The 72,089-nt window shown below is 37.3% G+C and overlaps 4 protein-coding genes across 4 annotated transcripts; all 4 read left to right on the plus strand.

The window, feature by feature from the left end:
• The first annotated feature begins 3,666 nt into the window (after positions 1-3,666).
• On the plus strand, positions 3,667-6,560 carry LOC115918054. Its single transcript, XM_030977205.1, has 3 exons — positions 3,667-3,801; positions 5,035-5,198; positions 5,901-6,560. Exons 1-3 carry the CDS (start codon positions 3,760-3,762, stop codon positions 6,085-6,087), a joined length of 393 nt encoding a protein of 130 aa, XP_030833065.1. The 5' UTR covers positions 3,667-3,759; the 3' UTR covers positions 6,088-6,560.
• Positions 6,561-14,750: 8,190 nt separating this feature from the next.
• LOC115918067 (relaxin receptor 2-like) lies at positions 14,751-23,578 on the plus strand. Its single transcript, XM_775548.4, has 2 exons — positions 14,751-16,414; positions 22,389-23,578. The coding sequence occupies exons 1-2, from the start codon at positions 16,359-16,361 to the stop codon at positions 23,476-23,478; spliced, it is 1,146 nt and encodes a 381-aa protein (XP_780641.3). The 5' UTR covers positions 14,751-16,358; the 3' UTR covers positions 23,479-23,578.
• Positions 23,579-29,319: 5,741 nt separating this feature from the next.
• Positions 29,320-30,366, plus strand: LOC115920509 (relaxin receptor 2-like). The gene has a single exon (XM_030976332.1). The coding sequence runs from the start codon at positions 29,320-29,322 to the stop codon at positions 30,364-30,366; it is 1,047 nt and encodes a 348-aa protein (XP_030832192.1).
• A 7,604-nt stretch (positions 30,367-37,970) lies between these two features.
• On the plus strand, positions 37,971-43,300 carry LOC115920486. Its single transcript, XM_030976274.1, has 3 exons — positions 37,971-38,391; positions 42,008-42,116; positions 43,158-43,300. The coding sequence occupies exons 1-3, from the start codon at positions 38,204-38,206 to the stop codon at positions 43,260-43,262; spliced, it is 402 nt and encodes a 133-aa protein (XP_030832134.1). The 5' UTR covers positions 37,971-38,203; the 3' UTR covers positions 43,263-43,300.
• The last annotated feature ends 28,789 nt before the right edge of the window (positions 43,301-72,089 follow it).

The following is a 72,089-nucleotide window of genomic DNA, read 5'->3' on the forward strand; positions in this document are numbered from 1 at the left end:
GGCCCTGTAAACAAATGCAACAAATATGAAGATACAACTACTTGAAAAATATAAACATCATCGAAAACATCAATACATAGTAACATATGACAGAAAACAAATAAAGAATAAGAGTGAATAATGAAACAAAGCCGTAATAAGAATAATAAATTTCAATGAGCAATTTCAAATCGATAAAAATATACTCTGATTATTAGCAATGATCGGTTCAGATTTTAACAAATTATTATATTGAGAAATTTATGTAAATATTCATGAAAGAAATAAATAAAGAAAGGAAAATCTATCTATGTTTTGGGGGCACATACATGTAAGTTGATCCTGGGGAGGGGTCTACAAAAAGTTCAACCGATCTGAGGGGGGGGGGGGGAGAGGGAGGGAGAGAGGGAGGGAGGGAGTGCCGGAGGGAGATCGAGAGAGAGAGAGCGAGAGTGAAAGAGAGATAATTAAACTACAGTTTCACAATTATTATGTTCGAACGAAGCAAATATATTACGTGAACACCTGAAAGTATAAAATCATGACAATTTCAAAATTCGTGAATGGATTGTAGATCCTAGGGCAATTAAAAAGATTAGAATTATACATGCAAGAAAATTTATTATCAACTTTCCTTCACGTCGGTTGTTTGAAATAAATTAAAACAAATAATAAGATAACAGAAAATACAAAAACAACAACAGTAACAACAATAAGGCAGGGTTATTTTATTTTATACATATTTAAAATAGAAGGAATATTTCAAACTTATAGATACCTACCGCTGTTTTCAGAGGCTTGAGAGGAAATGGTACTATATAGGGCGCAGCGCCCCTAATTAGATTCAATATAACAACACGTATGCTTACTCAGGCGCGAATCCTGGGGGGCCGAGCGGGCCTCCCCCCACCCCCTGGCCAAAAAAAAAACGCCCCCCCCCGGCCACAAAAAAAGTATAAAAACCCCAGAAACTTACCTTTTTTTTGGCTCAAGGTGTTGAGTAAAAAAAAAAGTGCTCACTATGCCACCCTCACCCCCCCCCCCCCCACTGAGCGAAATATCGGCCTGCGCGATTTTCAAAGTTCAGCACACTAATTTCAGATTGATTTCAAATTGTGGCCTCCCCCTCAGAAATCCTGGATCCGCGCCTGAGCTTAAAACCTCTTTGATCAAATTATGATAAAATGTTACTAAAGAAAGTTGGTTACTGTGTTCAGATGCCTTGTACCAATGAAATGCAGTATTTGTGTCTTCCGCTTTGTTGAAAGTGATATAGGTTTTGACATTACCCTCTGAAGAGTATATGTTATCTAAAATGTGCATTTCTCCCCCCCCCCCCCCAAAAAAAAAAAAAAACAGCATTGCCAATATCATAAAATTTCAAATATTTGTTTGCATGCTTGGGCAACATAATGGCAACTACATCTTTTTTGCTCTTGCTGAATGAGCACTAATTTTTCTTTTTCTTTCATTGCTCCCGGAATTTCGAAAATCGCGCCGGCCGATAATATTTCGCTCAGTTAGGGGGGGGGGGGGGGCATAGTGAGCACCTCCCTCCTTGAGCAAAAAAAGAGGTAAATTTATGGTCCCATTTTTTTTTACAACTTTTTTTTTTAGGCCGGGGGGGGGGGGTAAGGCCCGCTCGGCCCCCTCTGGATCCGCGCCTGTACTCATCCACTTTACTTTCTCCCCCTTCTATTTCTTTCTCTCTCTCTCTCTCTATCTCTCTCTCTCTCTCTCTCTCTCTCTATATATATATATATATACGAACGCAAAAATAATGAAGAACATAATAGTTTCTTGCCTTAAATCCTACAGTTTTTATGAGGTCACGAATTTTCGACGGACATTTTTTCTTCATCCTAATATAGACATGTATTATACATGACTGTATTCTCCATTTCTATCACACCTTCTCCTACGAAAGTGGCATTATAGCAAAATTATTGGCATGTAAACACGCATTGCTTCTTGCATTAATAGGGGAGACCGAGGACAATTGTAACACTTTTTTTTCCTCCAAATCTGACATAAATATCATCAACTTTATTTGAATACTTATATGAAATGAAAAATGCATATCTTAGCTTGAAATATGATTAGGTTTGTGTTAAGTGTAACAAGTTATTTTGAAGCCATTATCATTTCAAATCCGGAAGTCAAGTGTTACAAGAGGGTTTTTGTATCGTAGAGGTGGGGTACAAGAACGAAAGAGGTTATTCTTGCCTTTCCAAAATGGCGCAGTCAACATGGACGGATCCAGCCGGCAGCGAGGGTGGGGGCCCAATATGTGAGAAAATATTTAGCGAGCCGGCGAATGAGCAGGGGGGGGGGGTAAATGTGCAAAGAAGAGAAATAAGATTTAAAGTAAAAAGTAAAAAGAACTGGAAAAAAAAAAACGTCTCAAGAAAGAAAAAGAAATGAATGTTACATTTGGCTTTAAAAAAAAAATCTACAACAACATATCAAATCAAATTTTATTTTCGATAGCATGCAGATATATCTATTTACAACCCCCAACCCCAACAATCCCCACTGATTTTCCGCGGGTCCTGCTAGTAATCTTATATTCCATTAACATTATTGGATCTTGACCTCTGGCTTGAGAGTCTAGTGTTTGTCCAATGATAACTGCATTGAATAGAGGGTCATATCATTTATATGGAATGTAAAACCAACAAAAATTATTATACACTGTGCAACGATCTCTCGACCCCCCCCCCCCCCCCAGTAAAATGGTTTATTATCCAATTCATCTCTTTTGTGCTCTATCCAAAGTCCTCGAGAAGCTTGAACTCCTCACATCGATAAACAAAAATCTTGAATAGTAGAATAGAGTAGAATTCCTTGTATATAAGTATATCGAGTTCAATACCACGATAACCTAGATTCTTTGACATTTTTTCGTTTGGTTTGAGTGTCGGGCTTTTGTGACGGGAATCTTCCATGCCCACATGCGTGAGACAGAACATTTTGCCATATAGCAGGTGAGTATTCATTTCAACTATAATAATATATAGATTGCCGAATCGTGTTCAAACACTTCGGATTAATAAAGACAAATTGGTAATAAATTCCGTGTTTGGCCTTTAAAAACGAAGAAGAATAACCCTTTCGGATCTAGCACAAAAATGCACAGTGTAGCCCTTTCGGCTTTTCAAACCTTGTGGTGTGAGTAGTATATTATTAAGGCGGCCTATAATACTCATCTGCAGTAAAGACTTAGCTGTTTGCCAATTTTATGCATAGTTATGGGACAAAAGTTTCATTTGACAACTCTCTTATTCGCCAAAGGCTTGCCGTACAAATTTAGAACCCCTACATAATGGCATAAGTTTTAGTTTGATGAATACAGATGCTTTGTAGCGATCAATGGACGTGAACTCCTGAATTTGTTCATTATTCAGATTCCATAGATTAATCTTTCATCATGTATAATAATTTAAGAAGCGACTGATCTCGAGGATTTAACTTTGATCTGTTTGACATGTGACATTAGGGACTTTTAGATTTGCACGAAGACAATGTGGATTGATATACGGTCGACGTCCTTTTAATGCACTATGCCTTGAATGGACGTCACACGTATCAGTCCATGCAAATCTAAAAATCCCTACTGTCATCTTGTTGATAACTTGTATAAAGTTTTTATCTTGTTAATAACTTTACATTTTGTTTAATAGAGAGCATCTTCATATCTGATTGAGGACTACATAACAGCCGGAAGAAAGCGTTTCCAAATTTGATTGAGGCGCGTAAGAACCATCTAAGCATAACAACATGGGTGTTTTAGGAATCGCCATGTCAACGGCAGCTTGCCAGGTAAAGTAACATCCTTTAAAAAAAATAAGTTTTAGGAATGGATTCAACTAAATCATTTCAATACAAGAGAAAGAAGAATGTGAAGGCCTATTTATCGAGTTTTCATCATGAACATGAATAATTGTCTAAATCTAGATAGATTGATCGGAGTGGAATACCCTACCGCCAACCCCAAAATACAGATACTGGACCGACGGTAAACAAAAAATATATAGGTCCTACAGTCATTACCCCAACTTTAGGCCCCAAATCTGTCGGGTTTTGTGTCGGCTTGACGGTGTGATTGCGGTATAACGCCGCGGTGAACGCCGTTATGATTAATAATATGTTTTGTCGGGGGAGAGGGGGGGGGGGGGGGGGGTAGTATGTTCGAAGAGAATACAACTGATTTACATGTATTAAAGATGTATGTGTCTATATAATATTGACATTATCAGAATCGATCAATCATTTTGACGATTATCGAAATATCAACGACTTATTTTATTGCCGCACATCTTCTTTTGCCCAGACTCCAGTTATAAATTCTACCTTCGAAATGAACTTTGAACTTATGAAGAGTAAGAGACACATTATGCAGTATATGTACGTTAATCATGTATATCTCTTCCTTGCACCTTTTAATTATTATCGCACTTTTAATATCATTCATAGTGTCGGATCTGGGGGTGTTTCAAAAAGATTCCAAGTCGAACTTAACTCTAAGTTGGACTTAAATAATATGGAAAGCCTTTGTAGCCTCATAATGAAATATATTCAAAAGCGAAAATTCAAGTATTTTAGACTTTTCAAAAATTCCACATCAGGAACGTGAAATCGCCCATGACAATAGAAAATATGAAAGATTTGAATCAACAATAATTTATGGCTTCTAAAATAAACTTTTACAAAATAGTTTCAAGTATGCTAACAGCTTTCCAAAGTTTTTAAGTCCAACTTAGAGATAAGTTCAACTTAGGATCTTTGTGAAACACCCCTAGGCCTACAAACAAGAAAACATGCGCCCCTCCAGAAATTTCGTTCTTGTACCCCACCCCTACGATACAAAAACCCTCTTATATTTTCTCTCTTACTTTCTTATTGACCCTATTTATTACCTGGAAAATATCAGTAAAAACCTAAAACCTTTTTAGAACCCTTGTTTTTTCTTTTGTACCTGTGAACTTTCCAGTTACTCTGTCAGGTTTAATAATGATGATACTTCATTGGTCACCATTTACATCTTGCATGCAGGTGCTGGGTTTTGCTTGGTATGGGCCTCTCTTTGGTTCGGTATGGGTCAGAAATTGTGGCCGAAGAAAGGAAGACATTGACCGATATGGCAACAGTCGTTGGATCATGCTCGTTCCTGCTCTGTCCAAGATAGGATCATCAATCATCATTGGACATGTGCTAAAGTACGTGGGTTATAATGATAATAACAATAACAATACTACTACTAATAATAATAGTAATAGTAATAATAGTAATAATAATATAATAATAATGATAATGATAATAATATTATTATTATCATTTGTAGTATTAGCATTAGTATTATGATATTGATAATAATAATCACTTTAAATTGTTTATCACATAATAACAATAATTTGATATGCTCTTTACTTTGGAAATAAACATATTACAGAAAACTCTAACATTATTGGCAGAAAAGATAATGTTAGGTAATCAGGGCTCCAGAGAAGAGTTTTTCCACAGAACAGAAGCTGATGATATGAAACATTGATTTTTTTTTGGTGTACAGCCAGAAAATGTTTAAGTTATTCCTCTCTAATTTTAACCTGCTCTGGCTTCTTGAATTGTTATGGTTTTCGGTACGAAATCACCTTGTAAACAGTATGGTATGTAGACCAATATTTAATAAAACAATAACGACTGATAATAGTGAATAGTGTGGAGCCACCCAAAGTCAAAGCATTAGGCCTATTTAATGATAATAGTAATATTCTGCTTGATATATAGCGCTCAATATTAGCGCTTTACAGATGCACTATTATGGCTTGGGTGGCCGATGAGTTGTGTTTTCATAGAATGCTAGGATCTTTTCTCTTTTCGAACCTTTACGTTAATGTTTCATTCCGTTTTCATTCATGCAGGGACCATCTGGGGGTGACGACTGTGCCTGATGCCTGTAAGAATGGTTTTGCCCTGTCAGTCATCATCGCACTTTACAGTGCATGCCACTCCCCTTTCATAGGGGAGGGGCTTCCAACATACTTGGTCAATGCTGGATACGATGCAGTTTGTACTGTGCTTACTGCCGTCCTGGTAACTCGTTATTAAGCCGGGTTTTGAAACCAATACGGGCCAGAGAAAATGGTTATGATTGTGATCTAGCTAGGCGGATCCAGGGCAACTGCTAAAGAGTGCATGGAGAGAATTTCCTGTCAGTAATTTTCATTTTGTATGCCTTATTTTCGGCAAAACACTAAAATCGATGACAATCTTCTTTCACCTACTGATGAGAAATGAATTAATTTGAATTAATTTGACGGCCGGTTTTTACCCCCTTCGGGAAATTTAAATATCTGAGAATACTTTTTTTGCTAATAAATATTTTCATTAGTTTTTTTTTCTTCTCCATGCATGGTTATTATGAAATTTTGGTTAAACGTGTCGGCAAATTGTGTCCGGCTCTTCTCTTTTCAAAATAGTCAATAGGAGACAATAGGCCTACAATCATGTACTTTTCAGTTTAATCAACTAAAAACTCATATTTCACTCAGAATTGATAAATAAATTATTTAAAAATACAAGAGTTTTTACATGTACCAATTTTATATACTTTAAAACAAAGATTTGATATTGGACAATCAAAAGGAAAAGAAGACATGAAAATCCTCTTTCATAAAGTAATCATTGAGAGAGAGAGAGAGAGAGAGAGAAGAGAGAGAGAGAGAGAGAGAGAGAGAGAGAGGGTGGTGATCGAGGGAGGGAGGGAGGGAGAGAGAGAGAGAGAGAGAGGATGGGAATGAAGAGAGAAAGAGAGTGAAAGGTAGGGGATGGAGAAGGAGGGACAGAGAGAGAGAGAGAGAGAGAGACAGACAGACAAAGAAGAGAAATATTTCGAAAGGGAGAGGGGTGGAGGGGTAGTAAGGGAGAAAGAGAGAGAGAGAGAGAGAGAGAGAGAGAGAGAGTAGAAAGGTTGTGGAGAATGAAGGGTTTAGGAGGGACAGGGATGTTGTTCTCATCTTGATTATTTACTAACATAATGAAATATTGGGAAATCTAACATAGCCTCAAAATCGAGTGAAACACACTTAGCAAGAAAATGGAGCTTAGTTTGTTGAGGAAAAGAAATAATCGCAAATTTATTCGCAATCATCTTTCTGAATAATTCTTATCGTATACAATTGCAAATGTTGCTTGTCAAATGTAAACAGCAATTTGACAACATCGCGTGCAGTGTATATATTCCGTCATGTCTGGGTTTTTAACAGTGTCGCGCCTTCGTGCAAACAATTTGCGAACGTAAACGGAAATTTTTCAAATCTTAAAAGCAAATATACACGGTATTATGTTCTCATGATTCAGGATGCAGACTACTGCTTTTTAATAGCATTTTCTTGCTCTCAAAAGTTAAATAGAAAATTCGCAGAAAAGTCAGAACCTAATATTGATTGTTCATTAATTATTGCAGGAGAAAGGAGGATTGTAAATGTCACTTATTAGCTAGGTAAACTTCTTTTGATGAATCCTCCCCAGCTTTCCTCTTTTCTTCCCCTAAAATAAATATTTTGGCGATACCCGTCCCAGCCCCCACAGAGCGCAAAAAAGACTTGCAAATATAGAGATTACATTGCTTAAAATCAGTTTGTGGGATCATTCTTCTGTAAGTTCTGTGGCTGGATATGCCAATGGCCCGGCCCACGGAGGAGGGGGGATTAATGCAGTCTACAGCACGCATAATATCATATTTAAATAGTACGCCCCCCTCCCCCCCCCCCCCCCCCCCCTTCACGACTATACGCCCGACTGTTCAATAAATACACGATAATTGCATGGCTTTGACCCGTTAAATGGTCAACACAAATACAGAAAATGTAACGTAACAATAATATTTGGTCTTATTTATACCTGGGGTATTTATAGCCACATCAGTATTAGACACCACACTTCAACTACCCCCTCTATTGTAGACTTCTTAACAAACATCTGTGATTCTAGTTATCATTTTCATGTTTGTATTTACTTATTTTTTGCTGATGAACGCTGATTATTCTCCTTTTTCTATTCTTCCATCCTCTCCGCTTTCGTACTTTCTCTCCTTACTATCCTCCAACTCAGCAAAGTAATGTTTACAATTTTTATTATATACAAAAATTTATGTCAGAATGAAATATCTTTTAAATGCTATGTTTTAAAAAAATAAAATGTATTTGTCTTTATGATAATAATTGGAATAATGGATCAATTATTTTGTAAAATCACAACCATAACCATGTATTTTACGCAGCCAGGGGAGGGGGGGGGGGGGCTTTTGAGGACTATTTTTGTCTGTTTTTACATGGAGTTAGGCTAGTAACTCCATGGTTTTTTGCAATAGGATTTCCTTTCTTTCATTACCCATTGTCGATGGTTCTCCACATTATTTTATCTGCTACATCTGTGTAATTATTCCCTCTCTTACTCAACTAAAATTGTTTGTCTATAGTAATATCATAATATTGTGCAACAGTAAAGCCTAATATTCCTGAACTTAATTATGCTCCTTTGAATGTATATATCCTTAAATATTTAATGACATTGTCTTGATTATTTTGATGACTAGGTATACTTGTCCGCGGTACATTTTCTGAATCTTTTATAATATTGCTGTGTGATGTTATACCATTGTTATTTTGTTATATTGCTTTTGCATTTTGATGATGGTATTATTACAATTACAATATTGTAAATTGCTGATTTATTAGTAAATCAAGCCGTATCCGCCTTGAGCTGCATGTCATGTTGTTTTTAAATAAAAACAATAAACAACAACAACATATAAACAACAACAACAACATCAATGGTGCTATACCTGCGGGCCCTACAATTATTATTTCCGGCATTAATTGCCAGGTCCCTATATTCAAATTCAATAACTGGGCGGATCGAGAGGGTTAAGATCTAGAGAAGGTTGAGTTCTGGTAATGTTGAAAAAAACATTGGACAAAACAACCTGTATACAACGATGCATAAGCACCGAGCAAGGTAAGGGTATTGAACCCGGGACATCTCGTATGTGAGTCGGAAACCTTCGCGGCTCTCCCACACTTCCGATTGTTTCCATTAATATAATTACCCCAATACTTTAAACTATACATCTCGACATCTCGTAAATGACGTACTCTCGCACAAGATTTTAGTCATCACCATTTTGATGGCGTGATTGCCCACGCCCCTCGTCCTACTATATACGTTGCAAAGTGTTCACAAAGGTATACCCTTTTAAACCATTCATGCTCAAAATTGACTTCCCATTATTTCAATCAGTGCTTTTAGTTGATGCTCAATTAGATCTTAATTGTAATAAGAAACCGTCCGCTCAATGCCCGATGTGTCACGACTGTGTTTTCCTTCACATCAGCTCTGTTGATTGTTTATAATTAACGATAAATGAGATTGAGTCGTATGAACGTGATTTCAGTGCCCTTTTTTTATGTGCGTATAGGCCTATAAACGCGATGACAACACAACAAAGCTTGCAATTTCAGTCCTGAAGTTTCAGTTAATTATTTGCAAAGCTCTTTTCATTATATGCTAAGGTAGGAGACCGTGTTCCACTACATCACAACTCTATCACCCCCTCTATCCCACTTTCTCCACTCTCTCTGTCTCTGTGTCTGTCTCTCTCACTCTCAATCCCTTCTTGATGACCAACCCAACACATAAAATCATCTCTTTCTAAAATAGATGTTAATGAGCTTTATTATCAACACAAACATTGCGCTTACCTCTCGGTCTAGTAATGAACGTTACCTATACTAAAGAAAAAAGATCATTAGGTTTGTGATTAAGCTTTTGTTCATATTGCACAAACGATCCAATCCTAATATAAAATCGGTTTGACTAAAATTTAAAGCTTATCTGCCGTAGTGTACAGGAGGGATTAGACCGCTCTGCAAGGTCACTGGACAGGTGGTTATCTCATCAACTCAGCTCTCAGTTAACATAAGAAAAAGAGGATCATGGGGGACCAATGGTCACCGATTAGGCATTGTTTGTTATATAGAGGGTGCAAGTAGCTACCAGTAGTGCAGCGGGCCTTTAAATAAGAGGGGGGGGGGGGGAGTTTCAAACTTGTAATCTATAAACGTATTGATTATGGTTAGTTTGCAAGCAGCTCACCACTTTGTCTTCAAGAACAAAAATCAATCAAATTCCAATCAAATACAAAAAAATCTTTTCTTGTTTCTTGATGAAAAACATGTATATTTCATGGAGGGGATTGTTTGATATAACGATAGAGTATTTGTGATTATTATAGGCCACGTAAAAGATTAAAATATTTTCTTCAAATAAAATTGGACTATTGGTGTATTTTAGCACACAATAACGAAGAGCTACTCGAAAAGGGGAATTACAGAATTAGTAATTTGTGTTTGACAGATCACAAATTTGAATATTATTGTATAACTTTCTTCATCCTTAATTGAATTTGACTCCAAACTTTCATTGATCTATTCTGACCCCTCCCCCCCCCCCTACGTTTATAAAAGCAAATTTTATAGCCAGGGTGGATTTTCCATAAATAATGTGACAAAAACATTATTATCTCCAAACATAACATTTTAAGCATCTTTTGTTTAGTCAGAGCCCCGTTCACCGGAGTGTTGGCTCAGTCAGTAGAGCGTCCGCCACACAACCGGGAGGTCGTGGGTTCGAACCCCGGCCGCGTCATACCAAAAGACGTTAAAAGATGGGAGTTGTTGCTACCTTGTTTTGGCGTTCAACAATAAGGGATAGATCAACGTCGATCTGGCGCTGCTCAGTGGCTGCCGGGCTCACGATCAATTGGGCAAAAAGAATTTCCGTTTCGGTTAAATAAAATTTGGAGTGGACTATTAGGCTATTATTATTATTATTATTATTATTATTATATATGAAGAGTTAATGTTGATCGTAACTTTTTTTCGATTGATATCAATCACAACTTTGTACATAATATGAGACTGCAAACTTGCGATTGATTGGAGGACTTGCGATTGATTCGGATCAATCAACTCGAAGATGGGGCCTAGGAAAAAAAATCTGAAAGCTTTTTTTTTTCTTGAATCATAAGAAATAAATAGAAATTAAAATAACATTTCAATGGTACTACAACTGTATAAAAGTCAGAAGCTCAGAGTTGTGAATATTAGATATGTAGAGTTGTCCAGTGGTTAAGTCTGCGGACTGTGAACCACGTACTAGGCACGGGTTCGAATCCCTGTCGCAGCACTGATGTCATGTTGCAACTTTGCAAGACGTGAATCTACATTTGCCACACTCCACCCAGGCGAGGTATAAATGCATGGGTACCTAGCAAGAATCAATTCCTTGAAATACTCGAGAAGCTGTAATTTAATGGCAGCCGTGCTAAAGTCGGGGTAATTAATAGAGCGCCAGGAGTGGGCGAATGTGCTAGACATGAGCGTCATACAATACTCCACTATTATTTTTATTATCATATGTTGCTACGTGTATCTCTGAATGAAATTACTACACGACATGACTTTCACATTATATTGAAGCGCTTTATACAAGAAAATTTACAGAAATATTCTTGGCATTTCCGTTAAACTTCTCAGTGAATATTTTTTTGCACTTCAAAGAGAATAATCAGTGAATTGAAATTGATTTGAAAATGATGCCAATAATAATGTACAGACAAGCCCTAAAAATATCCTTCTCAAATATCACCAACTATTATATTCTTATCTTATCAGAGAAAGAGCTTTCATTTATTTAGATTACACCTTATATTGTCTTTTACATTTCAATTTTCAGCATCAGCGTGTAATCATGCAGTTTCAAAGCAATGTTTTTGGCAAATTAATGTCTTCTTTTATGTTCTATCGCTGTCACAATTCTACCGATACCACCAGTGAGGCATGATATGATAAATGTCCCTGTTTAATTGCATTTTTTTACAGACGTGTTTCAATCAGATATAATTATTTACGTCTGGGGACCGATTCGAAAGACGTGACTTATTTTCGAACCTGCGTCATCGGCTTAATCAGTATGTTACTTCCCTTGTTAGCTGGATTACAGGCGCACACCACAATGTCCCGGCCTACGAGTGGTATTATGTTTTATTACTTTTGATTGAAACTCATGCACTTTGGCTCTATTTCCAGGCCATCCACCGTTTGTGGAGCGGGGCCCTGTTTCATAAAACTTGTTATCAATAACAAATGCTAAATTTCTACGACAAATTTGCTCTCAGCCAATCAAACGCCACGATTTCAATAGCATAGCAGTTACTGTAACTTGTTATTAGTATGACGTTTTATGAAACAGGGTCCTGGTGCTATTTCACATGCAAGTAGCATTAAAATTTAATACTAGCTAGTAAACGTTGATATTTGCCTTTTAATAGTGGAATGTACTGGGCGTTCTAATTACGTGGCAAAGGACAGATAACACTGATGACGGTGTATATAACGGCGACTGCATTTTAACAATGAAATGTGTAATCAATTATCAATTTCGATTGACTGTATAATTATAGGCGAATGACGCAGCAAGGTTCGATTCAATATTTATCGACACTATGAAAATAATGTCATTACCACAGCTATTTGTCGCAGATTGGGGCGGGGAGGGAAGGAGATGGGATGAAAATGTGCACAATAACAAAACCGTCATGCAGTGCCATAATTTTATCGGTAACGGATCCATCCTAAAAGAAATCATCATGAATAATCATGAAATTTCTAGAACCCGAAGTTGTTCCAGAATAAACGTTTTCTAGGGTCGCCTGTAACTACATTCAAATCTGTCTTTTGAGGCTATACCAAGAGAAAAAGCGGCCATTATAGACAGGTGGGCTTTTCTAGACAGATTATACAACACATACACGTATTTCTCTCTCTCTCTCTCTCGTTCTCTCTCTCTCTCTCTCTCTCTCTCTCTCTTTCTCCCTATAGTGAGACAAAATGCAAGGCTTTTATAGACAGGTGGCCTTTTAGAAAGAGAAGTGGCCACTAAGACAGGTTTGACTGCGGTATACAACATTGTACTCTTATTGGTACATGACCTTAACAAATCAGTTTGGAAGAAAACGATATATCTAGCTGCCCTCAGTAGAGCCGTTGACACTTTTACTAACTCCAAAAAATGAGTTATATCTCATAAAATTAATTTAATGTGTTGTAGTCTATTGGATATGTCACCGGACGTACTGTGGACCACATGGTTCGCGGTTCGAGTCCCGCCACGGCACTAATGTCTTTTGTCAAAATTAATTAACATTCACCAGTCACCACTCTCTACCCAGGTGTAGTAAACGTGTACTTGGTAGGAATTTATTCCTTGGATGATTTTAGTGCCTTGCATGTGCAGCTGGGTTAAGGCTTGGAGCATCCCCTGGTATGGAAACGTTCGCTATTCAATTAATAATGAAAGCTGTAATCCATGCTGAATATTCCTTGTCAATGCTTCGTGATAGGATTAGAGGAAAATAAAAAGAACATTCTAACCTTTATTCTTCCATCCTGCTTGATAAATATAGCACTTTTGCTAGCTGGAATGGTCGAGAAAGTGTAATACCGGACAGTTTGAGAGGCTAACCGATATGCAGGATTAATCCCTTTTGACACGAGTTCTATAGGATGTACGTGACAGCAATGGTCACTAGCCAATATTCGTCCCATCTTTGTCTAAGTTGAAAAGCATTTTTGCCATTCAAATAATTATCGGGACTAATCTCGATACGGGATGTAATCCCTGCCGAATCTATACAGTCCCAGATTCCTTTGAGGATGAGATTATGGAATAGAAAACGTCTATTATGAAAACATATATACACTGACGTCACTAATCCCACTTTTCCATCAATGCCCAAATGCACTGAACATTTCATAGGCTACAAGGTCTATGGATACCAATCCCGGCAGCACGTCACATCTCTATAGCTTTGAAGCCTTGCCTCAGCTCAGTCACACCTTTGCGTATTTGGCTTGCGTATTGCTGTGTATTTATGGCAAGCCGTTTTAACATTTATTCCTATTTCCTCATATCAAGAAATCAATTCCTGTTGTAAAGCAATGGTAATTCTTGATATCAAGAATTCGATTTCTTGATATCGAGAATTCCTTTCTTGAATTCGATAATTCAATTCTTGATATCAAGAAATAGGAATAAAAAGTCGAAACAGCTTGCCATAAATACGCAGCATACGCAAGACAAATACACAAAGGTTTGACTGAGGCACTAGAAAGAACTGCTGGATAGAGTGAATGAACAACATACAAAATGTATAGAAAAACAACAAGGAGACGGAAGAAAAACTGGATAGGACACCTCTTAACAGGGGATGATAGCATGCTAACTAAAGGGACATCTTGGAAGGGAAGATGGATGGTAAACGGGGTAAAGGAAGCGCAAGAATTGGGATGATTTCAGGCTTGGTAGGTGACAGATCATGGAGAAGAAGGCTAAAGATATAGAGAGGGATGAAGAAGGAAATAATGAGGGCTCTTTAGTGTGTAATGTGGACCTGCATTTGGCAAACACCTGATAGATCCAGACAGCGCTTTATTTTTCTTTGATACGAGAGTACCGAAGCTGTGACGTCATAAAAATCTAATTTTAGAATTTCTCAATTTTTTCTTCATATTCCGAAAGAACACCTAAAATAATGTCCAAATGTTGAAAACCAATTGAATATGTTAAGTATTGGTTGAGATATGACCATCTGAATAAATATACTCCCCATAGGAACTCAGTGTTATATGCTCTGGCTCCTAATGGCGCTCTGGCAGACATTCGTGCTCCGGTGACAATACTATTGCTTATGGTTTTGGTCGTCAAAAGTATAGGGTTAGGGTTAGGCTTTCGGAGTTGAAGTTAGGGAGTCCGGTTTGTGTCGGAAATTACTGTGGAGCAATTATATTGTCGCAGGAGCAAGATCGAGTCGGATGCGGATGACCGCCTTAACAAGTCGTCGATGAGATCGATGAGATAAGATCGAAGTCCGTCGATGAGCACGAAGGCCAGACCGAGAATCGGTCGGTTAGGGTCGACCGGGAGCTGTGTAATGTAATGGTGATGTGACTTGGATATTATATAGATCGACTATAATGTCACTGTTCGCATTATTTTGGAGTACGCCCTTGTTCTTTACACCGATTATGAAGTGAATGGACCATGCAACTACAATAAAATGTCGAATTTAGATGGCTATTGATAATAACTACTCATGCAGCGAGGCTGATTTTTTTGTTTGTCTCTCAAACAAAAACGTTGTGACCTTACAATGTCATTGCTGTTTACGGAAATGAAGACGAACATACTATATTTTCGTATAAGGGATATACTAGAGCACTACAGATAGATCGTTCCTCGATCAGGAGACCTAGGAACATATATCTGACAGAATTTGGTTGATTCAACGGGCTCTACGTGTAAATAATATTCGATTGATCAAAATAATTTAGACAACTGCAAGCGACAGTATTTGCTCTTATCGATTATCCAGGAGCATGCACTGCAATACATAAAGTATAAGGGCTTCTGGAGCACTACACGGATAGATCGTTTCTCGATCAGGAGATTTATTTGACAGAGTTTGGTTGATTCAAAGGGCTAAACGTGTAAATAATATTCGACTGATCAAATTTAGACAATATTGCAAGCAACAGTTTTTGCTCTTTATATCGATTATCCAGGAACAAGCACTGCAATACATAAGGGCTTCTGAAGCACTACATGGATAGATCGTTCCTCGATTAGGAGATATATTTGACAGAGTTTGGTTGATTCAACGAGCTAAACGTGTAAATAATATTCGACTGATCAAATTTAGACAACTGCAAGCTAAAGTTTTTGCTCTTATCGATCATCCAGGAACATGCATTGCAATGCATAAAGCCTAAGATTTTTGTTTGCGATTGCCGTGATACTCCAACACATCCAAGTGCATGTGGCGTCTTCTATACCATTAATTTCTCTTGATCAGTTTATGTAAATGATATCGAGATAATGGCTCCAGCCAAACATTAATATTTACACTACTCAAACAATGAAGGTCTACTATGTTTCCTCTTTTATCTCGAGTCGACGTTAAATGCATTATCTCGTCACATTATTGTATTTACAAAAGCGCATGCGCATCATCTCGTTAGTTCTACACGGACTCAACGATTTAGAGGAGAATATTCACCCATCATAGCAAGCTCGGACGGAACTTCGTCCAGACTAACAACGATCGAAGCGAACTTGACGATTGCGAATCTCCGCCACTTTCCTCGTGAATCTCTAGCAAGGGCTACCGTGTTATGTTCGCTAATCTTGATTACTTTTGGAAACCAGACCGAAGAATAAGTGAAAAAGAGTGGGACTCAAATCAATAAATACGATATAGGATGATGAATTTTACTACAGCTTCGCCGGGATCGGGAGAAGAAGAGTACGTCCCAAGGTAAGATGAGATTTTACTTACACTTTATTGATTAATAATTTCTCGTATAACATAATCACGATTGCAAAGACTTTCGAGAAACAACTTAAAGGGGATTTTCCAGTACCCTATTGTATTGCCTATGGAGATCATAATTTATAATGATTATCTAATATGTCATTGTCATGTTTGCATATTTCATGAGCTACTGAAATGTTTTTTTTCTTCTTCGTCTCCGTCTTCTTCTCGTTCTTGTTCTTGTTACTTCTTCTTATGGTATTAACATTGTACATCGTCTTAGTGCATGGCAGATATCTACTAACAATAGTAAAACATCCTGTCCGCAATGTGTTGCTCGATTTTCAACTTGTGACATACATTGGTGGAGCACAAGGGCCTAGGCTTGAAACGAAGTCATAGCCCTACATCCCATTCAATTCAATATTCTTCAAGTGATACGGAACAAACATACTAAACATTCTGAATACTAAAGATTAATACTAAATACTAATGACATAGCTAAACATATGTAATGATCAACAGATTAAAAAAAACATTTGAAAAGGAGAATTTAAGTATAGGAATAGAGTAGACCTTAATCTGGTTAATGTATAGCATACTATGCTATACTCGTACCCTAATTTCCCCCTTGTGTATCATACGCTTTTTCTTTTCACATGTTTAGATGACTGTTGAATAATCTGTCGAGTGTTTTACATGTCATCGTGTATATGATTCACATCGGCGTGCCTTTGTCTGTTCGGCTTTAATCTGGAACTTCGTGCTCCATAATAACCCTCTAGTTTTTAGGGGCGCAAGAACTGACGCCAAAAAACAATGAAAAACAGCGACTCTATGTATGACTGACCTTCCTTTGTCCGTCCTAGGTGTACTTTGCGTTTTTTCTTCAAGTTGAATAGTTTTGGTGCCTTGGTTACAGCTTTGCGTTGGTTATATTTTCTATGGGTCGTTGACACGCCTACCAATATTATAATAGTACACTGTCACCGTATCAATATATGCCCTATGTATACAAATATATACTCTTCTTGTATTAGTGTAGATTTTGGGGATGTACACGTCTATTTTATAGGGATATTGCTGATTGTATGAATAATATAGTTTGAATAGGCCTGGCTATGTCTTGTGGATGTATTTTGAAAATAAATTTATTTCATATAGTCCTCTCAGTGATATTTTTTTTTTATACAAATTATTTTTGTAATTCCCAACAGAATTAATCTTTATGCCCTGTAGCGTTTTCGAAATTGAAGTGTTCACAATATGTATACGAAAGGCCATACATGTAGACTTGTATACAAAAGCTAAATATTGTACTCTCTTTCTCTCACTCCCCTCCCCTATCTATCCTTCCCTCTCCCTTTTCTCTCCGTCCTTTCCAATTTCCCTACAAAAACGTTTTCTAAATAACCTTCCTGACATTTAAGAAGAGGACCGACTATTAATGCACACACAAAGCAGTCCACGCTCGGAGACTTTAATATGGACAGGCACAAATTTGATTATAACCTTTGGGAAAATATCAAGAATTGAATGTTTCTATTTTTTCTAGTATGCAAAGAAGGTCATAAGAATAGTTGACAAATTTAACTTTAGGGATGACTGAATAAATCAATTTTGACCATCTCGTACAGGCTTTTTTTTTGTTGCCTCGAGAATATAGGCCTATAATAAAAACATATTTCGGAATAACGTCAAATTCATGGAAACCGCAAGATGCCCAAAATACTTGTCCTTGGGTAGTTTGATGAGGAAATAACATTTCACAGATAGCAAAGTGTATTTTTTCCTCGCTAACTTGCTCGCCTGCAAAATTTAGAAACGGGTAAGTTTCATGACTATCCCCATGATGATAAGACTATACATGGACACCTCGCTGCCCGAATATAACCTTATTTATTCATTAGTACGTCATAACATGTATATCGAAATGAAATTTATACCACACGAGTGTTTTTTTTTTGCCTCGTTCACTTCACTCCTCGCAAAATTTGTTTATTTATTCATTTTATTGTAATTATTTGAACATATTTTTTTTATTTTTTTTTTTTTATTGAAATATATTTAATCAGGATATCAAGAATCAGATATACATTGTAGATACAAAATCTGTTTTACATCATGGTCCTGAACAGGATAAAAACACGGAAATATAAATAACGAATATCACCAAAGCTGACAGGCAAAGGTAAGAACAGTATAAAACTAACCTATAAGCATAATACGCATTAAAAATAGTAAAAAGCACAACAAAACAAAAAAACAAAAAAAACGACATGAAATAAATGAAATTAACAGCGGAAAAAATATCAAATCACATTTAATAAAAGGCATTAAAATATCACCCTAAAAAATAGAAGAGGAGAGAAGATATAAGGTAACTGGTAAAAAGTAAAGGAGGAAAGAGGGAAAGAAAGAAAGAGGGGAGAGGGAAAGAAAGAAAGAAAGAGAGGAGAGGGAAATGGAGAGAGAGAGAGAAAGAGAGAGAGAGAGAGAGAGAGATAAGCCATGTCAAAGCAGTAAATGAATCGGCATTGTATTACACAGGTTTAAAAAATTTGTCCTTGTACATACGTTTAAAAACATCGATAGATTTAGCATTTTGAAAAGCAGAAGGTAGACTATTCCAGATTTTACCTCCAGCGTATCTCAAACAATTCTTAAAACATTCAAGATTAGGCTTAGGTAAAACAACATTCAGCGTATTGGCAAGTCTAGTGTTAAAACCATGTCTGTCAAAAACCATTTCCACTTCATTGCATAATCGTACTGGGGCTTTTCCATGAATACAGTTGTACATTATACATGATAAAAAATAGTCCCGTCTAGTGTCAATGGATTGCCATTTTAATGAATTTATTATACTCAAGCTATTTACATTATAATCAAAATTCCCTACGACAATATTTCATCAGGATAACAAGATCCGAAAGGATTGGTTCACATCCTGGTCCTGAATATTAAAAGCTTACATTAAAACATCAAAATAAATAATTAATGCACATATAATAAGAATTGTTAAAATACTCATTAAGTCATGATATAAATATTTAGCGACCACAATTTTGATTAGAAACCAAAAAAAATTATATGATATTTAATTAAATATATAAAAACACAATAATGGAATCAACTAATCTATTTAAAATCAAATTATGTCACAACTAAATAACCATCTCATGAAGTACCAAACTAAACTTAAAGCAGAAAGAGCAGAATCAATGATGATAATATTCATAATTTGGAGAAATAGGTTTTTTTATACATGTTTTTAAAATAGTCGATGGATTGTGCATTTTGTAGGTTAGAGGGTAAGTTATTCCATACTTTGCCGCCTGCGTAACGTAGACTATTCTTAAAAAATTAAATATTAGGCTTGAGAAGGACAACACTCATTTAGTTAGCCAATCTCGTATTCATTGGGTGCCGGTCAAATACCATGTCAATAGCATTGCACAAACGTAATGGAGCGTAGCCATGGATACAAAATATACATGCAAGAAATAGTTCCGTCTTTCTTCTGAAACCTGCCATTTCAATCTTTTAACAATATCAAGACCACTTTACTTAAAATCAAAATTCCTTTTAAATATTCTTGCTGCTCTTTTTTTGTAATTTAAGGATGCTTGTTATATACAGAACAACTCCCCCATATCGAACATGCGCAATCTAATATAGGTTGGATTGTACATGTATACATTTTATTCAAAACATTTGTATCGGTGAAATTACTGACCTTTTTTAAAGAAAATATTTTATAAGGTAACGATTTACTAAGTTTCTTTACATGAATATTCCAGGTTAATATTTTGTTCATGTTTGCTTTTATTACCATCCAAAGAAATGTTTAAATCCTGAATAGTTTGTGAGTTGCGTTTCAATAACATATTGTACGTTTTTTCAGTATTGACTTTTAGTTTATTTCTTTTATACCACTTAATATTTTCTTCTAGATGAGCCTGCAGCTTATCCCTAATAATTTTGATATTTTTATCAGAAATATATATAACAACGTCATCAGCATATATATTGCATGAACATGATATCATTATTAAAAACAAGGAAAAGGAACGGATCCAGTGCACTGCCCTGTGGTATTCCAATAGACAGACAATTTCTCATGACAATAAACAGTTTTCTTTTCCACCAGACATGTAGTTCATAAACCATATCAACACATTATTCTGAACACCATATCTTTCCAATTTTTGCAGTAATAACTTATATATTATCGTTAAAGTCCGGATTATTACAGGCATCGAGATGACCAAATATATATTCAACCTTTATCTAGTGTATACAATTAATATTTGTGCTGTAATAAAAGTGCAATTGTTTTCGCTCGCTCGCAATATTTGAGATCCGGACAATATAATATTTTCGGGGAAGATGCCCTCATGGCCCTTACGCGAAAATGTGCCCGTGCGTCTATGTATACCAGGGATATAAAAAAAATTCTTTGATGAATTTCCCATTGGAAAAACGCGTAACTTAAACTTCTAAAAGGGTGCCGTGACTAAAAAAAAAAGAGGAGATGAAATACGCCGATCTAGTACTAGATTGAAAACTTGTACCCCCTCTAATTATTTCTTTCTGGGGGATCCACAAACTACAAGCACTGCTTTTTAGTGGATAACCCATTTCCTCAGAAAATCAGAATTTCTTGTAATAATTTTATTATGTGTGAAGTGTACTTGTATAATTACCAAGGAAAAAAAAGAAATTTGTATATACATTTTTTGTTATACTTTCTGTAATAATATATGGAATACCTTTGTTTATCTTTCTGTTGAAAATGAAATAAATATGAATTGAATTGAATTAATGACTGAGCCCCCGCTACGCCGCTGTATGGCAGTTTCCTGAAATCCCCTCAGAGAGTGTAATAGCCTTGGTACTATTGTTCTCATGAATATCGATGTACAGGGCGATCGCGGGTTTGCACAATAATATGTTTTGATAAAGGAGTCTCAGTGAAGGAATCACGTTCCAGCCTTTTGTCCATAGTCGATGAATTAAATCAGAAAAACCTTCAATACGTTTAATTTGAAGTTCGATGCGACAGGCATGACATACTGGCACTAATACAATTCTTGTATTTTCACTTTAAAATACCATGTAATATAATTTTTTTTAATTAAAATTCTTTGAAGTACCAATACGGTCAAACCCCGGGAATCTATTTGGTTCTGAATGCGTTTCCGCCATGTTGTTGACGTTGTTTAGCATATTAAAATTCAGGAACTATTAATAGCCTGATATATCACGATAATAATAATAATTTGAAATCTTGTTCAGCGGCTATAACATTTGATATTAAATCAGTTGGAATTCATTTCACACCTGTATAATGTTGTCTTTTAATGTAAAATAAGTTACAGTAATGATTTGCACCCATACATGAGGATTCAAGTAATGTTTTACATTCTCAGAGCAGAAAAGTTATTTTTGAACTCGCTAATTTGGGTACAGCCTATGTGATATAGTCATATCACTGTTTTATAAATTAAGCGAAACTTTAAAATGACATTTTCACTGTTTTGTTTGTTTGATTTATTCAATTCAATTTTGAAATAATTCGGACTTGCCCTTTAAGTTATCTTTATCAATGAGTATTACTTTTACAATATGTTTAGCTATTGTCCAGCGTTAACCCAACTTCCAGTCTACCCTATAATTACGTGTATAGTGTCGTGGTATAGTGGTTAATTCCCTTAACTCTAAATCCAAGGGTTACGGGTTCGAATCCAAGCTCGGCACTAACGTAATTTTTGGCAAGACATTAATTCATATTTGTCCCCTCTCCACCCAGGTGTAAATGAGTACCTGGTAATTGCCAAGCTGATAATAATTGCAGGGACCACATGAAGAACATCATGGATGATAATGAGGTTTCCATGGAAAAACAAAATTATCATTATTATGTTATTATAAATGTCGCAAACGATTTGTTATTATTTTCTTCCTTTTTCAGCCTTTCCGAATGGCAGGAGTGCTGCAATGCCACCCGGCACGACATGGATTTTCAGTGCGGGACAACGCTGACAGCCTTCTCGTCATGTGACAAGCTACTCGACAACCTTGCCATCGAGGTACTCGTCTGGATCGTTGGGATGTCGTCCTTCCTCGGCAACGCGTTCGTCCTGATTCTACGATCTCGGACCTTCTGTTCAAAGACATCACGCATAGCTCGCATCAACGCCCTCATGATCCTTAGCTTAGCGGCTGCGGATATCCTCAATGGTATCTATCTCCTCATCATCGGTAGCGTTGGCGCGAAATTCGGATATGATTACTACTTCTTCGCCGATAAATGGCTTGGAAGTCCACTATGTCAGGTAGCTGGCTATATGGCCACGGTGTCGGGTCAGATGTCGGTGTTCATGTTGACGCTGATCAGCATCGAACGCATGCTTGCCATCGTTTTCCCATTCCGATTAGAATTCCACATGGGCACCAGGACAACCGGAATTGCCATCATGTTCATTTGGCTTGTCTCAATCATCATCTGCTCCATCCCGTTCATGTTCCCTTCGAGCTTCACTGGTTTCTACGGCAACTCGGACGTCTGCATAGGACTTCCGGTGGGGCTCTACATCTACGCTGTTCCGGGAGGCGGTGAGTCGGGCGAGTTGGAGATTGAAGGGTCGTCGTGGTACTTCGGAATCGCTATCTACGTCGGGATCAACGTCCTCTGCTTGTCCACCATCCTCATTTGCTACATCATCATTTTCTACGTGGTGAAGCGTTCTGGTCGACGAGCCAACCGCACCAAGGACAGCCTACAGGAAATCCAGATGGCGGGAAGGATGGCGGTGATCGTCTGTACCGACTTCGCTGCCTGGTTTCCTATCGTAGTCATGTTCATCCTCGTTCTCGTACACGCTTGGAACATGCCTGCCACTCTTTATGCTTTCGTCGTGGCCCTGCTACTCCCAATCAACTCAGCATTAAATCCCTATATCTATACCATCACACAAGTTATGTCAAAGAGAAGAGAACGTTTAGGAAAGAGTACAAACATTTCTGGAATTAGTGGGGTATCGTTAGATAAACTGACTTAACTTCTTTTGTTAAAAAATTAATCGTGCTCTTAGACATCAAAATGAGGCTAACTTAATGGCTTTTTTGTTCTGGACATTCATGCTTTTTAACAGTAGTGACATGAAAAAACTTTATATTTTTGTTTGTTACTGTACTATTATAGTAAGTTAAGTTATAGAATCATTCGAAACCTTTAAATGTTTCGAAATTTTTCATTTAGATTTTAATAATTTTTAAAACGTGTAGTTTGAATTTTCTTGCCATCAAATGTACTATCGAGAGATTACAAAGACTTTGTCTTATTGTATTATAGGGATGAAGGTTTACTGAAAATATATGCAAGTTAATTATGTAACAATCTCTCTCAGGTGTTCTGACAATTGCATGTCCACACGTACACCAGAGCCTTCTATATAGTCCTTCTCCATACCTATATATCTTTAGCCTTCTTCTTCATTTTGCATGTCATTATTATCTGCCATCTATCAAGTCTGACATCACTTCTATTCTTGGTCCACCTCTTCTTCGTTTACCATCCATCTTCCCTTCCAAGATACCCCTGAGCATGTTCTTCCCCCGTAAGACGTGTAAGACGTGTCCTATCCATTTTTTCTTCCGTCTCCAGATTGTTTCTCTCAAGCTTCTTTGTTCATGGTTCTTTCCTTCTTTCTAGCACTTCTTCATTGGTGACCATGTCCTTCCAAGTAATTCCTTCCATTTTCTCCTCAGCCACATTTCCAAACTGTCAATCAACCTTTCCTCAGCTCTCCCGATTGTCCAAGTTTCGGAGCCATTCAATGCTGCACTCCAAACCAGACAAGTCTCTTCTTAAGATTTAGATTGATCCTTTTTGCTGCCAGTACCCTAACGTGTATAGAGAATGCCTTCTGAGCTAGTGCTGTGCGAGTTTTTATTTCTCTGGTGTTGCATCAATCACTAGAGATGTAATAATATACTCTTAATAATTTTTTAAAATCGACATTCATAGTGATAAGAGCCATAACCCTAGAAGCCAGGGGTGCTGAGGTAGGTGTACTTCTCCAGAGGATGATGTATGCATGAGGTGCTGTATAAGCGAATTTTAAGTTGAAAAGACAAACATGACAAACTTTGAGACACCCCCTAAAAACGAATTAAATGTAAAAACCTTTGGATTTCTTGCTTAAATTCGCTCACAGGTGCCTGGTAAAGCGAATTAATACTTTGAAATAAGCTCTCATTTTTTATGGTATTAACTTGTCCATGTTTTCAGATAATATTAAAACCGACAGTTTTAATGGATTGTGTTCATGATTTATATTAATATTACTGTATTTAGGTTCTTTCATTACCCCATCCTAAGAGCATATAATTCATTATTTATTATATTCATTACGAAGAGACAAAACATGTTAATTTTTTATACCTCTAAATTTGTTACTCACTAAGCAGGATTATATATTTTTTAGTCTCCCCTCAGTACGTCCGTATTGTCTGATCTTATTAAAATATTAATGTACATTGAATTCTCCTATTTAACTGGATTCAAGAGTGATTTGTCAATATTAATTTATCATGAGCGCAAAATACAACTGTATAAATATGATGACAATCATGCACGCACGCATGCATGGTCGAATCTGTCAGTTGTAATAGATTGATTTGTCGATAAAAGTACTTTCGGTTGAAATTAGTCTGTACGTATTGATTCATAGTATGGAATACAACACATCTGTACAAATATAATGACATTTGTCAAGTAGGGGAGGCGCCTGTATTCAGGGGCGGATCAAGCCGGCGACAAGAGTGGGGGCCCAAATCTTGAGATTTTTTTTTAGCGCCGACTCAGCCGGCCGGTGAATAAACGGGGGGGGGGGGGGGGTGAGGGGGTAAGAGCACATATTATTATTTTTGGGTACAGTTTTTGAGGAAAAATTTAGCGCCGACTCGGCCTGCCGGTGAATAAGCGGGGGGGGGGGGGGGGTGTGGAGCACATTTCGTTGTTGTTTTGTTTTGTTTTGTTTTGTTGGGGGGGGGGGGCCCAATTCGTGAGAAAATATTTAGCAGCGATTCATCCAGTCGGGGGGGGGGGGGGGGGTGATGGAAAGGAAAACCACTAGTTTTTTTTGGGGGGTGGGGTGGGCGATTTTTTTTTTTTTTTTTTTTTGGGGGGGGGGGGGGTGCCCGCTTTTGTTTTTTGTTTTAAAAAAAGTTTAAATTTACGTTATTATCCTATTTTATTAACAGTTTTTTTATGGGGGGGGGGGCTGGGGGAAAGCCATTTGCGGAAATGTATTTACAAGGGGGCTGACGCCGGATATCAACTTTCCAGTTTCTATTTTTTTTAAAAGATACCTTGCTTCGTAATATAAATATTTTAAAAAGGTGATAAAAATTGCATAATCGGGCAACTCACTACAAATCACCCAGTATGTCTATGCCTCTATTGATTTTGTTCGGAAGAAGCTCAGTCAAGTTTCATTTTTATTTAAAAACATGCTGTCGAAATAAATTATGATTATGGTTTAAACAGAACTAACGAAATTGAAAACGTTTCGTGAAATATATAGGAAAACGAGTTTTAAGAACATCAAGGTGTTGAATAAAAGTTTGTTAGAACCAAATAATCCTTGATAACCCCGAGGAAATCTTCCTCAGGAAAACTACCACAGGGCCCAGAAACACAAATGTTTGCATTCAATTGCATCGGCGTTTTTTACTGGTTGATGGTCAGCCTTTTGAACAATATGTGCAGACAACGACGGTCCTGATTGGCCATTGTCATTTTAGTTACAATTGATTGCAAACCTTTGTGTTACGGGGTCCAGGACTTCCCAAAGAATATTACCCGGTGCGTAACCCCCCCCCCCCCCAAAAAAAAAAAAAAAAAAAAAAAATTAAAAAAATTAATTTGCCCCTGCACTGCATTATGTAGGGTCTAGCTGTCAATAACCAAATGTCATAAAAGGGGAAGTAGGATAGATAGGGGAAGGAAGTGAGAGCTGAGACAGAGAGAAAAGGGAGAGAAGAATGGAGAATGGAGAGAGTGGAAGGAAGGAGAGATAACAAGAGAATGAAAGACGTACAAGAAAGAGAGAGAGAGAGAGAGAGAGAAGGTTTTCGTGTATCGGCGTGCGTGTGCGTGTGTGTGTCCGTGCGTCCGTGTGTGGGTGGGTATGTTTGTGAGAGGTCAATTAAATTTAAATATTAGGCATGAGAAGGACAACACTCATTTAGTTAGCCAATCTCGTATTCATTGGGTGCCGGTCAAATACCATGTCAATAGCATTGCACAAACGTAATGGAGCGTAGCCATGGATACAAAATATACATGCAAGAAATAGTTCCGTCTTTCTTCTGAAACCTGCCATTTCAATCTTTTAACAATATCAAGACCACTTTACTTAAAATCAAAATTCCTTTTAAATATTCTTGCTGCTCTTTTTTTGTAATCTAAGGATGCTTGTTATATACAGAACAACTCCCCCATATCGAACATGCGCAATCTAATATAGGTTGGATTGTACATGTATACATTTTATTCAAAACATTTGTATCGGTGAAATTACTGACCTTTTTTAAAGAAAATATTTTATAAGGTAACGATTTACTAAGTTTCTTTACATGAATATTCCAGGTTAATATTTTGTTCATGTTTGCTTTTATTACCATCCAAAGAAATGTTTAAATCCTGAATAGTTTGTGAGTTGCGTTTCAATAACATACTGTACGTTTTTTTCAGTATTAACTTTTACTTTATTTCTTTTATACCACTTACTATTTTCTACTAGATGAGCCTGCAGCTTATCCCTAATAACTTCGATATTTTTATCAGAAATATATATAACAACGTCATCAGCATATATATTGCATGAACATGATCTTAAACATTCACTTATATCGTTAATACAAACAAGAAAAAGGAGAGGACCCAGTGCACTGCCATGGGGTATTCCAATAGACAGACTCTTAAAATAAGACAATTTCTCATGACAATAAACAGTTTTTTTTCTACCAGACATGTAGTTCGTAAACCATATCGACACATTATTCTGAACACCATATCTTTCTAATTTTTGGAGTAATAAATTATCATCGATAAGTCGGGATGATTCCAGGCATCGAGATGACCGAATAAATATTCAACCTTTATCTAGTATTTAAATTAATATTTGTGCCGTAATAAAAGTGCAATTGTTTTCGCTCGCTCGCAATATTTGAGAACCGGGCAGTATATTTTCGGGTAAGAGGCCCTCACGGCCCGGACGCGAAAATGTGCCCGTGCGTCTATGTATACCAGGGATGGAAAAAAAATTCTTTGATGAATTTCCCATTGGAAAAACGCGTAACTTAAACTTTTAAAAGGGTGCCGTGACTAAAAAAAAAAGAGGAGATGAAATACGCCGATCTAGTACTAGATCGAAAACTTGTACCCCCTCTAATTATTTCTTTCTGGGGGATACACAAACTACAAGCACTGCTTTTTAGTGGATACCCCCATTTCCTCAGAAATTAAGAATTTCTTGTAATACTTTTGTTATGTGTAAAGTGTACTTGTATAATTACCAAGGGAAAAAAAGAAATTTGTATATACATTTTTTGTTATACTTTCTGTAATAATATATGGAATACCTTTGTTTATCTTTCTGTTGAAAATGAAATAAATATGAATTGAATTGAATTAGTGACCGAGCCCCCGCTATGCCGCTGTATAGCGGTTTCCTGAAATCCCCTCAGAGAGTGTAATAGCCCTGGTACTATTGTTCTCATGAATATCGATGTACAGGGTGATCGCGGGTTTGCACAATAATATGTTTTGATAAAGGAATCACGGTAAAAAGAATCGCGTTCCAGCCTTTTGTCCATAGTCGATTAATTAAATCAGAAAAACCTTCAATACGTTTAATTTGAAGTTCGATGCGACAGGCATGACATACTGGCAATAATAAAATCCTTGTATTTTCACGTTAAAAACATGTAATATAATTTTTTTAAATTAAAATTCTTTGAAGTACCAATACGGTCAAACCCCGGGAATCTATTTGGTTCTGAATGCGTTTCCGCCATGTTGTTGACGTTGTTTTGCATATTAAAATTCAGGAACTATTAATAGCCTGATATATCACGATAATAATAATAATTTGAAATCTTGTTCAGCGGCTATAACATTTGATATTAAATCAGTTGGAATTCATTTCACACCTGTATAATGTTGTCTTTTAATGTAAAATAAGTTACAGTAATGATTTGCACCCATACATGAGGATTCAAGTAATGTTTTACATTCTCAGAGCAGAAAAGTTATTTTTGAACTCGCTAATTTGGGTACAGCCTATGTGATATACGGTAGTCATATCACTGTTTTATAAATTAAGCGAAACTTTAAAATGACATTTTCACTGTTTTGTTTGTTTGATTTATTCAATTCAATTTTGAAATAATTCGGACTTGCCCTTTAAGCTATCTTTATCAATGAGTATTACTTTTACAATTATGTTTAGCTATTGTCCAGCGTTAACCCAACTTCCAGTCTACCCTATAATCACGTGTATAGTGTGGTGGTATAGTGGTTAATTCCCTTAACTCTAAATCCAAGGGTTACGGGTTCGAATCCAAGCTCGGCACTAACGTAATTTTTGGCAAGACATTAATCCATAATTGTCCCCTCTCCACCCAGGTGTAAATGACTACCTGGTAATTGCCAAGCTGATAATAATTGCAGGGACCACATGAAGAACATCATGGATGATAATGAGGTTTCCATGGAAAAACAAAATTATCATTATTATGTTATTATAAATGTCGCAAACGATTTGTTATTATTTTCTTCCTTTTTCAGCCTTTCCGAATGGCAGGAGTGCTGCAATGCCACCCGGCACGACATGGATTTTCAGTGCGGGACAACGCTGACAGCCTTCTCGTCATGTGACAAGCTACTCGACAACCTTGCCATCGAGGTACTCGTCTGGATCGTTGGGATGTCGTCCTTCCTCGGCAACGCGTTCGTCCTGATTCTACGATCTCGGACCTTCTGTTCAAAGACATCACGCATAGCTCGCATCAACGCCCTCATGATCCTTAGCTTAGCGGCTGCGGATATCCTCAATGGTATCTATCTCCTCATCATCGGTAGCGTTGGCGCGAAATTCGGATATGATTACTACTTCTTCGCCGATAAATGGCTTGGAAGTCCACTATGTCAGGTAGCTGGCTATATGGCCACGGTGTCGGGTCAGATGTCGGTGTTCATGTTGACGCTGATCAGCATCGAACGCATGCTTGCCATCGTTTTCCCATTCCGATTAGAATTCCACATGGGCACCAGGACAACCGGAATTGCCATCATGTTCATTTGGCTTGTCTCAATCATCATCTGCTCCATCCCGTTCATGTTCCCTTCGAGCTTCACTGGTTTCTACGGCAACTCGGACGTCTGCATAGGACTTCCGGTGGGGCTCTACATCTACGCTGTTCCGGGAGGCGGTGAGTCGGGCGAGTTGGAGATCGAAGGGTCGTCGTGGTACTTCGGAATCGCTATCTACGTCGGGATCAACGTCCTCTGCTTGTCCACCATCCTCATTTGCTACATCATCATTTTCTACGTGGTGAAGCGTTCTGGTCGACGAGCCAACCGCACCAAGGACAGCCTACAGGAAATCCAGATGGCGGGAAGGATGGCGGTGATCGTCTGTACCGACTTCGCTGCCTGGTTTCCTATCGTAGTCATGTTCATCCTCGTTCTCGTACACGCTTGGAACATGCCTGCCACTCTTTATGCTTTCGTCGTGGCCCTGCTACTCCCAATCAACTCAGCATTAAATCCCTATATCTATACCATCACACAAGTTATATCAAAGAGAAGAGAACGTTTAGGAAAGAGTACAAACATTTCTGGAATTAGTGGGGTATCGTTAGATAAACTGACTTAACTTCTTTTGTTAAAAAATTAATCGTGCTCTTAGACATCAAAATGAGGCTAACTTAATGGCTTTTTTGTTCTGGACATTCATGCTTTTTAACAGTAGTGACATGAAAAAATAGAAAAATCATTAAAAAGGGATTGCTGAAACCATTCACATTATTATACAGCGACACAATATTATATTGGTAATACATGTACAGAGCACATTCGTACTTTATATTTTTGTTTGTTACTGTACTATTATAGTAAGTTAAGTTATAGAATCATTCGAAACCTTTAAATGTTTCGAAATTTTTTCATTTAGATTTTAATAATTTTTAAAACGTGTAGTTTGAATTTTCTTGCCATCAAATGTACTATCGAGAGATTACAAAGACTTTGTCTTATTGTATTATAGGGATGAAGGTTTACTGAAAATATATGCAAGTTAATTATGTAACAATCTCTCTCAGGTGTTCTGACAATTGCATGTCCACACGTACACCAGAGCCTTCTATATAGTCCTTCTCCATACCTATATATCTTTAGCCTTCTTCTTCATTTTGCATGTCATTATTATCTGCCATCTATCAAGTCTGACATCACTTCTATTCTTGGTCCACCTCTTCTTCGTTTACCATCCATCTTCCCTTCCAAGATACCCCTGAGCATGTTCTTCCCCCGTAAGACGTGTAAGACGTGTCCTATCCATTTTTTTCTTCCGTCTCCAGATTGTTTCTCTCAAGCTTCTTTGTTCATGGTTCTTTCCTTCTCTCTAGCACTTCTTCATTGGTGACCATGTCCTTCCAAGTAATTCCTTCCATTTTCTCCTCAGCCACATTTCCAAACTGTCAATCAACCTTTCCTCAGCTCTCCCGATTGTCCAAGTTTCGGAGCCATTCAATGCTGCAATCCAAACCAGACAAGTCTCTTCTTAAGATTTAGATTGATCCTTTTTGCTGCCAGTACCCTAACGTGTGTAGAGAATGCCTTCTGAGCTAGTGCTGTGCGAGTTTTCATTTCTCTGGTGTTGCATCAATCACTAGAGATGTAATAATATACTCTTAATAATTTTTTAAAATCGACATTCATAGTGATAAGAGCCATAACCCTAGAAGCCAGGGGTGCTGAGGTAGGTGTACTTCTCCAGAAGATGCTGTATGCATGCGCTGTAGAGGTGCTGTATAAGCGAATTTTAAGTTAAAAAGACAAACATGACAAACTTTGAGACACCCCCTAAAAACGAATTAAATGTAAAAACCTTTGGTTTTCTTGCTTAAATTCGCTCACAGGTGCCTGGTAAAAGCGAATTAATACTTTGAAATAAGCTCTTATTGTTTATGGTATTAACTTGTCCATGTTTTCAGATGTTTTCAGATTTTTTATGTTAATATTACTGTATTTAGGTTCTTTCATTACCCCATCCTAAGAGCATATAATTCATTATTTATTATATTCATTACGAAGAGACAAAACATGTTAATTTTTTATACCTCTAAATTTGTTACTCACTAAGCAGGATTATATATTTTTAGTCTCCCCTCAGTACGTCTGTATTGTCTGATCTTATTAAACTATTAATGTACATTGAATTCTCTTATTTAACTGGATTCAAGAGTGATTTGTCAATATCAATTTATCATGAGCGCAAAATACAACTGTATAAATATGATGACAGTCATAGACGCACGCATGCATGGTCGAATCTGTCAGTTGTAATAGATTGATTTGTCGATAAAAGAACTTTTGGTTGAAATTAGTCTGTTCGTATTGATTCAGATTATGGAATACAACACATCTGTACAAATATAATGACAATTGTCAAGTAGGGGAGGCTCCTGTATTCAGGGGCGGATCCAGCCGGCGACAAGAGTGGGAGCCCAAATCTTGAGAATTTTTTTAGCACCGACTCAGCCGGCCGGTGATTAAACGGGGGGGGGGGGGGGGGCGAGGGGGTAAGAGCACATATTATTTTTTTTGGTACAGTTTTTGAGGAAAATTTTAGCGCCGACTTGGCCGGCCGGTGAATAAGCGGGGGGGGGGGGGGGGGGGGAGCACATTTTGTTGTTGTTTTGTTTTGTTTTGTTGGGGGGGGGGGCCAATTCGTGAGAAAATATTTAGCAGCGATTCATCCAGTCGGGGGGGGGGGGGTGATGGAAAGGAAAACCACTATTTTTTTTTTTGGGGGGGTGGGGTGGGCGAATTTTTTTTTTTTTTTTTTTTTTTTTTGGGGGGGGTGCCCGCTTTTGTTTTTTGTTTTAAAAAAAGTTTAAATTTACGTTATTATCCTATTTTATTAACAGTTTTTTTATGGGGGGGGGGGCTGGGGGAAAGCCATTTGCGGAAATGTATTTACAAGGGGGCTGACGCCGGATATCAACTTTCCAGTTTCTATTTTTTTTAAAAGATACCTTGCTTCGTAATATAAATATTTAAAAAAGGTGATAAAAATTGCATAATCGGGCAACTCACTACAAATCACCCAGTATGTCTATGCCTCTATTGATTTTGTTCGGAAGAAGCTCAGTCAAGTTTCATTTTTATTTAAAAACATGCTGTCGAAATAAATTATGATTATGGTTTAAACAGAACTAACGAAATTGAAAACGTTTCGTGAAATATATAGGAAAACGAGTTTTAAGAACATCAAGGTGTTGAATAAAAGTTTGTTAGAACCAAATAATCCTTGATAACCCCGAGGAAATCTTCCTCAGGAAAACTACCACAGGGCCCAGAAACACAAATGTTTGCATTCAATTGCATCGGCGTTTTTTACTGGTTGATGGTCAGCCTTTTGAACAATATGTGCAGACAACGACGGTCCTGATTGGCCATTGTCATTTTAGTTACAATTGATTGCAAACCTTTGTGTTACGGGGTCCAGGACTTCCCAAAGAATATTACCCGGTGCGTAACCCCCCCCCCCCAAAAAAAAAAAAAAAAAAAAATTAAAAAAAAAATAATTTGCCCCTGCACTGCATTATGTAGGATCTAGTTGTCAATAACCAAATGTCATAAAAGAGGAAGTAGGATAGATAGGGGAGAGGGAGTGAGAGCTGAGACAGAGAGAGAGAAGGGAGAGAAGAATGGAGAATGGAGAGAGTGGAAGGAAGGAGAGATAACAACAGAAAGAAAGACGTACAAGAAAGAGAGAGAGAGAGAGAGAGAGAGAGAAGGTTTTCGTGTATCGGCGTGCGTGTGCGTGTGTGTGTCCGTGCGTCCGTGTGTGGGTGGGTATGTTTGTGAGAGGTAGGGGGAGCGGGGAAGAGTAGGACTTTTTTCCTACCAGTAAAATAACCTCCATATTAGTTAAATATTTTTTAATCTATAGAGTGAATAACATGTACAATATTATTGTCTTATACTTTATGTTTATGTCCTTTAAGTTTACTTTGTTGCTCAGTTATAATATACTGCAAATGAGTTTTTGTTAAACCATGTTTATGTATAAACAATTAATATTGAAAACGCTTATTTATTTTATTCAATTGTATATGTTCTTGTTTGTATAACATTTGGAGGAATACAAAAAAAATACCATAACAAAAAGAAAAAAAGTGTGTGTTTGTGTATGATTATTTGAAATTGTATGAACGGACTGACACTATATGAAAAAACCCAATACCGATAGAGTATTTTCTAAAATATAAGACAAGAATAATATAATCTTTAATTGTTAAAGCCTCTATCAGGGATTAGCATGCAAGGTCTCACAAACTTATCTCAAAATGTATTTATAGCAACAAGATGTGTTGATGAAGGTATGTAGACAATTTCAGATCAGATGACGTTGTGCATGGTTTTCTCTTTTTGAGTGAAGATTGAAGCCCTCATTTTGTACACAATAAATGAGGTGAATAAACATTACCAGCTGCAGAATTTAATTTGAAAAGAACAATTAATGTATTTTTGCTAATAATAAATATTTTGATTTTGAGATTTTAACCGTGCAAATCCCTGCCACGCCCTTTAAAACACAAATACTAACACTGACTAAAATTCGTATTATTATTATGTATTACATCATAATCACTCGTATCGAAAGCATCATTCCCAAAGTTTTCCATGAGCGTGTGAACGGAATTCTATCCTGGCCCACGTGGTTACAACATTATCAGACTTTCACTGACATCCTACACTTTAATTCCGGCCAAAAAACACGTGTTTTATGATCCCATACCAGTGTTTTTTCTTTTTAATTATTTCCTTCTTTATGAAGACACAATTTTTTTTTTTATAGATATAACAAAATAAATATTCCGCCCACACTGTCTCTGCGTCTCTGTGTGTCACTGAACTTGATAAACATAACCATGACTTGTGATCATTTCCGACAAAAGTAACTTAACAGATGCGACTCGAATTACTCCGTAGTTTCAGGGGCGGATCCAGAATGGTTAGAAATGAGGAGGTGGAAAGAGGGGGGGGGCCGGGGGTGATGATTTTTTTTTTTTTTTTTTTTTTTTGCAGTATGAAAGCTATAGTTTGCGTTTAAACAGGGGGAAATGGGCTGGTTGTGTTGCCCTTAAAGGCATCGTTTCACCATGTTAAATCTTAGATGCATGCCCCTGACGTGTTATCAGTTTCACTCTGTGATATGGTGTAATATTGAAGCCCTAAAAAATTGCGCTTCAAAATGATCATGAAGCGCCTCAAAAAGTAAAAATCTTTGAGTGACCGGTTTTACCATACTCATTTCCCCCATTAGACTGTAGTGTTATAAAAAGTGTTAGGAAAACGATTTTTAAAATTTTGATTTCTATTCATAAATATTTGATAATTAGACAGGCGATCGGATTATACAATTCATGGGTTCCTGACTGACCTAAAGGTTTATAATTATCATTGCAGCGTGAGCTAAATCCAAGATTTTGTTTCAGAATCTGAGACAAAGTTACCCGATCCCTTTAAAGGGACTTGGTAACATCGTTCAGATGACAAAAAATGGTACTAAGGTAGTGACTTCAATGCTACATGTACAATTAACATTAAATTCTCCTAACCATTTTTGAATTTTCCCAACCGTTTTTCCATGAAAATAAGACATAAGACAGGCTTTTAAAAATCTTACAACACTTAAATGTCTGGAATGGTATATAGAGCTAATGCATTGCTTTGTGAAGATTTAAATTCACCTTTAATGTAATTAAATTGTAATGCTATAGTTGAGAGAATTAAGGAATCGATCAGATCAGTTTTTCCCAATTGTTATCATTAATTAAATTTCAATTCAATTCAATTTCGGTTTATTAATATCAACATATACAATATACAATGCAGTAGTCCAGGGACCAATAATGCAATGTTTACATAAAATGTGCATAAAAACAGGAATGATCATATAAATGTACAAAAAAATGATAAAAGATAAAGTTAACATTATTGTTCATTCCTAAAGTTATATACATATATAAATAAATGATAGTAGATGGATTAAAAACCTATAACAGTAATTTGAAATGTTGAACCAATTATTGCAAGTATACATAATCTTTAAATCAAGAAATTATTAAAAAAAATATGTTTATATAGCCTATATAGAGAGAGGGAATTATTTTATTTCAATTGTTAAAATGAGATCCATAGACTGAAAAAGTATACATGCAGGTGTGTCTGTTGTGTGACAGGTAAGGTCAAATTATATTGAATGGAATTATTACATTAAAAATATACCATTTAAGCATTCCATATAAATTGATCTATAATGCCTATGAGCATACACAAATTCTTATAATTGTCGAGTTTCCACATTACATTTAAAATTGAAGTTGGGTTACAATTATATTATTGCAGCAGAATTATACACGGTGGTTTAAGAACAACTTTATAAGAAAAATGAAGAGCACTCAATAATGTTTGCACAAAATTTTGATTTTGGGATCGATTTTGAGTTCAATTAAACAAAGTAACAAAACAATAACTCTAATATTATTAAAAAGAAGAAGGAAAAAAAAAGTATATATTACTATAGATGATCTACAACTAAGCATTCTGCAACTTTAAGAGAGCTCCATACTAGCGACATTAGTGCGGCATGCAGATAAAGAAAATCATATTTTAACAAAAATAATCACGGAAATTTCTAGTTCTACCTAGCTCAAACCAACTTTGAGCTAGGTAGAACTAGAAATTTCCGTGATACAGCATCCGGCATCGAGGGAGGAATCCAGGATTTCTTCAAGTTTAACAGTTTCCGGAGAACATCCGACAAGCAAAGAAACAAAAGAGGCATTTTGAGAGCTAATTTACTTTTTAAATATATCTGACGGAATGAGAAGTTTGAAAGGAGCCCTTTTTAGGGTTGTGTTCTAAATGTAGGCTAAATGATTTTGAAAGGAGGGGGACCGGGTCGCCTGTTTCCCTTTACATCCACCAATGCAACACCTGACATTTATCATGCGGTCTAGGGGCACCCATAGGGATTCGAAAGTGATCGCTCGTGACCAGTAACATTTTTTCTTCAAATAAAGCTGCCTAAATAATTCCTACCTGATAATTTCACTTTGATATGAGAATCAAATCGAAAGATAAATAAAATGCGACGAACGTTTCAACTCTAAAACGTGTGTCATGAGAGATGATGTGAAGTCCACGTGAATGAAATGAAAGGAATCTCCACAATGTCACGCGAGTCTATAAGGTCATGTTATTAATGAAAGAGATAACTTTGTGTCCTTGCCAAAACCTGACTAAAAATTTCAGCAGAAAAGGGTTATCGAAGGTTGCATCTACAAGGAGGTGGGGGGGGGGGGGGCGTTTATTTGACGTCGGACACAAACACGAAGGCCCAAACCAAAATTGGGATTTTCTCAACAAGAGCTTTAACGTGCCCTTGATTGCTAACACTTTCCTACAAGTTTTCTTTTCCTTCTAAAATACATTTAATATAAAGAAATGGAAAATTCAAATTATCTAACCAAAAGGAAAGAGAAAATTAACAAAGTTGAAATACTTTTTCCAAATATACTTGTTAAATACATTTCATTGTCTGGAAAAAAAGACATAGAAACTACGAAGAAGGATTTCAGTGATTGTAATGATGGTCAAAAGATGAAGCATAAAGCTTCAATTAAATAAACAGAAGAAAGGTTTGCATTTCGACTAGAAACAAAATATAAAGCATATCCGGACTTTTTAACACGCAACTTTTTTCACATGATGGTTCACGGGGATATCTTTTGTTATACTTATACCGTCTAATTTCATTGATTTCGAAATCGAAACAAAAAGACTTTCTTTCTCTTCAATTACTCTATCTAGGCGGAAATAAATGACAATGACAAAGCGTTTTTGTATTAATCTGAAAGTATTGTTGAATCAGCACCTCTAGATTGAATGTTTATATACATCTCTACCAGGGAGGATTTCCCTTTAATTGAGTACAGATGTAATTAATTTCCAGGCTACTTATTGAAAGTGGAAAAGAAATCAACTGTTGTTCTGTCCACCAATATAACTTCAATAATTCTTTACCATGCAGTGCAATGTGCTGTTACGCATGCGTAGATAATTACGGTGATTATAAGTCTACGGATTATTCTTTCGAAATAGAGTGTGAAAAAGGTTTCAAAGCTCAACTGAAAAGAAACTGCATCATGATCGGAGCATATATAAAGAACTACGCATTTTAAAATAGACATTATAACATAATAGTCCGTCTCATTTTTGTAGATGCTTGATATCTAAAAAGGTATTCTGATTTGGCGATTGTAGCACACGCAACAACACATTTAATCCGAGATCATCTTCAGAAAACAAGAGGAACAGTACACATTCAGCAATAATCAGTGAGATTTTAAGCTACAATTTCCGTCAGTGCATCATTTGAATTTGATTTTCGTACAACATTATCTGTCTGCCATATTATGTCGGGCGCAGAGGTTTGTAGCGGTGATCGATATGAATCGAGTCGACTTTTCGTTCAGTGCCAAAAGAAATGTCCGAAGATCCTGACTGATTTTGGATGTTCACTCGAGACCTCGGGAGGGCCTGATGGTGGCCATTCAGTGGTGGAGGTAGATTGGTCCGGACTAGCTTGGAAGGCTGGATGCAGGTAAGATATGTTACTGTAATAATATCATAATAATCACAATTTATTGTGGTTGTATTAAAGCCCCTCTACACTAGTTTGGAATGAAGGGAATAGACCTCCCTGCGAGGTCACTGGCAGGTGGTTGTCTCATCAAATCAGCTCTTAATTTACATAAGAAAAAGGGCATCATGGGGGATCAACGGCTACCGCTTGGGCATTGTTGGCTGTATAGAGAGCGAAGTAGCTATACGTAGTACAGTGGGGCTTTAAAGCAGGGCAGCCACATGCATTATTGATAAACTAGGCTATACGACTCTTCCTGCCCTTGGGCCCTGAAAATATAATAACACCAACAATATTATCAGGTACCCATTGTTTTAATGCACATAAAGATCGTGAGGGAATGTGCGTTAACACCTTGTCCATGTGTGTAAGCACCGATCAAGGATATAACTCAGGACCGCTAGAAGGAAAGTCAAAAGCTTTCAGGTTCTGTAAATTACACGGTGCTCTCATGCACACAATAATAATAATAGTATAGATATATCGACTGCTATTATGAGAGGCATCAAGGGGACGTTACGTCCTGATATGACCCCGAGGCGCGCCGGGGCGGGCGGCGTCCCCGAGAGCCAGTATCGAAACAGCTTTGCTTCGAATATATCGCTGGTTTTGGATGTTCGCCCTTTTTCAGCTGGTCGCCCTTTTTGATATTTTCTAAATCTCTTACGTGTTGACGATGGATTGTCATTCTATTCCTTAAAATTTCTCTCGTCTCTCCAATATATTGTTTGCCACAACCAATACAATTTAGACAATAAAAGCAAGATTTTAAATGTGCATGCAAATGTATCTTTTAATTTGATTTTTTGAATAAATTCCCATTAATGTTAAAATGATATTATCAGTGGTGGGCATATATGGGGACGTTTTACATCTCTTCGTTTCAATGAGGCTGAGGGCAACAGTTTCTTTAAATTCTGCTCCTGTCAGACCTGTCTCCTATTTGACAGGTAAATATTTTTCTAAGGATGAGAATCTTGAGTTAAAAGGGGGAACGTGTGTTTGATAATATTTGAAACATAAAATATATTTTCTTCTTGATTTGTTTTCTCTTTTGTTTGTCTCAAAACATTGTTTTATGTCACGTGCATTTTGTATACCTCTGATGATATTGTCCGGATATGTCCGAATCATGAGCATGGATTCTCATCCCTTTAGTATTTTTCTCTCACTTCTTCATACGATATAATTGTTCAAATTCTCCATGATACGTGCTCAGGAACGTTATGAGATCATTATACCTTTATGCGTCGGCGCAGCGGTACATTCAATGATACCCAGGAGGAACTATTCTTTTCATGAGGGTAAACAAAAGGTATTCTTGAAGCATCTCCGTCACCTTGGCAGTGATTATTCTAAAATGCACAAAGTTGGACTTCTCCATGATTAAAGGACCTGGGGATATTTGGGAGTCATTTTGTATATCAGTGATATATCCAAAGTGGCTAATTATTATTATATGAGCGTATTTCGTTATAAATTATTATGGGGTATAGGTTTAGTGTTGCAATTGGGTTTTAGGGTTAAAGTGAAGTATTCGGCCATACTAGTGTAGGAAATTATCAGGAGCAATAATGATCACAGGAGAAAACACCGTACGACCGGGGGGGGGGGGCATGGGACAAGTACCTCTGGGTTAATCAAAATGGGGGATGACAAGTGAAACAAGGTCGCAAGGAGGAACTATAAGGAAACATGGGAGGGGGAAAGTGGATGTGGAAAGAACATGGTACGACCCCATCCATTCCCCACTGGATGGTCGTGTTTATACCAATAGAAAGTAAAACCGGACCCCCTTCCATATTACAGCCACAGCCATTTAGTCCAGTATACACTAGCGATCACCGGTTGGTATGGACAGGTGGGGCACCGCTCTTACTCGGTATAGAGGTGTCGTAGTCCAGTGGCTTAATCACTTGATTTGAAATGCAAAGGTCGTGGGTTCGATCCCGACACGGCACTAAGCATCCATTGGTAAGGCATTAATCTAAATTTGCCACTCCATACCCAGGAAAGAAATGGGGACCTGTTAGGATGACGAAAGTTAGTGTAAATTGCCATAATTATGCCCTCACGGTGACCGTACTGTTGGAATACTCCCCAGGAAATGGAGATAGTGCACACTATGCGTGAATGAATCCGATGACCAGGATAATAATATCTGTTAAGTGCTTTTTAGAGACAGTATGTTGTATTAAGCGCTATAAACATCCAGATTATTATTCGGTTGATCAAATTAACAAGGTCATTAAATTATTAGGGGGAAGGTAAGAAAGAGGTTCGAAGCGACTTCTTTTCACTTTCCCTTTCTGCCGGCTTTCCATTTCCCACCTTTAAAAACAAACAACCTTTTTCTTTCTCTTCCTCATTTTACTGGGGCACAGATGCAAGCGCCCCCACCCCCGATCAAAGTGATCAAAACCAACAACAACAGTAAACAGAACAAATAGAAAACACAAACGAGACCTTGCTTCCACGAACCCAACTTGTTCTCCAGTAGTATTGGGTATACTAGTCTTCTTAAAAGTATTAAAGTTTTGGGAAATTTTGAAAAATGGGTGGATAGTGATTCTTTCCAATTTTGATATATTAGGATGCCCCTGTGGATGTATTAAAAACGTCAGAAATTTTAGCCCCTAAAACATTTCTGCTTTCGAGAAAAATTGAATATAAAGATTTACCGGTGCTTCCGGTAAATTTTGATAAATTTCAAATAGCTCCTACGGCCGTACAATGGTAGCTGCGACCATGAAAATCTCAGAGTATGTAGTTGTGGTATATAATTTCCGAACGAGAATAGCTAATCGGTCGAATTTAGTCAATATACATTGTTTTATAGCTTAATTAATATCTTGACCTTGAGAGGGAGCTATTCAACATAAAGTGTTTATTATTTACAATTTCAAAACTTTAGAGTCGGTTTCGACCGCGACAACGATCACTGAATATTGTAGGATCGTATATGCTTCTAATGTGTTCATTTGAACCAAATTCATGACCCAATACCAAAACTTTGTATTACCTTTAAACAAAAATATTTTTGTTTGCACATTGTCGACAAATAAATTATTGAATGCTCCAACTAAATAATTATGTGGATATTTAGTTGGGGATTTGCCCCCCCCCCCCTGCCCCTTGTCTGCGCCAAAGGCGATAATAGTGGCCATGTATTAGTACTCTCTCTCTCTCTCTCAAGTGGGGGGGGGGGGGGGGGAACTTAGCGTCCGGGCTCCGTATGAATCCTTTTTCTGTCTTTTTTTCATTTGATTGACACATATTTTCATGAATGAAATGTGGTTTCTTACATCAAGATAACCATTTAAATCATGCCTTCGTTTCCTTCTTATTGTCGTTTTTTATGTATGTGATTTTGTTTCGTTTTAAGTTTGCTTTTTTTTGTGTTTCGTTTTATTTATGTTTAATATTTCATTAACTTGCTTGCTTTTTGGGGGCTGAACACCTGCTAAAGAAAAGAATCATGACTCCGCAACTGAGTATGATCAATTACTCTTGGCATTCATTCTTTTTTCGTCTCTCTCTCCCTCTCTCTCTCTCTCTGTTTTACTCCTTGTAGAAACCGTGACGTAATCATGGCGGTGAATGCTGCCGATATGAAGGTGACGGATGTGGGTCATAGTTCTCTCGTCGAGTATCTGAGAGACAATGGACAAACATGTTCTCTGGTATGCCTTCCTCTGCGATAAGTCATACTGTCGTGTTAGAAAGCTAACATTACTGCTCAGATTAAGAGAAGAAGTAGAAGGAGACAGAGATGAAGATGAAGAAGAAGAAGGAGAAGAAGAAGAAGAAGAAGAAGAAGAAGAAGAAGAAGAAGAAGAAGAAGAAGGAAAAGAAGAAGGAGAAGAAGAAGCAAAAGAAGAATTAGAAGGAAAAAAGAAGAAGGAGAAGAAGAAGAAGCAAAAGAAGGAGAAGCGAAAGAAGAAGAAAAAGAAGAAGAAGAAGCAAAATGAGAAAAGAAGAAGAAGAAGATAAAGAAGGAGAAGATAAAGAAGGAGAAGAAAAGAAAAGGAAGAAGAAGGAGAAGAAAAATAATAAGAAGAAGAAGAAAAAGAAGGGAAAGAAGAAGGAGGTGAATGTTGAGGAGGAGAAATCAGGTCTCAATTCGTATGAAATCTATACAGCAAATTATCTTTTGCACAAGACACCGCCTCAATGAAAAAAAAACACAGCTACTTTCAGAAACAAGTTTGATACGGTGCAGGGGGAGGGGGGGGGGGGCTCCATTTGACCACTTAAGTGAGGCTTCCTGTAATCATTTGTTGGTTTTCTTGTAGATAGAGATATCAGTCAGTACAATAAGAAAGCTCATTATACCTTTTTACAAACACACGCACACACACACACACACCCTTACACATACATACTGACAGAAATGATGAATGGATAAATAAATTAATGAATAAGTATATAAGGAAATATAGGTGTATCAAAATTATGTAAATTAATTCATAAATGAATTCATAAATGAAAATTAATAAACAAATAATTAAATGAAATACACTGTAAAACAAAGTAATATAAAGTACACAAATATTTTAGACCCATCATATCAATAAATCAAATTATATTAATGTTACTAAATATGATTGGCAAGTTCATGAATCCTACGTTCACACATGTAAATCATATTACTCAATTAATATAGGCCTATTAGTAAATCATGTAGTTGTACTTTCTAACATTTTTTTCTTCCTCTTCTTCAGCTAATTAAGCGTGATCAGGAGGATGTGACTAACTTCTACTGGATAGCATTCCATGTCAAAGTCAAGGGTAATAAAGACATTCAATACGTGTTGATACTACAATAATGACGATATAGGCCTACGATAATTATCATCCGGACAACTAGCCATGTATGGTTACTGTGACACATCCAGACAAATAATAATAATAATAATAATATCGAATATTTAGGAGCGCTAAAAAAAATAAGTATACCATAGCGCTTACAAATACAAATATAATTGTAAAGAGGACAAGAAAGTACAGTACAGGAAGTATGTCATCTTTTGAAGGTGGCAAGACAGGTAATACGTGTGTAAAATAAATATCACCTGGACAACTGTCCATGTATAGAATAACTATTATCCAGACCAATAGCCTAGTTATGTTAGACAACTGTGACACATTCAGAAAAAAGTTAATTTCGTGGTACGGATAGATAGCATTGTTTCTTTAGCTTTCGTTGATATTGTCTGATTTCTGCTTTCTGTCGAGTCTGTATTATTTTTATCTCCATTTGCTGCTGCTTGTCGATCAGTATTATTTCTTTCTTTCTTTGTTTATTAAATTATATTTTTTTAATCTAAAATCAAAGTTCTCCATTCCTGTCCTCCCTTTTGATTTTTTTTTGCGAAGGTTGAAAAATGTCTCCGCCGGGAATCGAACCTGGGTCACTGGCTTCGGCGACACCAGATTCATTATTATTCAAGATTCCTATTATAATATGTATATATAACCATATACATGTATATATAATTATATAATGTGATGGCAAGTTTATTTGTAACAGTCACCTTTCTTTGCAAAGTTTACAACATAGTCGGAAATTAAGATGCAAACAATGGTCTCTGTTTTAAGCTGAATTCATCATTGGAGTTCTCTAGAAATTTAATCTGAAACAATGATGAGAAGATACAATCATTCGAATGGCATCTCTGAAACTCCCAAAGCACTAAACAGTCGAGCGTGTGAGAACAATCGACAAACATTCATAGAGAAGACAATAATCATTGTAAAAAAATACGTTTCTGTACATCTTGTGCCCATATTTTCATGCGTTACCCCGTAACAGGAGAATTTGCCGTGTAAATCTTTTAAACATATTGACAAAGTTTTTATAAATTTAACCTTTTTTTTCTTCTTCAGTTTCCAATATATATGTCATTATCTAGTACTAAGGCTAACATGATTTTCGTTGAAATATAACTGTCAGTCATAAATAGAAAAGGGAAAGTGGAGGCAATTCTAAACTTTGAAATGCAAAGGTTTTTTTGCAACTGTACATTATAAGGCATCAAATATACCGAAGTTGACAAACGTGAAGAAAACAGAAGAAGAACAAAAGTTTTGTAGTGCTCTGATGAAAAGAAGAAAAAATCTTTTAAAGCCCGTCAGTACTAGTTTGGCCAGGGGGGGGGGGGGGGGTTAGACCTCCCTTCAGGGTCACTGACAGGTGGTTATCTCATCAAATCAGCTCTCAATTAACATAAGAATAAGGGGATCATGGGGGACCAACAGGCACCGATTAGGCATTGTTTGCTATATAGAGGGCGCAAGTAGCTATAAGTAGTACAGTGGGGCTTTAACACTAACTTTCCCATTTATCTTTAACAGGACGGGAACCCATTGTCGACAAACGGAAGAAGCGACCAGTCGGACCCGATATCAACAACGCAGAGCGAGTCTATGAGGCCTTGCCGCCATGGGCCCGCCGAACCTTAACCAGGTCTTGGTATTCTACTCTCCAGTTCCATTATGATGGGTCTGAAAAGATTCGCCTGGTGTCAGGACAAAGTACAAGCAGAGATCGCTACTTGGGATTCTTCGTAAAACCTGGAGCTCTAGAGCCTAAATTCACCATAGATGATTGTGAGTTCTTCGAATACTAGCCCATTATGATTAGTTTCGGGTTAACACCTCAGTCACACCCACTGGCGTCGCAGGATTTTTTTTCAAGGGGGGGGGGGGGGGGTTTAAAATTTTGAAATCGGGCCGAAAATTTCGCAACGACTCAGCCAGCCGCTGAATAAGCGGGGGGGGGGGGGGATAAGAGGACTTTTTTTTTTCTTTTTTTTTTTGTCTAAAAAAAAAATCGCAACAACTCAGTCAGCCGCTGAATAAGCGGGGGGGGGGGGGGGGGGGGGGGTAAGAGGACACTTTTTTTTTTTGTGGACCCAAAAAAATCGCAACGACTCAGCCAGTCGCTGAATAAGCGGGGGGGGGGGGGGGGGGTAAGAGGACACTTTTTTTTTCTCGAAATTTGAAAATTTGACATTTTTCTTCGGTGGGGGGGGGGGGGGGGGGTAAGGTCACCTTTTTTAGGTCAGTCATGGGCATAACTTTTTTGTTTTTTTGTTTTAATAATTAAAAAAACAAAACAAACAAACAAAGAAGGGGGGGGGGTTTAGTGGGTTTTTAGGGGGTTTTACACACACAAAAATACGCGCCTGGTCACACCCACCAAACGAACTCCACTTCGACTCCATTATAGCCCGATTCCTGGCCATGACGGGTTATGTAATACATTGTTCGGTCTGGTGTTAATAGAGTGTATTAAAGATAACCTCGAGCTCGGGTAAAAATTGAAAATAATTCTCATAAAATTCAACGAAAATTACACTGAATGTACGTGCTAAACAATTTTGGTAGAAAATGTATAGTGGCTGAGCATAGAAAGATAAAGAAATCCGGGTAAGTAGGCCCGACACCATAAAATAGTGACTAGTTTAAAATGGGAGTGGTGGTTTTTATCGGAGATGATGTCCAGTAATTTTTTATTTGACTGGTTCAAAAAACCAATCGACTGCAGGATAAACAATCCCCGCCCCCCCCCCCCCCCCCCACTCCGGGGTCGGAATGACCGCATGCGTGTTACCAAAATGTTCGGTAAATTAAGGGGTACTTTTCACGCACCAAAGTCCGGCTCTTACATACACAAAATTGACTTTACACACCGGACTTAGGGGGTGTTTTCAAAAGGAGGGAACACGCATGGAACACGCATATGCGTACCCTAAATAACACTGAGTGGGGGGGGGGGGGAACAATCATAGCAATTTTCTCTCAAAAATACGATTCCCATATCAGAGCTCAAGATTGGCTTTACCCTCTTTAAAAGTCAGAATCAATATTGATAACACCAGTAGGCATACCACTGTAAAATAAAATTACAAAAAATTACCAAAATTACTTAAAAGTGTATCTCATTACCCCTTTTGTACCTTTTGTACATTCACAAACAAATGAAAGTTAAGCATTTTCAACCCTACTTGCTTGTAGTCAAAATACAACGTGCTTCTTTTTATTTTGTCTTTACCTCGCCATAGAAAATTAAAGAAAATATCATCGCCCGAGGCGATAGCCGAAGGTGTTTGGTCTGTTTTTAAGGTACCGAGTGTGGGTAATTTTACTAATGCCTGAACGAAATGCTGTGTATTATTTGTTTTATAAGATTACGTTTTATTTGTTTTATAAAATGATGTTTTATAACATGATTTTGATAATGACCGGTCATCATCCAAATTACGCGTAAGGCAAAATAAATGCCTGGTCACAAGTACGCTTTCAACCAATCATTTGATTAGGGTCCACGTCATCATCTTATAAACCTTATTAACTCACTCCAACAAGACCGCGGCACCAGATCGCGACTACAGACCAAACAAAGAATTACATTACCCCAATGTCCCCAAATCCGGGCCCCCGTTTTATAAAGAGTTTCGATTGATCCAAATCAATCGGAAGTCCTCAAATCAATCGCAAGTTTGCAGGGTCCTTATGCTTATAGTTGCGATTTATTCCAATCGCAAATAAGTTGCTCTTTATAAGACGAGACCCAGGAGTACATTTTTATTTGATTTGATTTTTTTCTGCATTCATGTAAGTACACATTTTCGATTTATAACATTAATAATATATAAAGGACGATAAGTATTTTTCTGACAATAGATCATAAATAAGCAAATATATATATCAATTTATTGTTATTTTCAAAAAACTAAATTATAAACTGTCATCAACTACTAAATTTCCTCAAACATTATAAAATTATTTGCGGACGAAGGACTGTCATTGTAAGCAGATTGCTTGATAATACGACAGCCCCAGACAAAACTCATGTATTAAGCAGAACGGATTAAAGATACCAATTTTGATGATAGTGATATTGACAGTGCAGATTATGATGATTGGCTTTGTCACTGGAGCATATAAAGTAACTCAATGAAATACACTCTTTAATCAACAAAGAATAATCCCTAATGCGAAAAACTGAATCTAAAGTTAATTTCATGTTTCTTTACAGTTGTTTTGAATATGCACAAATACCAAGCTATCAGTGGCTCAGTCCCGGGGACGGTGGTTGCATTTTCAAGCAATCCCCGAAGTAACGACACGGAGATGCATACTCTAGGTTGCTTTGATAGATCAAGTAGTTCAAGTAGTGTCGACGAGGAAGATGAAACCGATCTCGACGGAGAAGCGTGCTTGTCGGGAAGTACAAGGGGTCCATTGATGTTGAATGTAAGTATACATGATAACTAGATGATGATGACAGTATATCCTCAGTCAGACACAACATCGAAAAACCAAGTACAGACATTATATTTGGAGGAAAACAGCGAATAACGTACATTTACTATAATGCCCTTATCATTCATTGCGTGGCAGTGTACATGGCATCCCTTTTTCGTATGTTTGTCATTTGGGAGGAAATTTTACATATACTTCATGGATTTTGAAAAAGATTTGAACCTCAGCATTATCTCACAAAAGAAAAGCTATATATCGACACAGTTATATATATAGATTGACTAATTCGAAGGTGTATAGCGCTCTCACCGTTCAATGCGAGCCAGTGTGTTTAAAAGGCGTGGGGAAACCTTCGAATTAGTCAATCTATAACTGTGTCGATATATAGCTTTTCTTTTGTGAAATAATGCTGAGGTTCAAATCTTTTTCAAAATCCATGAAGTATTATGTGAAATTTCCTTCCAAATGACAAACAAACGAAAAAAGGATGCCATGTACACTGTCACGCAATGAATGATAACCCATACTTGAAATGGCCAAAATCAAACTGATTGAATCTTTGTGCAGCACAAAACGTACGTAAAAGGGTCTGAAAATCAGACCAATACTTAGACGATTGCAATCACTTAAGTCGATTCGACAACTAATGGTCGTTAGCTTTCCCACTCAAAGCCATTTTCAAGCCCTTTCCGTTTTGAGGGAAGATCTAAAAGAATTTAACCTTTTCATTTTTTGACTTGCAAATGGGACATAGTACCTTTAAAAGATTTTTCGGCCCGAAATCATACCCCATGTTTCGGGATTTTTTGGCGAAAAAGTCACACATTATTAAGGCTCAAAAGAAAATCGTTCGAAAATCGCTCCTTATAATATCGAAGGCCTATTATTTGTACCTATAAAGCCGGTTAAAATCAAGTACTTTTTTTTTCTCGATTGAGTGATATTTCAAAACCATTTTGAACCATGTCGGTTAATTTGCCTACGACCCTCATACATGACACACAATTTATACACAAAATCAAAAATAATTAGTAACGCAAAATACATGGCAAAATGTTTGAACTGGTTGGTTTGTTTGCCAAGCATGTCAAAATATAATCATGTGATTTAATTCCTCTCAGATATAAAGCCCGGACAACTATTACTTCCCTAATTTGTTTTGGCTTCCAAAAAGTAATTACACGATCGTAAAGACTTTCGAAAATCAACCAGCCTTGCGAGTGCCAATCCCTTTTTGAAATACATGTATTCGAATATTACAATGTCTTATAACGTAGACCAAAAGTGATATCACTGGGATATACAACGCGGTATGATTGTAATTGTCTATGAGTTGGTTTCTCCAAATTAAAGTTGTGTTTCAATGGGTTATGTCGTTTTTTGAAGGTAGGCCTACATAATTCCAAATACGTTCGTTATTCGTATTACCGAAATTGAAATGTAGGATTCACGATTCCAAAAAGAAAAAGGGTTGTATAATTTCGGAGGTCCATGATTAAAGAAATGACAAAGAATCCTGTATCACTTTCGGAACCCCCTGGTATGGGAAATTTTTTTTGTGTGTCGGAATTACGGAGCTTTGGCAGATTTGAAGAAACGGACCTTCGGTAAAACGATTACCTCCCGTTAATATGAGCTCTCGATTACGATAACGTACAGGATTTTCCGTCGTGGATGACCGACAGGAGACGCCGAATACTTGGAAACTCTCGTATTTTCATTTGGACTCTAAATGATAACGGAACAGACTACCTATCGACTCTCAGTAATGACAAGAACAGTAAGTTATTCAAATTAAGTTCTCCACCTTTCCTATATTGTCAGTTTGCTTAACATTAATTTAGTTTACATCATAATTACTAATTTTAAACATCTAGCATATTAATAAGAAGATAATACGAGCAGAAACGAAACTTGCTAACTATTTAATATTAAAAAAAACTTGTTTGTAGGAAGGTAGTATTTATGGCTGCATTAGCTTGCACGCATTTTGGTCCCCCACTGCCCCGCCCCGCCCTTGCGTGTCAATAAGTGGCGCGCAGGTCTAATTTACGAAACAACCAGGAATTGTCACGTCATGTTTACTTCTTTTCTTATTGATCGGGAGACTTGTTTCAACTCGTTTACGTACTTGCTGGACAACGTTTAAAATGTTGAATACTCAAGAAGCATTTTTCATGGTAAAGAGAGTGTTTATATTTATGTGGTGGCTGCAGGGCTTATTGGTCTTGAGCAGCATAAGAATCTTGAAAAAGAGCAGAAAAAAGAGAAGGGTATAGGAAAAGAAAAGCAAGGACAGAATGGGTGAGAGAATGGTTGTCAAGACGCCATGTTTATGGACATTTTGACCAGTTATTGACAGAAAATCAGAAATAACTGTTATAATGGGGAAGGGGCTGAATAATTGACAACTTTACAAAAGCGACTTCGGAGAAGAAAAAAATATTCTCAACAAAACAACCGAGAAACACATTAAATGGGGACAATCTGTATGATCCCCAAACAAACATTAAAAAAACGTCGAATCAATTTACAAAGGTATGCTGCTCAACAGTGCTGTAAAGGCAGTTAACCATATTGTTAAAAGTACATGTATTTAATCAAATACAGGTGTCGAAGTCAGAAACTGTTCACAAACTACAAAATATAAGTATTGTCCTTTACATTATACTTTATTATGTTTTACCAACAAGTGATTTTTAACAATAATGAGAAATTTACAACCCCTCTGAAGCGTTGGGAACCCCAAATTCCAAATAATTTGATCGCAAAATTTCACTTCAATAATAATATTATGTGAAAGAGGATGTCATAAAACACACACTTCTGCAAAGATTATACTCGTAAATGGTATTTGAAGACGAATTAATGACAGGATACAAAATTAAGGTTTTCTGTTGTACGTAGAAAACCCAAATGTTGTATTCTTTCCTCAATATTCTTCTTCAAACAAAATCTTTGCAGACGTGTGTTTTGAATGACATCCTCTTTCATATCATCATATAATTTAAGTTAAATTTTGCTATCAAGATCACGTGTTCCACATTCGTAGACTATGCGTATGGCATGCGAAAACTGCGCGGGAAGTACATACAGCCAATGCGCGAATGTAATACTTTTAATGACTTCAATAGGAGATTCATTGATTGGTTGTCAAATTTCTTTAATTTTGCAGAGTTTTAGGTTAGAAAAGTTAGGTTTTATGATTATATATTTGTTTATATAAACTTACCCCACTCACAGGGTTGTACGTCGCGCCCGAGTCTGATTCCAAAGGCCTAGCCTGTCTGAAAAGAACGAAGAGTGAGTTGACACTTCGGCAGGTGGAGACATCATCATCAATCTACCCTAATGTACATGACGTCGAATCCTAAAGATATACTAGACCGGTTTTATAATAACATATACAAAATAGGGGACCTATAGTGACGAGTTAATCCATTCACATGTTTGTAATGAATAAACTACTTGGAATCTTCTCTGCACACATTGCCTGTTGCTATGTTGGGCAAGCCTCGGACGAGCTTCCACGAACAACCTTTGTTTAAACAGTATGCATAAAGTTTGCATGTGTTAGTAAACAGGTCTATTTTAATATTGGAAAAAAGATGTGTGCACACATGTACATGTATATACAGTTTAACAACTAAAACATTAATCACTCTTGCAAATTAGATGCAATTCTTGAGTTTTTCGTGACGCAAGAATGAAAGGTGGACTTTAGGTTGAATACTTTTAGATGTAAATTTGAATAGGTCACATTCTCAAGAAACAAAGATAGGAACTTATCAGATTTCCACATACAAAAATACCTAACAAATGACAAAACTTTGTAAGGGTATATGAATAATATAGTTCTTAACTAGTTCTACTACACATTATCTTGTTGGCCTTTTACATCATCTTTATAAACATGCAGAAAACAACAGGTCTATATCAACTATTGTATGTACAGATTTTAAAAAGGCTTTTGATCGCTTGGATCACAACATTCTAATTGAAAAAATGGTTAATATGCACATAAGACCTTGGATAATAAGTTGGATCATAAGTTTTTTAGAATGTCGTAAACAAAGTACATTATATAATGGAACTCTGTCTGATATTAAATTTTGTCATGCCGGTGTTCCCCAAGGGACACGCCTTGGCCCAATTCTGTTCTCAATTATATGGTTAATGATTTATGTGAAAATATTCCTATACATTACTTCAAATATGTTGATGATTTATCTTTAGTACAATGTCGTAAATCAACAGACGTTTCACAATTACAACCCATACTTAACTCTGTGCAATACTGGTCTCAATCAAACAATATGTCACTCAATCCTTTGAAGTGTTTTACCCTGCAGGTTACTTTTATGAAAAATCCTGCTCCTCCTGAAGTTCTTTCCATTAATGACTCTACTCTATGCAATGTACAAACTCTCAAAATTCTTGGAGTAATTATACAATCTGATTTAAAATGGAATTTACATGTTAATGATTTAGTCAAAAGGTGCAATAGAAAACTGTACATGTTGAGGAAACTTAAGAAATTCAATTTACCGTTTAAAGATTTAGTGACAATATACGTAGGTTATATACGACCAATTTTAGAATATTGTGCTCCGTGTTCCATAGCAGTCTTACAGTAGAACAAAATAATAATCTTGAAAAAATACAACGTAGAGTATGTAAGATTATTTTAGGGCCTAGTTACATTACCTATTCTAATGCATGTCAAGTATGCAATTTACCAACTCTTGAGGAGAGGAGACTAGCACTTTGAAGAAAATTCGCAAAATCCCTTTCAAATCACTCTATTTGTCAGACCTGGTTACCTAAGAAAAAAAACACTAATATCACTCTTCGCCGTATCCCCATTTATCAACAATTTCAATTCAAAACAAAAAGATTTAAAAATAGCCCACTGTCATTTTTAGTTGACATACTCAATAAAAGTTGAAAAAAAAACCAAAAAAAAAACTTGGTTTTATTTTTTTACTTTTATCGTTATTGCAGGTATACTAAGTGCTTGTCTCCTCCCCCAAGCAGGCTGTTTAAAATGTACCTATTTTAATCTTTTTACCATGCTTGTATTGACTTTTATAGGATATTTGTAAACAATTACAGCTGTATTTCTGGAAACTTGTGCAATGTGTTTATGGATTTTAGTTACAGTATCTAAGTCTTATTTTTTATATTGCTAGTTTTTTACATGTATATATTTAAAAGTGTTATCCATTGTGCCGAACATGTAAACATGAATATTCCAGCCTAGGCTGTCCTTCATGTAAAATTGTATTTGTATGAACCATGTTTCTGCTAATAAAAACCATTTTTGAATTGAATTGAATTGAATTGAATTAACTGATTATGTAAATTGATATATGTTATATACATATTACAGTGTTTATAAATGGTGTTTGAAAATAACAAACTTCTGTAAAAAGGTGAAGACATGGAATATAAATGGTATAAAATACAAATATGATGGAGTAAGGTCTGCAATAAAATTAGAGGTGGATGAATTTAACAATCTACTTGATAACCATGATATAATAATTGTATATCCGATAAAAAAGTAGATGGAAGTATTGCAAATAGATGGTTTAACAGTAAAAACAATCCTCAGCAAACGTAGTACGGGAGCAACACATGATTCTGGTGGTTTAGCAATTTATGTCAGAAATGAAGTAAAGAAAAGTGTCAAAGCATGGGTCATAAAAATTAAGAAACAGGCGTTTAATATGAGTGACGATACGTCTATCTTTTATCCATACAATTCAAGTCATACGTCGGATATTTGTAAAGCAGGCAGTATATTTAGGTCTTGCTATTTCTACATGTGGTTCATTTAGTAATAGATTAATAACTCTGGCAAACTGCACCTGTGGAGAGATCCAAACTATGGATCATGTCATTGATGATTGTCCTCTCTACAAATCCCCTCACGGTGCTTCCGGACTTCGTGAGCTCGACGATGAGACAATCAGTTAAGGATCTTCCTATCTAGATGATGTTCTTTGTGATTATTTATGATTTGTGGAGCATCTTCCGAAAATTAAGATAGCTGTTCGTTTATTGAATTTTCTTGTTAAACCCGTACTTTTATGTGGTTCAGAAGTATGGGGTGCTTTTGTAGTGAATTTTGAGAAATTGGTAAAGAATGAAAAGGGGAATTCAAAAATGTTTTTAGGAATGTTATAAAAAGTGTTCATTCGCAATGGATAAGAAATATCGTAGGGGTAAATAAAAAGAGTAGTGAATTGGTTGTGTTGGCTGAGCTGGAGAATACACTATGATTATGTATCGATGTATGTACAAATTTTAATGAAATATTGGATTCGCATGAAAAGTGTTGATGAATTTTTTTGGTTATATTCTTCTTTTCAAGAAAATAGAGAATTTTTAGCGAAATCCACTACATGTTGCAGCTTTATAGTAATGTTCACAATTTTTTAAAGAAAAGTAATTGATATGTTGACAGAAATAATGACTGTCTAGAATTAGAAAATATAAATAACGATGAAATAGTCGGGAAAGGAAACAGAAATTAAACTTCGAGAAATATATGATTCTCAATTTATAATGGATTTATGCAGTGAATACATATAAGGAAAGTAGAAAATACATTGCGAACATATAGATTGTTTAAGCAAAACATAAAACAAGAGAATTATTTAAATTTTGTAAAAAGTAAAATATTACGTTAACATATTTGCCGATTTAGAATAAGTTCACATAATTTACTCATTACAATTGAAGGCACAGACGCCCGAATGAATTACCAACAGATGTACGTACTTGCAATGATTGTAATAGAGGAGAAATTGGAGACGAATATCACACCACCATGGATTGTACAAAATTTAGTTCCAAGACGGAAATATTGTTTGAACAAATTAGTATCATTGGTAATGAATTAAAAAAATTAAACAATAAAGACATATCTGTAAAGATAATGAAACTAGACTTTAATAATGTTATTTGTAATTGTATTGAATACATAAAATGTGTTATATCTGTAAGAGGAAAATTCTGAAAACTTTGTGCATAATGAAACTAGACGTTCATAAAGTTATTTGTAATATTATTTAATATATAAGACGGTTATATTTGTATGTGGGGAAATGTGAAAACTTTGTACAGGCGGAGAAAAAAAGACCATGAACTGCTACGATTACTTTTTGTTTGTTAATTATCTGTAAAAAATTGTCATCATACCTTGTGACGATATTATTTCAATAATTTTTTTTTTTTAGATGCATACTGTAGATCACTTTATGAGAAAACTGAAATTACATGTGACAAACATTTTCTCACGACTCTAAGTGCTTTGAGTGGATTCTGTCATTGATTTATTGTAAGCTCCTTGAGCATCTATCTTTTTTTTTGGGGGGGGGGGGAGAGAAATAAAGTAATAAATGTCTCTACATCATGGTTAAAGAATATGCACAAACCTTTATGTATAACACATATCTTTTGTGCATGCTTTGTTTTATCTTAAATAAATTGACTTACGTTATACCAATACGTGAGTGATTACCACAATTATTTTGTAAATATATATATGTTTGATACTTTGATAACAGTTCTGTGTATCTTCAGTAATTTGGTAATCAGAAACTGAGGATTGTTAGAGAGTGATGTCCAAGGTCATTGGCTTGGGGTAAATATGCTTACCATGGTTGTTATAATCACAAATAGATTACCTCGTTGCCTAAATATGAGGTAAAATAGGGTGATTTAAACTTGTAGGGACAACTGCAGCCCCAAGTGCCTGCCTCAAATACCTGTGAAATCGACTGCATGTACTTTTCGTTTGTAAGAATAACAGGAAAGGAAAAGATGTGCTTCTTAAAATTATATATTTATTAAGTATATATTTATATAATTACTGCATCAGTTAAAAAAAATGCTATGAACAGTGTTTTTTAACAGGGAAAAACAGAAAACTATCAACTAATTCCAGTTGGTCTTTGACTAATAAGATGACCCCCCCCCCCCCAAAAAAAAAAAAAAAAAAAGTTTACCTTATCAGTGATCAGGACTGTGTATTTACACTTGCAATGCAATACAAAATTTCATATGGGTTTTTTGCCCTTTTTCACACTACTTTCAAACTTTGATCTAAAATACTTACATCAAATGAAAAAGCGATTATTCGAGTCAATGTTCATCAATGTTTTGTTACTTTTATTAATTCTCCAATGCATGAAAGGTTGTGAACGTTACGTCAAAATCAATCTCTATGTTTTTTTCAGCGATATGTGTATTTGTTCGTCCTTACAATATATTTGGCCCTACCAGTGAACAAACATGATGAAGGTTTATTACAAGATTTCGTTCAGTTCTTTTCCCATGTTATCATCCACCTTTCCTTCTATATACCCCTTATTTCGATTTAAAATTCAGCTAAGTATCAGCGAAGTAAGGAAAGAAAATGACTAAACCTTTAATTTATTGTTGGAATATATATATATATATATATATATAAAACACACACACACACAATAATAATTATAATAGTGGGTTCTTGTATAGGTCAGACTTGACACTCTTGGCGCTCCGCAATTATTACCCCGGTTAAATGTATATATTTTTGTTTGATATATAAAATTGTTAAAAAAGAAAAATGAAAGCATTATGGTACGTAGCTCTTTGAAAGTTCTTCATTGCCGTCCTCCTTTTTTTAAGAATCGAACCCGGGGCCCTGGCTTAAAAAGCCAGTGACTTAACCACAAAATTGCTTACCTTGGTCAGTTTTGCCAATTTTCTCGGAAAAAGAACGCATTTTAGTCTTCGAAATGAATTGGATATATGCAAAAGTGTTGTTAAAGGCCACAGACGGCTCTATAGCAATATTCAAGCCAACACGGACAGACAGTGATGGGTTCAAGCTTGGTGGTCTCCAATTCCCTGCGGTCTCCAATTCCCTACACCTACCCTACACCAACAGTTGTCCACACGCTTTTACTCGGACCAATTAATTAGTTGCCACGATTAAGGTAACATGACCTTCCACCGACCAGCGTTACTTACGCAGTGCTATTTATAAACAGAGTTTGGCCAACCCGGTTCGAGTTGGACACAATATGGCGACTACTGCTTTGTTGAGCAAGCACACAACGAAAGAATGTAGGGGAACCCGGGACAAAGTGGACCAAAAAAGTTTGAACAACCAGAACAGGATTACAAAGCAAAGTAAGGCAAAACATTTGGTCTATACTTTTACCTTAGGACTACCAAATGACACTAACAATGTTTCTCATATAATAAGTTTTATTAAATACTATGAACTTGAAAAATGTATATATTAAAAATCCACTTTGCCCCGGACCTCCGGGGCAAAGTGAAACACCATGTAACACATCCCACTATGCCCCATCCACTTTGCCTCGAACAAGTGAAATTTTAAAGACATGCATTACTTCACGTGGGCCAATGATTACTTCGCGGTGCCACGATGTTAAAAGTTAAGCTTAAGCCAATCCATCATTAATATGGCTTTCGTGATAATTCGGCAGAAACACAGTATTTTAGCAGATAATAAACTTATATTAATTATCGGTTTTTATGTATGAATAACCGATATTTTCCGTAAAAAGAACACATAGCTGACGTATTCGCGCAACTCAGGTAAAAACGATGCATCCTCGTTGCAGTAATATTGTCACATGAAATTAGATAGATGGCAGCAAAAACAAAAATTTACTGGGCATGTTTGTTTCACTTTTCCCCGCGTTCCACTTTGCCCCGGGCTCCCCACGCCCCCGGCCCCCCCACTCAGAGGTCGGAATGACCGCATGCGTGTTGCCAAAATGTCCGGTAAAGGGGCATTTTCGTGCGACAAAGTCCGGCCCGAGAATTGTAAAAAAAGGGGTGTATTTGACTTTCCACCCTGAGATTTCTTTAAAAAGGGGGTGTTTTTCTTTTTTTCTCTCATCTCTTTGGACTCCTGAGAAAATATTCCGAATTAGGGGGGTACATTGAGCATTTTTCCTGATTTAGGGGGGTCTCCAAGGCAGGAAAAGCCTGTGAAAAGCCCGCGAAAGGGGGGTTTGGAAATGTTGGCAGTCCTCAGATAGGGGGTGCTTTCCAAAAGAGGGTACGAGCATATGCGTACCCTAAATAACACTGAGTGGGGGGGGGGGGGGGGGCCGGGCCCACGCCATGTTCAGACCAAGTCGGCCAAACTCTGTATATACTGTAGATGGCTCGTGAAAGGTCACAGATACTGCCGGTGTTAGTGAGAGCATCCACACGGTCAACTTACTTTACCCTCTAGCAGGGGCGTCGCTAAACATTTTTCAGTGGAGGGGGGAGGGGGGGGGGGGGGTGTAGAGGCCACCGATTACCGACAAATTTTGTTGTCCCAATGTCTACAAATTTAACCCTATAAATCCGGGGCCGAAGGCTAAATTGTTTTTCCTATGAACTATGTATAGTACTTGAGTATGCGCACATGGTCATTTTCCTCGACGACAATATACGAATTACTTTGTCAATCGTAGCTATATATTTAAAGATAAAGACCAGTTATGGTCATGCGATTGCATTGTGAAAAAATCGTTGTGGAATCGATCAGAAAAGGTTGATCATCTAGCATATAAGTGTGTACTGCAAGGTTCTGGAATCATCAAAATGATAAGAAATTTGGCCCATTCTTGGTAAAGTTACAAGCACTGTACACAGAAAGATGTATATGGGACTACGCACACGTGCGCGACACGTGCGTTTATCTCTCACAGTCCAATATATAAACTAATTTGCCAAATATATCAATTAGTAGGCGGTTTCCCGGCAAAATTGTTATCATCATGTATTAGTCAAAACATATTCTTTCACATGATTGGTAATAAGAGCTTCCATTTCATTTTTTGAAACTGGGGCGTTTCCAATACTGATCTTTACCTTTAAATGCAGGTACGTAGCTAGGATCTTAATTTAGGGGGTGGCCTGGGCGGTAGTGACCAAGCGAATCACTTAAAGAGGGAGCGCGCTTCGCTAGGGGGATGGATGATGCAAAGACCTCCTGCTCGAAGCGCGGAAGCTTAGACGTTGCATTGAATTATGAGGGGGAAATTACGTTTCGTTGTACCGTTCACGACTGTAAATCCTTGTCTGAATTCAATTTCCCCCTCCGGCTCGAAGCGCGGAAGCTTTGACGTTTCATTAAATTATTATGGAAAGAAGTCGATTCGTTGTACTGTTCTCGACTCTTAATCCTTATCTGAAATCACTGGAGGGGGGAAGCTTTGACGTTTCATTGAATTATTATAGAAAGAAAATGATTCGTTGTACCGTTCGCGACTCTTAACCTTAATTGCCTGAATTCAGTTTCCCTAAAAAGCATTGGCGTTTCATTAAAATAATAAAGAAAAAAGACGATTCGCTGTACTGTTCTCGACTCTTAATTAGCCCTAATTGTTAGAATTCAGTTTGCCCCTCTCGCGCGAAAGCTCTGATGTTTCCTTAAGTTATTAGAAAAAGCAGACGATTCTATGTACCGTTCGCGACTCTTAACCTTAATTGTCTGAATTCAGTTTCCCCCATCCCTTGCAAAGCGCGGAAGCTTAGACGTTTCCTAAAATAATTAGGGAAAAAGACGATTTGTTGTACCGTTCTCGACTCTTAATCCTTGTCTGAATTCAGTATTCTTCCTCCCTCGCGAAGCGCGGAAGCTTTGACGTTTCATTAAATTATTATAGAAAGACAACGATTCGCTGTAGTGTTCTCGACTCTTGAATTCAGTTCCCCCCTCTCGCGCGAAGCGCGGAAGCTTTGAAGTTTCATTGAATTATTATAGAAAAAAGACGATTCGTTCTACTGTTCTCGACTCCTAATCCTTGTCTGAATTCAGTTCCCCCTCCCGGGCGAAGCGCGGAAGCTTTGACGTTTCATTGAATTATGATAGAAAGAAGACGATTCGTTGTACCGTTCGCGACTCTTAACCTTAATTGTCTTAATGCAGTTTCCCCACAAGCTTTGGCGTTTCATTAAAATATTAAAGAAAAAAGACGATTAGTTGTACCGTTCTTGACTCTTAATCCTTGTTTGAATTTAGTTTCCCCGAAAATTTTAAACCTCTCATTTCTTTAGCTGATATTATAGGAAAGTGAAACTTCGAGAAAATACAAGTATTATACTAGTTGTAGTCTCTCTCGAAGTCGTCACAGCGGATAAAAAGTCACAGTTCGTAGGGGGAAAAGACCGACATTATACATCTCACCGACTTCAACTTTCTGCATTGATAATTTGATACAGTACACGAGGATCGAGCAAGAATACCTACACAGCTGACCCTACACAGCCAGGGGCGTCGCCAAAGGGGGGGGGGGGTGTGGGGGGGGGGGGTGTGACACCCCCCCCCCCCCCACCTGTCAGGATATTGTCGGTAAAATTGCGCTGCCGTCGGGAAAAAGAGAAAAGGGGGAGGGGAAAAAAGAGAGGGAAAAAAAAGAGAGGGAAAGGGAAAGAAAAGAAAAAAAGAAAAGGAAAAGAAAAGAAAAGAAAGAAAGGAAAAGAAAGGAAAGAAAGGAAAAGAAAGGAAGAAAAGAGAAGAAAGAAAGAGAAAAAAGAAAAAGAGAGAGGAGAGGAAAGAAAGGAAAAGAAAGAAAAGGAAAAAAGAGTGAAAGGGAAACAAAAGAAACGGGGGATGACAGAGAGGAGAGAGAGGGAAGATAAGAGACTGAGAGAGGAGGAGTGGGAGTAAAAGAGACGAGGGGGTTGTTGGGTGGAGTCGTCTCGTCGAGGGAGCAAGAAAGACACGGGTAAATATGTTGCTGTGTCGGGTCAGCTGTGTCGGTATTCTTGCTCGATCCTCGTGTACTATATCAATGCAGAAGTATATTGTCGGTCGGTCGACAAGTTTTTTTCCCTACGAACTGTGACTTCTTATCCGCTTTGACGACTTCGAGAGTGACTACAACAGTTACTTGTATTTTCTCGAAGTTTCACTTGCCTATAATATCAGCTAAAGAAATCAGAAGTTTAAAATTTTCGGGGAAACTAAATTCAAACAAGGTTTAAGAGTCAACAACGGTACGACGAATCGTCTTTCTTTCTTTATATTGTGATGAAACGCCCAAAATTCCGCGCTTCGCGCGGAAGGGGAAACTTCATTTAGACGAGTCGAGAACGGTACAACGAATCGTCTTCGTTCTCTAATAATTTCAGGAAACGTCAAAGCTTCCGCGCTTCGCGCGAGAGGGGGAAACTGAATTCAGACAAAATTAATAGGGCTTATTTAGAGTCGAAAACGGTACAACGAATCGTGTTCTTTCTCTAATAATTTGAGGAAACGTCAAAGCTTTCGCCCTTCGCGCGAGAGGGGGAAACTGAATTCAGATTAATAGGGCTTAATAAGAGTCGAAAACGGTACGATGAATCGTCTTCCTTTCTCTATATTGTGATGGAACGCCACAAAATTCCGCGCTTCGCGCGGAAGGGGAAAACTTCATATAGACGAGTCGAGAACGGTACAACGAACCGTCTTCTTCCTCTAATAATTTAAGGAAACGTCAAAGCTTTCGCGCGAGAGGGGGAATCTGAATTCAAACAAAATTAATAGGGCTTATTTAGAGTCGAAAACGGTACAACGAATCGTGTTCTTTCTCTAATAATTTGAGGAAATGTCAAAGCTTTCGCCCTTCGCGCGAGAGGGGGAAACTTCATATAGACGAGTCGAGAACGGTACAACGAATCGTCTTTCTCTAATAATTTAAGGAAACATCAAAGCTTTCGCGCTTCGCGCGAGAAGGGGAAACTGAATTCAGACAAAATTAATAGGGCTTATTTAGAGTCGAAAACGGTACAACGAATCGTGTTCTCTCTCTAATAATTTGAGGAAACGTCAAAGCTTTCGCCCTTCGCGCGAGAGGGGGAAACTGAATTCAGATTAATAGGGCTTAATAAGAATCGAAAACGGTACGATGAATCGTCTTCCTTTCTCTATATTGTGATGGAACGCCACAAAATTCCGCGCTTCGCGCGGAAGGGGAAAACTTAATATAGACGAGTCGAGAACGGTACAACGAACCGTCTTCTTTCTCTAATAATTTAAGGAAACGTCAAAGCTTTCGCGCGAGAGGGGGAATCTGAATTCAAACAAAATTAATAGGGCTTATTTAGAGTCGAAAACGGTACAACGAATCGTGTTCTTTCTCTAATAATTTGAGGAAATGTCAAAGCTTTCGCCCTTCGCGCGAGAGGGGGAAACTTCATATAGACGAGTCGAGAACGGTACAACGAATCGTCTTTCTCTAATAATTTAAGGAAACATCAAAGCTTTCGCGCTTCGCGCGAGAGGGGGAAACTGAATTCAGACAAAATTAATAGGGCTTATTTAGAGTCGAAAACGGTACAACGAATCGTGTTCTTTCTCTAATAATTTGAGGAAACGTCAAAGCTTTCGCCCTTCGCGCGAGAGGGGGAAACTGAATTCAGATTAATAGGGCTTAATAAGAATCGAAAACGGTACGATGAATCGTCTTCCTTTCTCTATATTGTGATGGAACGCCACAAAATTCCGCGCTTCGCGCGGAAGGGGAAAACTTAATATAGACGAGTCGAGAACGGTACAACGAACCGTCTTCTTTCTCTAATAATTTAAGGAAACGTCAAAGCTTTCGCGCGAGAGGGGGAATCTGAATTCAAACAAAATTAATAGGGCTTATTTAGAGTCGAAAACGGTACAACGAATCGTGTTCTTTCTCTAATAATTTGAGGAAACGTCAAAGCTTTCGCCCTTCGCGCGAGAGGGGGAAACTTCATATAGACGAGTCGAGAACGGTACAACGAATCGTCTTTCTCTAATAATTTAAGGAAACGTCAAAGCTTTCGCGCTTCGCGCGAGAGGGGGAATCTGAATTCAGACAAAATTAATAGGGCTTATTTAGAGTCGAAAACGGTACAACGAATCGTGTTCTTTCTCTAATAATTTGAGGAAACGTCAAAGCTTTCGCCCTTCGCGCGAGAGGGGGAAACTGAATTCAGATTAATAGGGCTTAATAAGAGTCGAAAACGGTACGATGAATCGTCTTCCTTTCTCTATATTGTGATGGAACGCCACAAAATTCCGCGCATCGCGCGGAAGGGGAAAACTTCATATAGACGAGTCGAGAACGGTACAACGAACCGTCTTCTTTCTCTAATAATTTAAGGAAACGTCAAAGCTTTCGCGCGAGAGGGGGAATCTGAATTCAAACAAAATTAATAGGGCTTATTTAGAGTCGAAAACGGTACAACGAATCGTGTTCTTTCTCTAATAATTTGAGGAAATGTCAAAGCTTTCGCCCTTCGCGCGAGAGGGGGAAACTTCATATAGACGAGTCGAGAACGGTACAACGAATCGTCTTTCTCTAATAATTTAAGGAAACATCAAAGCTTTCGCGCTTCGCGCGAGAAGGGGAAACTGAATTCAGACAAAATTAATAGGGCTTATTTAGAGTCGAAAACGGTACAACGAATCGTGTTCTCTCTCTAATAATTTGAGGAAACGTCAAAGCTTTCGCCCTTCGCGCGAGAGGGGGAAACTGAATTCAGATTAATAGGGCTTAATAAGAATCGAAAACGGTACGATGAATCGTCTTCCTTTCTCTATATTGTGATGGAACGCCACAAAATTCCGCGCTTCGCGCGGAAGGGGAAAACTTTATATAGACGAGTCGAGAACGGTACAACGAACCGTCTTCTTTCTCTAATAATTTAAGGAAACGTCAAAGCTTTCGCGCGAGAGGGGGAATCTGAATTCAAACAAAATTAATAGGGCTTATTTAGAGTCGAAAACGGTACAACGAATCGTGTTCTTTCTCTAATAATTTGAGGAAATGTCAAAGCTTTCGCCCTTCGCGCGAGAGGGGGAAACTTCATATAGACGAGTCGAGAACGGTACAACGAATCGTCTTTCTCTAATAATTTAAGGAAACATCAAAGCTTTCGCGCTTCGCGCGAGAGGGGGAAACTGAATTCAGACAAAATTAATAGGGCTTATTTAGAGTCGAAAACGGTACAACGAATCGTGTTCTTTCTCTAATAATTTGAGGAAACGTCAAAGCTTTCGCCCTTCGCGCGAGAGGGGGAAACTGAATTCAGATTAATAGGGCTTAATAAGAATCGAAAACGGTACGATGAATCGTCTTCCTTTCTCTATATTGTGATGGAACGCCACAAAATTCCGCGCTTCGCGCGGAAGGGGAAAACTTAATATAGACGAGTCGAGAACGGTACAACGAACCGTCTTCTTTCTCTAATAATTTAAGGAAACGTCAAAGCTTTCGCGCGAGAGGGGGAATCTGAATTCAAACAAAATTAATAGGGCTTATTTAGAGTCGAAAACGGTACAACGAATCGTGTTCTTTCTCTAATAATTTGAGGAAACGTCAAAGCTTTCGCCCTTCGCGCGAGAGGGGGAAACTTCATATAGACGAGTCGAGAACGGTACAACGAATCGTCTTTCTCTAATAATTTAAGGAAACGTCAAAGCTTTCGCGCTTCGCGCGAGAGGGGGAATCTGAATTCAGACAAAATTAATAGGGTTTATTTAGAGTCGAAAACGGTACAACGAATCATGTTCTTTCTCTAATAATTTTAAGGAAAGGTCAAAGCTTCCGCGCTTCGCGCGAGAGGGGGAAACTGAATTCAGACAAAATTAATAGGGCTTATTTAGAGTCGAAAACGGTACAACGAATCATGTTCTTTCTCTAATAATATGAGGAAACGTCAAAGCTTTCGCGCTTCGCGCGAGAGGGGAAAACTGAATTCGGATGAATAGGGCTTAATAGGAGTCGAAAACGGTACGACTAATCGTCTTCTTTCTCTAATAATTTAATGAAACGTCAAAACTTCCGCGCTTTGCGCGGGAGGGGGAAGCTTCATTCAGATAAGCATTAAGAGTCGAGAACAGTACACCGAATCGTCCGCATTTTCTCATAATTTAATGAAACGTCAAAGCTTCCGCGCTTCGCGCGGGAGAGGGAAAAACTGAATTCAGACAAGGATTAAGAGTCGAGAACAGTACACCGAATCGTCTGCTTTTTCTCATGATTTAATGAAACCACAAAGCTGCCGCGCTTTGCGCGGGAGGGGGGGGGGGGGGACTGAATTCCGAAAAGGATAAACAGTCGAGAACGGTACAGCAAATCGTCTTCTTTTTTATAATAATTTAATGAAACGTCAAAGCTTTAGCGTTCCGCGCGGGAGGGGGGGAAACTTTATACAGACACGGATTACCAGTCGAAAACGGTACAATTAATCGTCTTCTTTTCCTGATAATTTAAGGAAACGTCTAAGCTTCCGCGCTTCGCGCGGGAGGCCCATCACCCACACCCCATTAATAAGCGCTTTAAAGTGAATCTCTTGTTCACTACCGCCCATCCCTAAAATAAGATCCTAGCTCCGCGCCTGCATTAAAATATATAGCTATGATGCTGACTAAATTGAAGAAATAATTCGTATATTTATGTCGTCGAGGAAAATGACAATTTTGCGCATATGCAAGTACTATAGATAGTCCATAGGAAAAACAATTTAGCCTTCGGCCCCACGTTTATAGGGTTGAATTTGTAGATATTGGACATTTAATTTTGTCGGTAATTGGTGGCTAGTTTTGTCGGTAATTGTTGGCCTCTACACCCCCCCACTGAAAAAGGTCTAGCGACGCCCCTGTACACAGCAACATATTTATGCGTGTCTTTTTTGCTCCCTCGACGAGACGACTCCACCCAACAACCCCCCTCTCTCTTTTACTCCCACCCCTCCTCTCTCAGGTTTTTACCTCCCCCTCTCTCTCCTCTCTTTCATCCCCCGTTTCTTTTGTTTCCTCTTTCTCTTTTTTGTTTGTTTTCCTTTTCTACTTTTCTTTCTTTTCTTTGTTTTCCTTTCTTTCCTCTCCTCCCTATTTTTCTTTTTTCTCTTTCTTTCTTCTCTTCTCTTTCCTTTTTTCCTTTCTTCTCCTGTTTTTCCTTTGTTTTCCTTTCTTTCCTTTGTTTTCCTTTTTTCCTGTCTTTTCCTTTCCTTTTCTTTTTTTCTTTTCTCTTTTCCCCCGATGCCAGCGCAATTTTACCGACAATATCCTGACATGTGGGGGAGGGGGATGTCGCACCCACATCCCCACCCTTTAGAGACGCCCCTGCCCTCTAGTCGTGTTCAGTTAGCGAGTTACTCCTGGAAACATCCAAGAGTAAATAGGTCGGTGTAAAGGTAGACGTAGCTAACACGATCATCGTTCAGACGGTAACTACTCCGACCTTTACACTTACCTCACCATATTTACCCCACCATATTTACCCCGACTAGCTCTTAACACGACTGTTACCCCCAGGGTAACTTGTCTCCGTCAGAACAAGACTATAGATTGGCCAACTCGGTTTCAGTTGGATACATTCTGACGCACATTCTTTTCTGTGTGCTTGCCTAACAAAGCAATGTGCGCCATGGTCCAATATTTGTTTACACGGCTCTGAGCATTGGCTTTAAAAGAACGCCCTATGATGAATGCAAAGAAATTATATTAAAAATATGTATTGAATATCGATGTACATGTACGAGGTGGAAACAAAATAATTAGGTTTATTAGCCAAGAAGAAAGATAGATACAGAGAGAGAGAGAGAGAGAGAGGGAGAGAGAAAGAAAGAAAGAGAAATCGAGATAGTTTTGTATACAATATAGAGAAGAATGAGTTTTTAGTCTGACAGCAGAAAATGCAATGTCCCTTTAAAATGATAGTTCTTAAAAGCCTTCGCAAAATATGACCGGTAACAGCAGAATAGTTTGGACCAACTTGTCATGCCATATTTGAGTGTACACAATGCATCTGAATTCTACCATAACTGGGCTATTTCCCCCCAAAGGATACAACGACTTTTATGCACTTCATCAACGTTCCCGAATCGCTTCCAGACAACGTAATCTAATCGTTTAACCATGCAGAACTCACCTTTACATAATCAATCACAAAGCATACACCTTTTATTTGGATTCTTCTGAAATCGAATATAGAGGCAAACGTACTGTGTAATTTTTCTTTCAAAAACTGAAAACATCGAATCAATATTGACTTCAATTCATGAAGACCACAAACTGTTCCGCTTGTTTATCAGCATCCATAATCTGGGGCCCGTTTCATAAAACTTTTTATCTATACAACAAATGCTTAATTTCTATGATAAATTTGCTCTCAGCCAATCAGATGCCTGAAAGCAGTAGCTTATAACAGTAGCTTGTAACTTGTAACTATTAATTTTTTACCTGTATACATTGTATCCGTCATGAAATCATCACGCCGTTGTTTTTCAATCATGCCGTTGCGCTCTGCTAACTATGTTAACAACTAATTATGATAATATCATACCGCATGTAATATTGAAGGACACTGACGCAACAACAACAAAAGACGACACTCCCCCACCCCCAGCGAGGGGGAACAACGTGTGGAATAATAATATTATTCTGTTGTCAAGAGCACAGTGACAGACTAGAAGAAAAACATGTATAAATCTATGAATTGAATATTTTTTCCCTGTGTAACTCTTTGTTGTCATAAGCCCGAGTATTGAGCAAATTATTATTATGAACCTGAAAACAATGAGGTAATCGTGTTTTCCCCATTCGTCATTTGATAATAGACAAAACAGGAACTATAAACCCAATTACTCTTTACCGCGAATATTTGTCCAATCAAGGACTTTATTACGTCTATGGTCCAATTCATTCAATTTTCTTTTTAAATCGTGTCCTCTCTGTGAGGTAATTTCTCAATGAGGTAATCGTGTTTTCCCCATTCGTCATTTGATAATAGAAAAAACAGGAACTAACCCAATTACTCTTTACCGCAAATATTTGTCCAATTCATTTAATTTTCCTTTTAAATCGTGCCCTCTCTGTGAGGTAATTTCTCACAAATAGAATATGAGAAATTATCATACTTAAATCGGACATGATGAGATGAGCTGGGCGTACCTGTCCATTCACTGTCAGACAGCAGTAGAGATAAGTCGACCTTTCTAATCGGCGGGTCCCTGCTTTCATTTTAGCTGAATTTGGGAAGATAAGTTATCGAAATATCCAATTTCATCTACGATTTACCAGGGCATCAGTAATACTTGCAATTTTACGTTGACTTCAGGAGGGGCACTCGAGGTGGTATTGCTATGACTAATTTAAACGGGGAACGCGCTGCATTGAGCCGAGTTTTCGTTCAGTGTAAGAAGAATCGTCCAAAGATCCTGACTGATTTTGGATGTTTACTCGAGAGCTCTGGAGGAATTGATGGCGACCATTCATTGGTGGAGGTAGACTGGTCTGGACTAGCTTGGAAGGCTGGGTTCAGGTATGTTATCAGGTGGGCTGTATATATTACAGACCTAATAATTTTGTTAAAACTGCCTTTATTTATTTTTTTATTTTTTAATTTTCTTATTTCGACCCACTTTGTTTGATTTGATTTGATTTATTGGTTTCTGCATCGTTTTTCTCTTTTTCATCATACATTTTCATGAACATAATATGGTTTGATACAATATTTTAAGTGTATATAATTTTATACAGATAATAAACGAATTTAAACAAATATATTGAATGCATAATTAACATACATTAGATGCAGGAGGGCTACAGAAATAAGCAAAGTAGCGTGACGTGCCCGCAGCCCTCAACTTAGATACAAAAACAATAACATATACAAATAGAAAAGACTGACTTGCAGAGAAGAAAAGGAAAGGGGAGAGAAGGAGCGTTGGTAATAATACAATAAATCTCGTACATCTGCTGATTGAATGCAGGTTCATTCATGAATGGCTAAAACGATGCTATAGGTCATGGACGATTACACATCATTGTTGAATATACAGTCAATGTACACACGAACATGAATACAGTACAATTACACACAACAGGATCAATACTTAGACAATAACATAGTTTTAACTGCCTTCTTAAATGAATACAACGTCCTAAGGTTTCTTATTATAATGGGCAGAGAGTTCCAGATGTCTGGGCCGGCGTGTCTTATGGATTTGAGAGCCAATGCGGTTTTTGGATTTCTTAAATGAAATTTTTCAGTTTGCCTTGTAGGGTAAGAGTGGATGGTTTTATTCAAATCAAACAATGGGGGAAATATGAAGGTAGTAGACCATTTTGTAAACGAAACATGAAAAGTGCTATTTGTAGAATATATATATCATCAACTTTTAGAGTTTTTAGTTTTGAAAACAAGGGATTGGTGTGGTCGCGATAGGAAGAATCAGTACATAAACGCATTGCTTACTTTTATAACAGTAAAATGGTGTCAACATTACTTTTCGAATTTGCCCATATAATGTTACAATATGAAATATATGGCAGTATTAATGAATTATATAACATAAACAAGATATTTGAAGGGACATAATATTTCAATTTACAGAGAATACCAATATTACGTGAAATAGTTTAAGAAATATATTGCACATGATTATTCCATCTCAGATTTTCATTGATCAAAACACCAAGGAAATTTGTGCTATCCTTTATTTCCAATAATTCACCATCCAAAGTAATTTCAATGTCAGGAATATCATTATTTGTTCTGTTCTGAAAGTATATATAGTTTGTTTTCTTTAAATTAAGAGACAGTTTATTACTTCTAAACCATTTTGATAATTTTGGTAATTCAGCGTTTATATTTCTTAAAAGGATCTGAAAATTTGAATTGGAACAAAAGGCATTGATATCATCAGCAAATATTATATTAGTTTAAACATATTTGTGGCTTACACCCAGTAAATAAGATCGATTGATCGATCTGTAATTGAAAAACAAGTCAGAAAAAATCTTGGAACCAGCGGGATTTGAACCTGCCATCTACTGCTTGCCGGGCAGCGACTCTACCACCAGGCCATCACTGGTCCATCATATGGCACAGTCACGATGAACTAGAGAGCTTGGGTATTTGTTTCTAGTTCATCGTGACTGTGCCATGGACCAGTGATGGCCTGGTGGTAGAGTCGCTGCCCGGCAAGCAGTAGATGGCAGGTTCAAATCCCGCTGGTTCCAAGATTTTTTCTGACTTGTTTTTCAATTACAGATCGATCAATCGAAGCCACAAATATGTTTAAACTATTGAAATTTTTCCCAGGAAGCATTACATTTATAACAGTTATTGTCCTATGGCGGACTAATGAATATTAATAAGTCAGAATGAATCAGAAGAGCTTGGGTATTTGTTTCTAGCTCATCGTGACTGTGCCATGGACCAGTAGTGGCCTGGTGGTAGAGTCGCTGCCCGGCAAGCAGTAGATGGCAGGTTCAAATCCCGCTGGTTCCAAGATTTTTTCTGACTTGTTTTTCAATTACAGATCGATCAATCGATCTTATTTACTGGGTGTAAGCCACACATATGTTTAAACTATTGAAATTTCTCCCAGGAAGCATTACATTTATAAAATATTATATTGTCGTGCATTTGATGAATTATAAATATCATTTACATATATCAGAAATAACAAAGGGCCGAGGATTGACCCTTGTGGCACTCCACACGTTACAGATAATAATTCTGATTCATTTGAATCATAACATACATATTGTTTTCTATTTGTTAAATAATTTTTAAACCATTGTATAGCAACACCCCTCAATCCATAGTATTCCAATTTACGTATAAGTATTGTATGGTCAAGAGTGTCAAATGCCTTGCTCAGATCCATGAATACTCCTATAACATGCTTATGACCTCTCTCTCTCTCGAAGTGCCATATCGTTTGACTTTGGCGATCATGCTGTTCCACAACCCTCGGTTCCTAGCCTTCTGTATTAGTACCACTCCCAGTTCTTTCACTCCTCTCTCCTCCAACAATTTCTGCAGACTGTCCATCCAAAGTATCCTCCTTGTTCCCCTACTCCTCCTTCTTCCCACAATTTTCCCTGTCAAAGCAAGATTCTCTAGGCCTTCTTTACGTGTAATGTGACCCATGAACTTCAACTGCCTAATCAACATCTCACGTATCATTTTCCTTTGCACTCCAGCTCGTGTAAGAACTTCCTCATTACTGACTTTATCAGTCCAGGGGATTTTCATCATTCTTCTTAAAAACCACATTTCGCAACTTTCCAAACGCTTTTTGGTATCAGAGGCTAAAGTCCACGTTTCACTACCATACATAAGTACTGGGTAGATGTAACAATTCAATATTCTTATTCTGGTCCGCATACTCATTGTTCGATTTGTCAGAATTTTGCCTAGCTTTGAAAATGCAGATTTAGCGAGAGCTATCCTTCTCTTGATCTCTGTCTCACATCTGGCATCCTCGGTAATCATGCTGCCGAGGCAGTTAAATGAGGAGAGTTGTTTAATAATCTGTTCTTTCAGTTTCAAGTTACATTTTGGACTGCTCTTCTTAGAGACCACCAGGCACTTTGTCTTGGTATAGTTGATCTCTAGTCCCATTCTCTCACTTTCTTTTACGACTACATTCAGGAGTCTCTAGAGAGCTTTCTCTGATTCAGAAAATAAAACAGTGTCATCAGCATATCTAATATTTGTGATTGAATGGCCACCCACTTGTATCCCCTTTTCATCTTCCAGTTCTCTTAGAATGATTTCACTATACATATTGAACAGGTCAGGCGACATAACACAACCTTGTCTGACTCCCCGTCTGATGTTAATATATTCACTACACTCTCCTTCTACCGTGACGCATGCAAACTGATTCCAGTATAGACTTTGTAGCAGTCTTAGATCTTTCCTATATATATCAAGCTTTTTCATCTCTTCAAAAAGTTCTGAATGTTTTACTTTATCAAAAGCCTTTGAATAATCAATAAAACACATGTACACATCCTTTTGCATTTCGACTGCTCTCTCCGTTATATTTCTAACCACAAATATTGCATTTCTTGTGCCCGCATCCTTTCCAAAACCAAATTGTTCCCTTCCGACCATGGGAGTTATTCTACTTCTTGCTCTCAAGTGATATGGCAAATAAGGCTGATTGTCCTATATTGCTCACAATCCACGGCTCCCGGTTTCTTTGGGAGAGTAATGAAAATGGATCTGCCCAATTCATCTGGAAATGTTCCGTCATCATATATTTTGTTAATCATTTCTGTTAATCTATCAACACCATATTCCTCTAATGCTTCAAACATTTCAGTGACCACACCATCTGGTCCAGCTGCTTTGTTCTCCTTCATCTTTGACATTGCCCAACGGACTTCAGATTTAAGAATTTTATCCCCTTTGACTTCATCTGCAAAACTTGGCATTGCTTCCCTACTATCTTCAAAAAGTTCGCCAATGTATTGCGTCCACCTTCTCATTTTGTCCTTCCTTTCAAACAAGATTGACCCATCTTTTCCTTTGATACAGCCAGGGTTTGAACAACCAGACTTTTTACCCGAAATTTCATTTATTCTT

The sequence above is a fragment of the Strongylocentrotus purpuratus genome, unplaced genomic scaffold (genome assembly GCF_000002235.5).
Source record: "Strongylocentrotus purpuratus isolate Spur 01 unplaced genomic scaffold, Spur_5.0 spur5_scaffold_9, whole genome shotgun sequence".
Taxonomy (NCBI): Eukaryota; Metazoa; Echinodermata; class Echinoidea; order Camarodonta; family Strongylocentrotidae; genus Strongylocentrotus; species Strongylocentrotus purpuratus.

Coding starts and splice junctions, on each gene's coding strand:
- LOC115918054 (XM_030977205.1), top strand. CDS start 3,760: ATGGGTGTTTTAGGAATCGCCATGTCAACGGCAGCTTGCCAG. Junction 3,802..5,034: donor TGTCAACGGCAGCTTGCCAG/GTAAAGTAACAT, acceptor TCTTGCATGCAG/GTGCTGGGTTTTGCTTGGTA. Junction 5,199..5,900: donor ATCATTGGACATGTGCTAAA/GTACGTGGGTTA, acceptor TCATTCATGCAG/GGACCATCTGGGGGTGACGA.
- LOC115918067 (XM_775548.4), top strand. CDS start 16,359: ATGATGAATTTTACTACAGCTTCGCCGGGATCGGGAGAAGAAGAGTAC. Junction 16,415..22,388: donor GAAGAAGAGTACGTCCCAAG/GTAAGATGAGAT, acceptor TTCCTTTTTCAG/CCTTTCCGAATGGCAGGAGT.
- LOC115920509 (XM_030976332.1), top strand. CDS start 29,320: ATGGATTTTCAGTGCGGGACAACGCTGACAGCCTTCTCGTCATGTGAC.
- LOC115920486 (XM_030976274.1), top strand. CDS start 38,204: ATGTCGGGCGCAGAGGTTTGTAGCGGTGATCGATATGAATCGAGTCGA. Junction 38,392..42,007: donor GCTTGGAAGGCTGGATGCAG/GTAAGATATGTT, acceptor TACTCCTTGTAG/AAACCGTGACGTAATCATGG. Junction 42,117..43,157: donor ATGGACAAACATGTTCTCTG/GTATGCCTTCCT, acceptor CCTCTTCTTCAG/CTAATTAAGCGTGATCAGGA.